At 38.6% G+C, this 60,948-nt stretch overlaps 1 pseudogene; it reads left to right on the forward strand.

Annotated features, from left to right (window-relative positions):
• Nucleotides 1–22,639: 22,639 nt before the first annotated feature.
• Nucleotides 22,640–37,677, forward strand: LOC143305539 (uncharacterized; annotated as a pseudogene).
• Nucleotides 37,678–60,948: the final 23,271 nt, after the last annotated feature.

The following is a 60,948-nucleotide window of genomic DNA, read 5'->3' on the forward strand; positions in this document are numbered from 1 at the left end:
CTGTACGATTGAGACAGACGCTGTTGTAAGCAAACAACATGGCTGCCGAATGCTGCGTTCGGCTACATTTTAGCGAATATTGGACGATTTAATCGTTTTTTCACTGATAACAGAGCAGACCAACTTTCCTTGAACTAGCACAATATCACTGAAATTCGATTTTTCACAATTTATCACTTATGGAAGACGTAAAATGGAATCTACGATTTGCACGCATCAGACGTCAAATAGACATAAGAATAGTTCAGTGATTCTCCGTCAGAGGCATTGATGGTATATTTGACCACGTTATCATCAGGGTCGATAAAAACACAGATCAGTCGATAAATGTAAATTCTAATTTGACACCACAAATGGCTACGCGAATATAGCCACAAGTATGGCATAGTTGCCGCAACGTATTAAGACTTCTGTCACGCTGTTGCCACATCTGTTACAATTGCAACAGGCTCGAGCCGATTTTGATTCCTGCCAGACATAGAAAAGAATAGGGCGCTCGAGAGAGAAAGAGGTTCGAGAATGAAACAATACATGTACTAATGTGTGCAACCATCAAACTTTTTTATTCATATTTATAATCATGTTTTTTTCATCAATTAAATTACAGATAGAATACTTGAAATGGTATGCCAGAAAAATGAATTATAAAACTTGCACCATATACAGTGAAAACTCGATAAATGTACATAATTATTGCAGGTCCACTCCGCAACTGTTATGGAATAGGAGAATCATTTTTCAAATTTGATTGCCTAGTCAGTAAACACTGATTAGAAAGAGTCAGTAGCTAAAGACGAAAGAGGGACTAAAACCGGGATTTATTGCCTTCATTTAAATGCCCCGTGTCAATGTGACCATACTAATGCACAGAATAAAGTTTTTTATTTTGTACTTTTTGTTAATAAAAATTTCACTATCATGTGGAGAAGATTTTTCTGATTAAAATGAAGCTAAACACAATATAAATCGGTCAACATTTAATAGCATAATATTGGGTTAAATGTTGTGCTTGTGAGTCTTTCTCTCTTTGTTTATCTTTCTTGCGCTATCCTTTTCTATGTTCGGAAACATCAAAGAACGGCGGATTCGTGGTGCTGGTAGGGGTAGAATGAAAGAAATAATACACATAACGTAAGTACGCGGCCATAAGACTTATAGGAATGAAAACTACCTGACATAATAATTTCAAGAAGGGAATAAGAAATAAAGAAATGAATAATGAATTTTAATATAATTCTGTCACACTTAGACTGGGACACCCTGTATATGCAGGTACAATTATATTAAAATTCATTATTATATTTCAAATGAAAAAGATTTCAATAACACGTGGCTGGAGTGGCTGTCATGGGAATCGACGATATAGACGGCGCGGAGAAAGAAGAGGCATTGTTTATATTTATTGATTATATTTCAATCGATAAATATTGTATATTATAGATCAATTTACATGTCTTTATTTTTCATTCCTTTCCTGAAATTATTAATGCCATATAGTTTTTATTCCTATAAGCCTTATAGTCGCGTACGTTATGTGTATTACAGAGTCTCATCGAATCTGTCGTAGCGTGTGACTATATTTACGCCGATCGGCCCTACGTTGTTTGATTCATGATACTCCTTCTCTTTCTCTCGCGCTGTCCTTTTCTATGTCCGCCAGGAATCAAAATCTCGCTCGGCTCGAGCAAATTCATTTTGCTAGATGGTCACAGATGCGGCAACACCGCGATATAACCCTCAAATGATGTGATTTGGCAACTATGCCACCTCACTTTCGTTTCTTATTCTGCATAATGACGTTAGATGTCACACCGTCAAATGTCGAATTTCTCAATTATGTGTTTTCACGATTGCCCGATTCTTTCCAATGGCGCTTACATCGATTCGGAGGAGGCCTCGAAGGAGTCTGTGCCCTTAAACACATATGTAGATACATAGGCGACCGATGTACTACCGTTTTGAATTTTGTACGCGTCGCCTTGACACGGCTGATACCGCGCGCCGTCGCAATACTATCTTAAGGGGGTAGACACGGCACGTGACCTCTCCGATTCGGGACGTCGGTATTACAGCAGTTTTTTCGTTGGGCCTAGTGGAGCCACTTGCGTGGTCTGGTACGAACTTGAAAGGTTTAATTCTCAGCTAGCGTGCGCGCAACACGATCTAGGAAGGCAACAGCGCCTCAAGCATTTTTACAAACACATTCAAACGCTCATCTCGCCAGAGGCATCGCGACGATCCGCCTGAAGAACGAAAGCGAAACATTGGCGCGTGGTTAGAGTGAGATGTAGGCTGATCATGCTGTCCTTCTGTCAACCTAAATGATAGAATTGTCCCGCTCCGATAAATTCTGACTGACTGAACGCGTGGATTTTATATAGCGCACCGTAGCACCCCTCGCTGCTGAAAAATATATGCCTACTCTGAAGAACCGAAGGAACGTGCAATCTGAGAAACTTTTTAGAAAAAGTTATTAACTTCTTTAAATAAATGTTTCTTAATTAATAAAAATATACAGGATACGTCATGCAATTTCTGACGGGTTATATCTTGCATTTGATAAGAGATAGGAAAAAGCTGTTTATGTAAAAGTTCAATGGTATGATAATGTCTATTTTTCTGTGATTTCATCTTCTCCGTGAATGCAACGATGCACTCAAAAATGCAAATCCACTTTTTATTAAAATGGAATTGCATCAATTTTTACTTGTGTCAACTCCTTGAAACATTTTGCATAAAAAAGTACTAAGTATGGTACTATTAGAACTAATAAATGGAGGGACCTGGCATATATTCAGCCGAGATGTCAAATCTCGAATTAGATGCGACGACCAGCCAAGCGTGAACGTAGAAAGGGACAGACAGTGGAGGAGAGAGAGAGCGGTCTAATGATCAAAGGAAAGAGCCGAAACGTATCGGTGTAACTAATACTAATTCAATTATAAAACTTTTTTATTTTTGACTTTTTTTTACTGAAACTTTTACTAGCGCATTGGTAAAATTTTTCTGATTAAAATGATACCAAACACGATATAGTTTGAATGGGGTGAGGTTTGTTATGGGGCGCTGTGGAAAATCCAGGCGGGCGGCAGTCAAATCTTAGCGAAAGGGGACAATCTCAACATTCAGAATGAGAGAAGGACAGCATGACTGTAGTGCGTCTCACTCAGCGTTCGGGCGATGTTGCCTTTTTCGTTTGCCTTCGTAGCACAGTTCGAGTGACGTAATCAAGCTAACGCTTGATTCTGACTACGATTCCAAATCGGCAGCCTTTCTACTTAAACGCCACCTTATAACTACTAGCTGAACTAAATTTGTCACGTGACTTGCTCTGTAGTATCCAGATAATGGCGGAACTCGTCTTTGGGAATGCTTTTACGGGAATCGGTTATTCGTCCTTATACGAGAAGATCTTGATCTGAATAAGGGCTCATTTGAAAGAGGAAGGTTCAATGCAGGGCGGTCAACTCACCGTTTGAGTCACAAAACACTTTTAGTGGCCTAAAAATGCTTCCAATTTGCAACTGCATTTTGTCGATTTTTTCTTCTACTTTCGACACTGATATTATTAAATATGCACATAATCTCGTTAAACCATGAGTTGACCGCCCTGCATTGGACCTTCCTCTTTCGAATGAGCCCTTACCCAGCCCTATGTGTTCTCATATAAGGACAAATAACCGATTCCCGTAAACCCATTAATAGGCCCGTTTTTGCCGGTAATGTCACCTCGCTGCATTACCCGTGTCTACCCCCTTAACGTGTAACAGTATCGTACGCCATGATGTTGAACCAACGCGAATATCAGTAACGGTGCATGTGCGTAACATAACCCACAGCGCTAACAGCGCCTCTAGCAGCAAAAATGTGTAATCTACGCTGACGTAAGCATGACGTAGGTTCTAATGAAACTAATCGAAATTTATCGATGAAAAAACAATTAATATCTCATAAATAAATGCACCGATTGGGGTGTTATTGCACTCAAAAGAAAGAGAAAGACAAACCGAAGCAGATTGTGTTATTGGAATGATGTTCAGTTGCGTACTTTCTCTGCAACAGCAATTATTTTTTGCATAACGCTCAAAACGCTCTGCTTCGGGATAATATACTCGGTAGGGTCTCGCTGTCGTCGGCGGACCAGCCTTCGGCCTAAACTACTTGGCGTGGAGACTCTGCCGAGTCTCCTGATTTTGTAGAGTGTAACTCCCTGTTGGTTCCTACACTATCGATACTCATTATCGACTGCTGATTTATGGCATGATGATTCACCGTATGCAGCGCCGTTTTTAAAACAAAAGAAGACGGCTTCCTCTCGGCACGCGTCTCTCCGCTAATGCGAGTTCCGTAGAAACCAGGAATTCGTGCGAGTCAGATCTCGCGATTATAATAGCGCAAGTTTTCTGGGTTTACAATAAAGGTATGCCAAGATTACGACAGTGAAGTAATTTCCCATCCTGCACACCCCACACTCCCCATTGGTCCCGTAGAAAAATATTTTGAATTTTTTCGTTCCTAACGTCTCTTATTTCTTAAGGGCACAGACTCCTTATGCCATGACCTGTATGCGTGCACTCACACAATCAACGGAAGGCATGCACGTATACACCATGTGTGAGAGAGACACTCGATTTCGTAGATTCCATTTTTCGTCTCGATGTTTGAGAATCTGCTCAGCCATGATGGCGCTCACAGTCGATCGATTTATCGATCGGGAGTCGCCCATCTAAGTCAACGCGTGAGCAGGGGTCTTCTCACCGGCGTGCGCGCATCGCCGCCATTATTGATCAACGATCACCCCGGTTCAGACACGTGCTCAGCTAGTTTCGTCTAATCAAGTGAGTTCAAGGGAAAATCAACGCTCAACAACCGATCAAGATCCACAGCACCCGTGCACGCGACTGGATCGACAGGTACAGATCAATTATACGAAAATACATTGTACACGCGAGCCGCCAACCACGTGTTGATGAAGCACACGATCAAGGGCACCATCACCCCGCTGGCCGAATTTATAAAATTAACGGGGCTTCTTGTTCACAACTATTGTTAAATTCTACGGATCACGGTAACAGATCAACTATCTCGAAATTGTCTTTGTATGTTCAGCAAAATAATTGTCGGATCAACGTGCTCACCAATTATTTTATCTTTGACTCAAATAAATCAATTTGTAAAACCCATCCAGCAAGTGTAAAACTATTTCCGGCGCAGTCCTTCCGGAATCGACACCAATCCCGAACACTCGATATTTGCATAAATGAAATTTTCGCAGGTACAGCACACACGGGTAGAGTTCGCTACAGGTCGGTCTGGTCCGCTTTAACGCTAATAAACACCATACGTTGAGAAAAATGGAATTTTCGAAACTGTACGATTGAGACAGACGCTGTTGTAAGCAAACAATATGGCTGCCGAATGCTGCGTTCAGCTACATTTTAGCGAATATTGGACGATTTAATCGGTTTTTCACTGATAACAGAGCAGACCAACCTTCCTTGAACTAGCACAATATCACTGAAATTCGATTTTTCATAATTTATCACTTCTGGAAGACATAAAATGGAATCTACGATTTGAAGAATTGATGATACAGAAAGTTGTAACAAACGAGCCTGAAGAACAATTCTGTATACCAAATGGCTTCAGTATCGTGGACATGCAGCACATCTTTGCTGAATTTCAGAAAATAGGTGACCATGCTAAAAACAAGGAAGACTGTGGAATTAAACACCTGAAAATAACCGGCATGAAACGGTCGGGCCTGAGGACCACCCTCAGTGTAATATGCGATAGGTGGAAATATAAAGGTGAAATCCACAATGAACCTCACGAAAGCAATAAAATGGAAACAAACCAGTGTGCAGTTGCTGGAACAATTGTAAATGGAGGCAGTTATGCCCAAATGGAGGAGTTCCTTGCAGCGATGAACATACCTTCCATGTCGAAGAAAGAATTTAGAAAGCATCAGGATAAAATCGTGAAAGCACTAAATGTTGCTGCAGAAGAAGAGATGGTAGCAGCCGCAGAGGAAGAAAAACGCTTGGCCATTGAAAGAGGCGATATTGTTCCTGGATTTGGAATCCCTCATATCCCCGTTGTGGCCGATGGAAGCTGGATGAAACGATCATATCGGACTGGAACGTATGATTCCGCGTCTGGAGTCGCCGTTATAATTGGATACCATACGAAGAAAGTTTTATTTATCGGTGTGAGAAACAATGTGTGCCGGATTTGTTGATGTGCTGCGAAAAAGAAAAAAGAGCCACGGAAACACACCTGTTTCAAAAATTGGAGCGCAAGCCAAGCATCAACGGCTATGGAAAGTGACGCTATAGTCGAAGCCTTCAAGACCAGCGTAGAAAAACGTGGGCTGATTTATTCAACACTGATTGCTGATGGGGACAGCAGCGTTTATAAAAAAAATTATAGATGCGGATCCATATAAAACGCAGATTCGTGTAAAAAAAATTGAGTACACGAATCATTTATTGCGAAACTTTTGCAGAAAAACGAAAGAAGTTGTAAAGATGACAACATCTGGTCCACTGAAAAGAATCGTTGAAATCAGCATTCGGCGAATGCGTGCGGACATAGTAAAAGCCGGAGAGTTCAGATACAGTCAGCAAGTAACAACCGCTGATAAAATTAAGGATTTGTATGCCGACATACACAATGTTCCTAGCCAAGTTTTTGGTGAACACGTAGATTGTTCAAAACTACAATACTTCTGCGATGGAACGAGTAAAAAAGATGAAAAGAACATTGTTCCCGAACTGATGAAGATGGGAGTGTACGAACACATCAAAGAAATACTTCGACCTCTGTTGGCGCATGCTGAGAGTTTGCTGTATAACAGCAACAATAATGTCGTCGAAAGTTTCAACGGAATCATCGCAAAATATACAGGAGGAAAAAGATTGAATTCCGGCGAGAGGGGATCTTACACGGGAAGATGTGCTGCTGCTGTCCTACAGTATAACACAAAACAAGTGTTGTCGCGTCTGAATACGGCGATGAACAAGAAACCGCCCGTTATTTTACGCAAAATAGAAAATAGAAGGAAGAAGGAAAATGAGAAGTACAGTGAAAAGAGAAAGGAAAAAAAAATTACAAAGCACGTGCGGAGACAATTCCGTTCTGAAAAGGATTCCCATTACGGACCAAACGCTGAAAAGCTGGATATGGCTAACAATATTTATGAATTAGAGCAAAAAAAACATATGGAAATGTTACAGAATTGGCAAAATAGAAGAGATGCCATTGAAGAAGAAACCATCGGTCAAGCGAAAAATCCGAGATGGTTGAATTACAAATTTAAATTATTGACGGCCTCTAATTGCGGACGAATATGCCGTCGTCGAATTGGCACGCTCTGTGAAAATTCAGTGAAGTCGTTAGTATATCCACGACTGGTTAGTGCACCTGCAGTACAATATGGACAGAAATGCGAAAAATTCGCACGTAAAGCACTAAGTATGTGCATTGGTGTTGAAATTAAAGAATGTGGATTATTTATTGATAGTGCCATCCCGTTCTTAGGAGCTTCGCCAGATGGACTTATAGACGAAGAGGGCATTGTGGAAATCAAATGTCCGAAAACGGCGGAGAATTTATTGCCGGAGGAGGCAATCAAAAGTGTTGCAGTTATTCGGCGTATATTTGCAGACGCAGAAGGAAATGCATTGAACAGGAACCACTACTATTACTACCAAGTACAAGGACAATTACATGTCACAGATAGAAAATATTGCTTATTTTGTATTTGGACCCGAAAAGGGTTAAAGTACATTAGAGTCGATAGAGACGATAACTTTTGGCAAAACAATATGGAGCCAAAATTAATTCAATTTTATTTATTGTGCATGTTACCGGAATTAATAGATAGCCGGTACAATAGGGGAATGTCCATTCAGCTATGTGAACCTGGCACCCGACTTTTAAAAAATTAACTTTTTTTTCATAAACTGGTAGTATATCGTTTGTAGTTGATTGTAGTAAAAATATTTTCGATTGTAGTTAGATCAATTAATAAATAAGCAAAATTGAAAAATTGACCCGCACCCGACATTGAGATATTTCAAATCGGTTTTTCCATGTGATAGAGAATCGTTTGTAGTTGATTGTAGTGAAAAAAGTTTCGTTTGTAGTTGAATAGTTTAAAAGTTACAGCCGATTGTTCATTCGCCTAAGAGGTAACTTTCTCAATTTTCAATATTTTTAAAATCCGTTTTTTCCAACTGGTTCGGAATGGTTTCTAGGTGTTTGCAGTGACTGCATTGGATACTTGCGCATAAAATAAAATATGGATATTATGTTTCTGCAGAAGTGTTCGCGCAGTGGCTTTCATGACTCGTTCTTTCAAATCATTATGAATTTCCCACTTACCAGTAATTCGTTTAATGATCGCGAAGTAATGAGCATCAATGTAGATAATCACGGAAACAAATTTATATGTATAATTATCGTAAACCAGCTTTTCTGGTATTTCCTCAATTGTAAATTGTTTTCTGCAATTGGGATAATTCATTCGAGCTGAAAGCAAAGCGTTTCCAACATCTTCGATGTTAAGCACCATGTGATTGCCTCCCGAATGAATTTTCGTAATATTAATACTTTTGCATCGTGAACACGTGTTTGTATGACTTGGTTTACAAGCTTCATTTACGGCTTCTTGTAGACCTGCCAGGCCGCATCTATATATTGTAACGTGGTGACACCCGTGCCCCCCCGTTACAATCGCTGCGCTTTCCCACCCCACGTCCCCACCTAAAGATAACCCGTAACCCTTCCCTCACCTAACCCCTTTTCCCTGCTCACCGGTGTCGGGCCGATGAAGGCGACGGAAAATCCACATGGAATACCCGCAGAAGGAGCTACGAGGCCGGTGACAGACCCCTAACCCTTTCCAAGGAAAAGGAGCGACGTGGGACTTCGGAGAAATAGACGAAGCTGCCCAACTGATGTCAAAACGTCCACCCGGAGCCATCTGTCGAGGATTTATCAGGAGCGAGTGTGAGAAGGCGTACGAGGGAGTGTGTGAGGCGTTTGGTGAGCCCCTTTCAATAGCAATTGTACTTTACGATTGGTTGAGAATTGGCAACGAACACCTTCCCTGTCTTTCTTTGCGAGCCCCCATTCGAGATTTTGTCAGCTTCCACGCGTAACGTAACGAACGTCCTGAGAACCCCCTTTCTCCTACCCTGAGATCTTTCCCAGCCCTCAATAATCCTCCCTGCGTACCCCTCCGCGGAATATTGTACGGACGTAAGTGCCCGAGACCCATCCCCTGTAAGAACTTGCGCTACCCCCTTTTCCTTTTTCGATTTCGATTGCCACCGCGAGTCGCTGGCGCCCAACGAGTGTAACGGATTATAGCGAGAAACAAAAATTTTGTAACGAAATTAGAATAGAGTATAGAGTGCACCCACGTTAAACGGGTCACAATATAAAGGCTGGGTTAAGATGTAATACCGGCGTAATGATTGACTCTTCTATTAAACAATTAGTGCATCGAACGGTTGTTTCAAGAGACGGCACATCACGAAGAATAAATTTTTCCTGCAGATGTGAAATGTTAATCGAGCAATCCATTATTCCATTTTTTATTTCTTTAGTGGCACTTAAGATACGTCCTCGTTCTTTATATAATTTTGTCGACACACCCATCGTTGACAGTGTCTGAATAAATGTAGATATGTAAATGTTATTTTTTGCAAGATACTCGGAATATGTTTGTAAATCATGATAAGCAACTAAAATGCTTTTGTAACGACCCAGTGATAGGTACGTCACTGCACCGACGTATAGGGAGAGCGGTTCCCCAAGAAGGCGACTCGTATCAATGAAAATAGGGATTATAGGTTCGTGTGGTGTGCGGTTAAGGAGTGAAATCCAACATTAATGTATCAAACTAAAATTATCTTTTATTCAAGTAAGTAAATTAACTATAATTGCTCTAAGTATAATATTAAGTATAACAATAGGTACGGCTAGAATATGAAATACAATAAGAAATTATAATAGGTACGCCCTAGATAATGAAATACAGTGCAAAATATATGATTAGTGGTTAGTAAGTAATAACGCGACTTGATCTTCGAATACAGCCAATACTCTGTACAATTTGCCAAGTTACACTAAGTACTGGAAAACTATATTCTAGTAGCTTGTACGATACCTTCGGACACGAGCGGACTATACCTACAGGTCGCAATCGGTTTCTGGTCTAGCCAGAGCTATGCTAATACAGGCCTGCTCAAGGAGCTCCGCTCCTCGCTAGCTCTTTAAACTTGAACGTGTGGCTTAGTATTAGCACGTGTTCAACACGTTGCGTACCATGAGTAGGGTGTCCACAGATCCGAACTCTCGTACGTCGCTACTGAAAGGGAAGGATAGAGCTAATCTCGCGCTCTATAGTTGCCTAAGCAATTCAGCGCAAGCTTTTCCTCTACTTCCAGAGTATTGTCTGCATCTGACCGAAGCCAGGGAAGATCTGATCTGACTCTGCGTGGAACGCCTCTATTTATAGTCAGATTCTGCTGACTTAGCGCTTTTTTTTATTATAGGGTTCCTCTGAATTTCTGGAATTCCCCATCACGTGACGGCCGAGCACCCCTGCTCCTTAGTCTACGCGATCACCCTGCTCTAGAATCTCACCCCACCGCGAGATCATCGGGGTTGCGCTGGCGCGTATGCATTCGTTTGTCGATCATTTATCGATAATCTATTTACCGACCGACTTACCGACTAATCGCTTATCGACTTATCGATTATCGACTTATTCAATCAGACTATATTATCAATTAATGAAATTTATTTATTATAAGAAATATAATACAAATCAAACTAATTACTTTTTTTATAAATTCAATTAAACGTAAAAATTAACTTAACCATTTTGTACAACATTTAAACTAAAAATAAATTATAATAATAATAATGAAATGAAAAAGGTGCTGGGTCTTCTTAGCGGGTCGTTACACTTTGAATAGTAGAATCGAACGCACATGTGTTGCGTACGCTAACGATCTGTTTACCGATATTTATTGGTTTAAAAGAATTTCCATTTACAAGCATCGGTACCATTGGGGTAAATTTTGGCCGTTTGTGAATAATCTCGATATCAGGACATGCGGTGAGATATTTACCTCGTTTGTTCGCTCTATCTAATATTTTTGAGTCAATTGGATTTTTCTTTTTTATCCCACTTCGAAAAGGAGGTGGATACTCAATTCGATGTGTATGTTTTTTTTTTTTTTTTTTTTTTTTTGTATGTTCACCGATTACGTCGAGACGGATGGACCAATCGGATCGAAACCTTTTGCATCTTCTAAAGTATGTCTCCCGATTGGTTCCGTTAAAGAAAAATTTTGCATTTTTTCATTCCTGCCAATTTTTATTTCAAGAAAACGTACGGCTTCATTTATATTTTTTTCTTTCGGCGTTTACTCTACAGGGAATATACCGATTGTGACTTTTCAACATTATCCGTGAAATGAAATGAAATAAAAAAAAAAAAAAAAAAAAAAATAGACTTCGTCATTTTCTCTACCAGTTGGTCGCTAAAAGAAGGGTTGGCTTCCTTCTTCAGGTATCAGTCGCTGGAAGCTAATTTGGACTGTTTCTTTGCAAAAGTAACCGTCGTAATCTTTGCATTTCTGCGAGTGCTCTTTCGTCATGCGGTTTAACGAGGACTTTGTTTGCTGCTAAATCAGATAGAGCTAAACCATCTAAACTTTTGACACGACTAAGAGCGACGTAAATTTGGCCTTTTGCAAAATTCTTTTTGCCAAGATCAATTACAGCTTTGTTTAATGTAGTCCCTTGTAATTTATGAACCGTTACTGCCCAACTTAGAATAAGTGGTAACATTCTGCGCTCGACGTCCCCATAACCTTTCGTCGCCTGAAACGTTGCTACAACTGGAGATATTGGGATGTAACCGTCGATATCTTTAAATCTATTTCCAATGGACTCGTCGTCAAATTTTATAAGTACCGCGTCCGGCAACTCTCCCTGTTCTAGTTGATCTCTTCGAAGTGCCGGCCACGTAAATTTCTTCACTATTCCCATTGCGCCGTTTATCAAACCATCAGAAATTGATATATTTCGTCGCAGCATGATTCGCGATCCTCCAGTTAACTTTATTGTATGTAATAGTCCGCCACAATTATTTACATTTGTAGGTATGACATTTTCTGGTGGCCTTTTTTCATATGTAGCTGCCTCACGGGATTCGTCTATTGCATCAATGACGTACATTCGATGTGATTTTGCTAACTCATCAGTCATTTTTTAATTATATTCATCCACTAATTTTATCGTTGGGAATATTCTTACTGCTGCACCATCCTCGAACTCTCCGGTTAGAGGAACTCTTCTTCGTTCACATAATATTTCCAGTTGAGAAGTTGTCACTTCCCCAAACCGAAGGTTATTCAATAAATCGATGAACTCAACGTCATCTCTTTGTCGCATATTAATGGTGAGTTCGCAGAATGAAAATTGATGCCATAAATTAATTTCTGCAGTACACCAATGTGGCTGTACAAAACACCAGTGTCCTTTTACTGGGGGCAACTGCATGATATCGCTAAAGAGAAGTACATTTACGCCACCAAATAGTTTATCATTTGTTTTGAATTCTTGCAATCTTAAATGAATTATTCGCAAATTCTCATAAGATACCATTGATATCTCGTCGATAATCAACCACCTTGTATGACGCCACTTTCGTCTCTCCTGTTCGAGCCTCTGTCCTGTCAGTCGTCGATAGGTCATTGCAGTACCTTTTTCAATAGGCAACGAGAACAAGGAATGCAGAGTTTTTCCGAATATTTGACGGGCAGCGACGCCAGTCAAAGAAGCTACTTCAATGAAAGATGGTTTTATCATCGTATCAACTGTAGGATTATAGCAGCGTTTAACGTGTTCAACAAGTAATTTTAAAATAAACGACTTGCCACTACCAGCTCCTCCGGTAATAAAAAGCAATATTTGTTCCGTATTTTCATCATCATTTTTTTTAATATCTTTCTCAATTACTGCGGAAACTGATTTTAATAAGTCTTTCTGTTGAATATTAAGACTTCGAATACTATTACGGAACACGTCTTCTGGCACTGCAATTGTTTCTTGCTGTTGATCTTCATATAAATCACCTTGATCATAATATATTGTTTCGTCGGCATGAATTCAGACTGGATCTCTTAAATATTCATTAGTTTCTTCTTCATGTACAATATTCAAAGCAACAGCCTGGGCGAGCGCCGCTTCAATAATTTGCTCTGCGTGAGTAAATTGTTCGACGGTTGCGTTACCCAACATAGGTTTCAACTCGTGTTGCCGTCGAAGAAAACATTGTTCTGAAGATTCGTTTTCGGACATGTAACGACCCGTTAAGAAGACCCAGCACCTTTTTCATTTCGTTGTTGTTGTCATGATTTATTTTTGGTTTAAATATTGTACAAAATAGTTAAGTTAATTTTTACGTTTAATTGAATTTATAAAAAGTAATTAGTTTGATTTGTATTATACTTCTTATAATAAATAAATTTCATTTAATCGATAATATAGTCTGATTGAATAAATCGATAAGCGATAAGTCGATAAGCAATTAGTCGGTAAGTCGGTCGGTAAATAGATTATCGATAAATGATCGACAAACGAATGCATACGCGCCAGCGCAACCCCGATGATCTCGCGGTGGGGTGAGATTCTAGAGTAGGGTGACCGCGTAGACTAAGGAGCAGGGGTGCTCGGCCGTCACGTGATGGGGAATTCCAGAAATTCAGAGGAACCCTATAATAAAAAAAAACGCTAAGTCAGCAGAATCTGACTATAAATAGAGGCGTTCCACGCAGAGCCAGATCAGATCTTCCCTGGCTTCGGTCAGATGCAGACAATACTCTGGAAGTAGAGGAAAAGCTTGCGCTGAATTGCCTAGGCAACTATAGAGCGCGAGATTAGCTCTATCCTTCTCTTTCAGTAGCGACGTACGAGAGTTCGGATCTGTGGACACCCTACTCATGGTACGCAACGTGTTGAACACGTGCTAATACTAAGCCACACGTTCAAGTGTAAAGAGCTAGCGAGGAGCGGAGCTCCTTGAGCAGGCCTGTATTAGCATAGCTCTGGCTAGACCAGAAACCGATTGCGACCTGTAGGTATAGTCCGCTCGTGTCCGAAGGTATCATACAAGCTACTAGAATATAGTTTTCCAGTACTTAGTGTAACTTGGCAAATTGTACAGAGTATTGGCTGTATTCGAAGATCAAGTCGCGTTAATCATATATTTTGCACTGTATTTCATTATCTAGGGCGTACCTATTATAATTTCTTATTGTATTTCATTATCTAGGGCGTACCTATTGTTATACTTAATATTATACTTACTTAGAGCAATTATAGTTAATTTACTTACTTAAATTGTAACGGGGTCGGTCGGTTCGGTGCGCACGGCGTTGCGCACCGCGGCGGTTTTCCCCGTGCCAGGGTTCGCATGGGAACAGGTCGGTAAATAACGAGTCGGTGTTAGTAGAAAAAAATAAATATTTATTCGAGAAAGAGGGGGCATCTAACGGCGGCTGCCCCCGCCGGCTGGTCGGGCGGTGCTCTCCTGCCTCGGGAGCTACAATCAAAAATGTCGTCTGGTGGTTAGACGCGTGGAGCCAAGCTTAAGCCTAATGTACAGGACTTATGAACTACGGTCGGAACCCGGTCCGTCACAGAAAGTACGCGGCCTTAATTCTAGCGCAGGTCGTAGCCATCGCTACGCGGTCTTACAAGCTAACGGCGCGATGTCGGAGCGCGGAGTGAAAGCGCTGAACGGAGCGCGAACGCAAACAAACGCAAACGTACGCAAACGCAAAGGAGGTAGAGGCGGGATAGGATTGGCCCGGTTGGGCCGACGGTGTTTATTCAATCGCGCTGCGGTGTTTCGCGCTGCGGTGGAGTTGCTGCCCGCTTGCCTCACGCGGCTCGTCTTTTCGTACGCCGAGGTAGAACCGAACAGCGAACGAGTCGACGACCAATCCTGGCCAGCCTGGGTAACGCCACAAAGCTGGACGGAATCGGCTGCCAAAGGCAAATTGCAGTGCCGAGTAAGCTAGCGTTCGGAATCCCCGCGGAAGCACCAGCAGAGATTATGAACGCGCACTAGCTTGGTCACCCCGGGTCAACCACGGGACTGACGAGGCTAGGCGCCTACGGCCGCTGGACCTAGGGGAGCTGCCAGGTCGTAGCGTAGTGCAATGCTACGGCCCGTTGGCCAGAGATCTCTTCGCCAGGTCAGCCATGGCGTCGAGAGCTCTGGTGCTCCGGTCCGGACCTCCGAGGAGGTCCCCTCGGGGCCGAAGCCCCGAGGCAACTCATCGATCCGCGCATCGATCGGTCCTACTTATAGTCTAATTACTCGGGAGTGGGGATGCCGCCGCGGTGGGGGCCCGCGATGCGCGACGCCGATCCGCGGCTGTCGTCGCAAAATAAAGGATAATTTTTAGTTTGATACATTAATGTTGGATTTCACTCCTTAACCGCACACCACACGAACCTATAATCCCAATTCTCATTCATACGAGTCGCCTTCTTGGGGAACCGCTCTCCCTATACGTGGGTGCAGTGACGTACCTATCACTGGGTCGTTACACGTAAATAGTTAAGAGAAAAATTTTGGTGACAGCGGTGGGATTGTTCGAGTGGTAATGAGAAAATCGTATCTCTGCGGACATTAATGGTCAAGCCTAGAATAAAATAAAGACAGATAAATAAAATAAAATAAAAAAAAAAAAAAAAATATATATATATATATAGCAGGGTAGATATAGAGAGTTATACATATATACATATATTACATTAATAAGCAAACATCAAGATGCCCAACGGAACAGCCGATATACCAGCCGGCACATCAGCCAGCGGATCAACCGAAGGAAGCCGACCGATCAGCATTCGTGATGCAGCGGACATCGTACCAGCATTCAACGGCCGCAATATACCTGTTTATCAATTTGCAAAGAGCTGTTTTAAGGCGAAGAATATAATCTCCCCAAATGCTGAGTACGGATTGGTGCAGCTGATCAAGAACAAATTTTACGGGCAAGCTTCAAGAGTGGTACAAAACGGAGACTACGACACTATTGAAGAATTAATTGCCGTAATAAAGTCTCGTTTCGCCCCGCTGTTCACTTCAATGCAGCTATGTGGCGATATGGCAAGGATGGTACAAGCGCCGACCGAGGCAGTCGTAGACTACGGCAGCCGCGTTTCGGGACTCTTGATACAGATCAAGAGTTGCAACGAGATGGAGTTCCCAGATCAGGTTGAAAGATACAACCAATCCTCGGAAACAAATACCGTCAGAGCATTCCTGACAGGTTTAAAACAAGAGGTATATAGTCGGATGAGAAATCAAAATTTTGACAGTCTTGAAGATGCAATAAGCGCAGCAATCCTAGCAGAAGCTGAGAGCATAGAGAACCTAACGAAGGTTAAATTATCGCAAGGATTCATTACAGCCGAACAATGCAACAATTGTTACGGATATGGGCACAATACCAGTGTATGCTGCAGTCAGAGGTTCCAAAGACAATCCACGTCGAGGGCCCACTGGCCAGCAAAATACTGTCAGCACTGCCAAAGGTCCGGGCACACCTTGGAAACCTGCTGGTTTAAAGACCAGCAAGGAAGACCAGGGGTCCCTCAGGATTTTGCGCAGCCAAATCAAGCCCACAAGAATCAACCTATGCCAAGGCAGAATCGAAATTGGACACAAAATAGAGCGCCAATTTGCGAATTTTGCCAAAACATCGGCCATACGATTCAAGAGTGCCGAAAGAAAGCATATCAGGAGCGTGTCAAAAGTCAAAGACTCCAGCAAACTCCACAAGTACAACAGGTACGTAAGAAAGCGAACTTATACCTGAACTTAGGAGAGATAAATAAGTCTCCCAGTGTCGAACTATTAAGCGAAAATTTCAAAAATCAAAAGGCATTATTCATGGTCGACACAGGGTCAGATATTAATATAATTAAGAAACAAGCAATCTCAAATAAAATAGCTATAAATACAGATATAATTTTTCAATTAAACGGGATAACTAAAAGCTCCATTTACACTACAGGATACATCAAAGTAAAAATACTGGAGACAGAATCCATCTTCCACATTATTGAAGAATTACCAATTGAACAAGACGGAATTTTGGGCACGGAATACTTTAAAAGCAGTGGAGCTAGCATCAATTACGCTAAATCTATATTGATCGTAAACAACAATATAATACCGTTCAAACAACCAGCAGTAGTAATACCATCCAGGACAAAAACCATGATACCCATAAAGGTGTCAAACACAGAAATAAAAACCGGTTTTGTCCCAAAACTGCAGCTTCACCCACAACTATATATGGGGAATGCTGTAGTCACGAACCGGGATGGCATAGCATTTCTATACGCAATCAACGTTGGAGCAGAAGATATAGAAATTGAAATGCCAGCTGTTGAACTGCAACAATATGAAGAAGCACCACAAGATGAAGATGCAGTCCACCAAGAACCTGAGCGAGCCCAAAAGATTCTAAAGATACTACAGACAGACCATCTAAATCAAGAAGAATTTGCCAATGTAGAGGATATAGTAAAAGAGCACGCTGACAGATTTTATATAGATGGAGATAAACTCCCAGCAACAAATAAAATCTACCATAGAATCATCACAACGGATGAGATGCCTGTAAACGTTAAACAATACAGGTATCCTCATGCGTTAAAAGACGAAATCAATCATCAAGTAAATGATCTCCTTGAGAAAGGAGTAATCAAACATTCATCGTCACCATTTAACTCCCCCTTGTGGATAGTACCTAAGAAACAGGATTCACAGGGAAACAAATTGTGGAGATTGGTGATTGATTTCCGAAAGCTAAACGAAAAAACAATCAGCGATGCCTATCCACTACCCAATATTACAGACATCCTGGATCAAGTGGGAAGCGCAAAATACTTCTCCGTGTTTGATTTGAAGTCCAGTTTTCATCAAACACCAATGCATCCAGAAGACAACCATAAGACGGCATTTTCGACACCATTTGGGCACTTTGAATTCAACAGAATGCCTTTTGGGTTGAAAAATGCTGCAGCTACGTTCCAACGTCTGATGAACAACGTCCTAGACGGACTGCAAGGACTGGAACTATTCGTGTTCATTGATGACATTGTAATTTATGCAAGTTCGTTACAAGAACACGAAACCAAAGTCAATAGGATGATGGCAAAACTCAGAGAAGCAAACTTATGCTTGCAACCTGACAAATGCCAATTTCTGAAGAAAGAAGTAGCGTACCTGGGTCACATAATTACAGAAGACGGTGTAAGACCTGACCCAGCAAAGGTTGAAGCAGTCCAGAGGTTCCCCATTCCTAAGACTGTCAAAAACATTAGACAATTTCTGGGATTGTGCGGATACTACAGACGTTTTATTAAAGACTTCTCTAAGATAGCCAAGCCATTATCCGACCTGACGAAGAAAGAACAAAAATTCGAGTGGTCCAGCCAACAGCAGCAAGCCTTCGAATTCTTGAGAAACGTACTATGCGAAGAACCGATCCTGCAATATCCAGACTTTAAGAGACCATTTAATATAACCACTGATGCATCCGGAACAGCGGTAGGAGCAGTCCTAAGTCAAGGAGAGATAGGAAAGGATCAGCCAGTAGCTTACGCCTCAAGAGTAATGAATAAGCCGGAAACGCAATATTCCGCAACAGAGAGAGAATTACTTGCTGTAATATTTGCAGTAAATCACTTCAGACCATATATATTTGGCAGGAAGTTTTATCTAATTACAGATCACAAACCATTGATCTGGCTAAATAGTCTCACAGATCCTACATCGAGACTCATGCGATGGAAATTGAGATTGAGCGAGTACGATTATGAAATAAAGTACAAACCAGGCAAACAAAATATAAACGCTGACGCTCTTTCGAGAAATCCAATCGAAGATATAAACGCCCTGCAAATACATGCTAAGAGGCTGCATTCGTCCACGTCTGGGTCAAAAAAGAAGCGTAAGAAGAAGAAAGAGTGGCACCAATATCCCACTCGCCCCAGACAAACGACGACCACTTCAGAATCGGGCAAACACAAGAAAAGGAAAGAGTGGCACCAATATCCCACTCGCCCAAGACAAACAACAACCACGTCAGAATCAAGAGAATTCAAAAAGAAAAAGGAATCACACCAGTATCCTACCAGACTCAGACCAACAACTACGACTGAGTCTGAAGAACACAAAAAGAAGAAAGAATGGCATCAATATCCTAGAAGACCAAGGCCAACAACTTCATCTAGTTCACGGGATATTAAGAAAAGGAAAATAAGCCATAAACATTTAACACGACCACGAGACGATTCCTCAGAATTCGAAACAAGAAAAAAATATCGGAAAGACAGGATACGAGAAAGAAGTTTTTCTCAAGAGGACAACGCAACAAAGAAAAGAGTAAAAGAGGATTATACAAGCTCAGATGAATCTCAATATTATGAGACAGATGTATCTGAAGAGCCACCAAAACCAAGAAAAAGAACAAATTTAAATCCAAAAATATATTCCTCTGAAGAGATCAGAAAGAAAAGAAGACCTAATGAACAGCAAGTCATTGTAGAAGTACATCAACCACCACAGGATCGAAAATATATCATTCCACAGAAAAGACCTATAAATAGGGAACCAGTAATAATTGGAGATGAAATAGAAGAATACAACGAAGAAACAATTATACCAAAACACATTTTCAGAGAACCACCTAAAATCGATTCTTCTTCAAGCACAAGAGGAAGATCTCCAGTACTAAAAAGAAAAATAGATAAAGAGACTTCAAGCGATACTCTATCAGCTCCGATTACACCCATCAAAATTAAAAAAGAAAAAAATCAACCACCAAAAATTAAACAAATAAAACCCAAAATAATCAGCAATAAACCAATTATATTAAAAATAGAAGAAACCGAAGACCATCTATGGATGAAAAAAGGCACAGCAATAATATTTCTTAACAAAGAAGGACAACCAGAAGATATACAATCAAGACAATTTATGGAAAATGAAAAGATTAAAATTTCTAAACCACAAAGTAACATCATGCAATATAAAATCAAAAATAGATTAATTTTTGGAATGATAGTAGAATCTAGAGAAACATTACCACAGAAAATTAAAATTCTTCATCAAATATTACTCCAAAAAGGAATCCAGGAGTGCAGCATGCCAAATAGACAGGGTTTAAAAGCAATTCTCCAGATAGTCTTTGCAGACTCTAATATCAACATCACTATCTGCAAAGGAACGGTCCAAATTCCACCTAAAGAGGAAAGAAAAAATATAATTAGGGAAAATCATGAAAGCCCAGTCGCAGGACATAAAGGTATCAGGAAAACTTACCTTAGAATCAGGAACAAGTATTATTGGAAAAACATGAAAAAAGAAATTACCGATTACGTTAGATCCTGTATAAGCTGCCAGCGAACCAAGCTAGTAAGGATGAAGAATAAGGAGCCAATGGTTATCACAGACACTCCTTCAGACGCATTCGATAAGGTGTCCCTAGACATTCTTGGACCCTTGCCAATGACACATAAAGGATACAGTTACATCCTCACTATACAGGATAATTTAACCAAATACTCCGTCGCAGTTCCACTTGTATCAGCCACATCCGAGGACGTCGCAAGAGCATTCATTAATTCATTCATATGCCAGTTCGGTAGTCCTAAAGCTATCCTCACTGATCAAGGAACATGCTTCACATCCTCGCTAATCAAAAAGCTAGCCAAAATCTTCCATATCAAGACGTACCGTACATCATCCTTCCATCCTCAGTCAAACGGGTCCCTGGAAAGAAGCCATCACGTTCTGGTTGAATATTTAAAACACTACATATCTAAACAAGAACATTGGGACGAATGGCTACAGCAAGCAATGTTCTCATACAACACAAGTGTTCACGAGGGAACAAAATTCACACCTCATGAACTGGTTTATGGAAAAAAGGCAAGATTGCCATCAAAATTTATACCATCTGACAGATTAGATACATACCCTGACTACGTAGATAAACTATTACAAAACTTACATGAAATTAGACAAACCGCAAAAATAAATCTAGAACAATCAAAATATAGACAAAAATACTATTACGATAGAAAAATACGTCCAATTAATTATAAAACAGGAGAAGAAGTAATGCTCTTAAATCCACCAAGAAGAAGTAAATTACAAAAAGAATACACTGGGCCATACACTGTTTTAAGAAACATAGAAAAAAATAACATAGAATTGCAGATAGGTCCCAAAAAGACTAGGATAGTACACAAAGATCGACTAAAGAGGGCCTATCGACCAATCTACAGCGCGGATCAAAAATAAAAGTCGATACGACAATCTATATAATTTTCGGAACATACGCATGCGCAGATACAGAATTTTAAACCTAGCGCCATATTGTGCATAGAACGCTAAAAGCAAAGCACGAGAGAAAGAGACGCTATCAGACAAAATTAAAGAGAAAGGAAAAAAGAAGAAAAAGGGAAAAATTAATAAAAGAGTAAGCACAAAAGATAAACAAGAATTTAAGAATTATTAATAGAATACAACTGTTTTCATTCACATTTATAGAAAATAATGGCTCAAACAAGTCAGCAAATTATAGACGCCTTCTGCATCAGGGATACAATGATCAGTTTTGAAAACGCAATGAATTTGAAAATAGGTCGAATGTGCGCTTTATGCGCTTTAGATTCAGTAAACATTGAACCTAGTCAGAGGAAATTCTGGCTCCATCCAGGACTGCACCACTACATAATGAGAGAAGAAGCAATTAACCAGTCAAGGTGCATATTATGTCGGCAACCAATCGCTCACATCCAACCGGCTTTGGCTTGCAACAGATGCAGTAACGCTCTCAATAATATGGACGAAGAAACAAGGGAGACATTCAGCGGAGGGTATTTACTCCCCACAGAAGAGCCCGATATATTCTTTTTAAATACTGCTTTTAATTAATTTCTTTTATAAAATAATTAACTATTATTAAAATATATATATATATTCATTCTTTAATTATCGACAAACGAATTTATTTATTTCAAAACTCACGAACCATATTTATTTCGTTCGATTTATTAATGCGCAGAATCGCAAGTCCGCCATATTAGCATAGAAAGAGATAGAAACAAAGAGCGACAAAGAAAGCTATACAAGGCGACGCTACGCACGCACCGCTACATTCAACTTATAAAGAGCGAAAATGGTGCGACGCGCAGGACGACGCGAACGTTTAAAAAGATTAAGAAGAGCATTAAAACAGTTCAGAGAGGTAGAATTATACTTTTAATAATTTATTTCATTTATTAATTATTTGTTTTCTACAAAATTTTCAAAGATGCCAGAGCAAAAAGAAATGATAATAGTAGAAGAAAAAGCACCACTACCACGATGGAGGTTAATTACAATCGACATTCCTGAATTCGACTGGAAAACCTATAGAAAGTCGGAAAAAGGTGACCCGAGAAGAAATCAAGGAAAAATAATTAAATATTTTGGAGTCCTATCAGCATCCCCAAGGAACAGCGAAGAGAAATGCCGCTGCGCCCTTTGCCACCTCAGAAGACGCAACCACAGTCTCTTGAGGACAAGAGACAAACGCACGGGGGAAGCTGTAACGACCCGTTAAGAAGACCCAGCACCTTTTTCATTTCGTTGTTGTTGTCATGATTTATTTTTGGTTTAAATATTGTACAAAATAGTTAAGTTAATTTTTACGTTTAATTGAATTTATAAAAAGTAATTAGTTTGATTTGTATTATACTTCTTATAATAAATAAATTTCATTTAATCGATAATATAGTCTGATTGAATAAATCGATAAGCGATAAGTCGATAAGCAATTAGTCGGTAAGTCGGTCGGTAAATAGATTATCGATAAATGATCGACAAACGAATGCATACGCGCCAGCGCAACCCCGATGATCTCGCGGTGGGGTGAGATTCTAGAGTAGGGTGACCGCGTAGACTAAGGAGCAGGGGTGCTCGGCCGTCACGTGATGGGGAATTCCAGAAATTCAGAGGAACCCTATAATAAAAAAAAACGCTAAGTCAGCAGAATCTGACTATAAATAGAGGCGTTCCACGCAGAGCCAGATCAGATCTTCCCTGGCTTCGGTCAGATGCAGACAATACTCTGGAAGTAGAGGAAAAGCTTGCGCTGAATTGCCTAGGCAACTATAGAGCGCGAGATTAGCTCTATCCTTCTCTTTCAGTAGCGACGTACGAGAGTTCGGATCTGTGGACACCCTACTCATGGTACGCAACGTGTTGAACACGTGCTAATACTAAGCCACACGTTCAAGTGTAAAGAGCTAGCGAGGAGCGGAGCTCCTTGAGCAGGCCTGTATTAGCATAGCTCTGGCTAGACCAGAAACCGATTGCGACCTGTAGGTATAGTCCGCTCGTGTCCGAAGGTATCATACAAGCTACTAGAATATAGTTTTCCAGTACTTAGTGTAACTTGGCAAATTGTACAGAGTATTGGCTGTATTCGAAGATCAAGTCGCGTTAATCATATATTTTGCACTGTATTTCATTATCTAGGGCGTACCTATTATAATTTCTTATTGTATTTCATTATCTAGGGCGTACCTATTGTTATACTTAATATTATACTTACTTAGAGCAATTATAGTTAATTTACTTACTTAAATAAAGGATAATTTTTAGTTTGATACATTAATGTTGGATTTCACTTCTTAACCGCACACCACACGAACCTATAATCCCAATTCTCATTCATACGAGTCGCCTTCTTGGGGAACCGCTCTCCCTATACGTCGGTGCAGTGACGTACCTATCACTGGGTCGTTACAGACATAAGTGTACTTTCATCACGAAATGGAATGTGACACACTATTAAGTTATAGAAGTATCCTTCTCTATCATTGTTCAGAGTATAATATCGGTGGCGGAGTACAGCTGGTTTATTTCTTATTCGCATTCGGGTATTGTCCTTCAATTTTATAAACTTCGATCTCGAAATTTCTTCATCGTCAGTTCTAAATTCAGCGTCGCCATCTTCTTCTGTCCATATTTCACTTGAAATTGTTTCATATCGGACAGCAAATTCGGCTAAACTCAAGTTTTCTAGGTTGTCTGGCCTCTTTACGTAACGATCGAATATGTTATTGAAAAATGATGGTCCATTTTCTTCAAATCGCAAAATTCTATATCTTTGCTCAGGCCGACAGCTGTTTATAAATACAGCTTTTCGCGAGCTCATTTTAAGAGGCAGATGGCATAATCGATAAGCACATTCTATAGCATTGACCATACGTTGAGATAGAATTGCCGTAGATACCGAAAATAATTGATTTCGGATGGTATCGTTTCGGCGTTTCGCTCGTAAAACGGCTTCCTCTGTCCTGCGGTTCGCATTTACTTGCGTATTTAGCAATATAATATGCGACGGCTGTAACATTTCCGCATGGTTGAATATCCATGTTTGCTTTCCAAAGCTTTAAAACATTTGGGTTGTAATTATTCACCATAACTTCATTTGCGGTTCTCTTAAGTACGCAGAAACGCCCGTTGTTGGCAAGTGTGTCATCTGGGCCTAAGCACATCGTTCTTTCACTTATCGGTCTGGGGAATCCAAATCGACAAGAACGATTATTACGATCTTTGTAACATGTATGAGAATGTTTATGAATTTGGATTTTTTGAACTATATCGTTCATATCGTGATTTTCGACTTCCAATGAACAAAATTCAATTTTCTCAATAACGTCTTGGCCTTCGTTGGTTAGGAAATCAGGTACGTTTACACATCAAATAAGCATGTGCAAATGTGGACCTCCTCTATTTTGAAATTCAATTCTATACCAAAAATCGGTAACAACGCCGCCTAAGCAATGCGAGTTTTTTAAATACTGCATTAACGCGTTTACGCGTAACGTAAATTGTCTTGCAATAACTACAGGGTGTCTCTGAACCAACTGTAGTCGATCTGCAAACGTTAGGTTTTCAAGTTTTGTCGTTGATTGACCTTCGGATAGTAGTAATGCCTTCAACATATCTGGCCAGTTTAGATCATTACAAGAGAACGTAGCAAACCATGTGGGCGGTCCAAGACTTCGGACCATGGCGATTAATTCCGAACAGCATCGTTTCCAGTATGACACCGATCCTCTTATGTTTCTCATTGTGAGATGTATGTTGTCTACTAATCCCTCTGGAGTATATTCACCTTGGCGCATTCTACATGACACTGAAATGCTAGCTTTTGCGCGGTAATATTTAACCACAGATAATGCGAAGAACAGATAATCTATTCGTTGGAACCGTTTGTCATTGCTCAGAATACGTGCTTGGAAGTAATCTAATGATGTTATTGGGATGTCACGATGCTCTCTGTATCCATTTTTTCCATCTGGAAACAGGAAGTACCAACACAGTTCTTCAATTCTTCTCTCCCTCTCTAGGTTCAAAGGAGGCGCTATTTTTCTATGTATATTTGCCAGTTGTATCGGGTCATTTTCTGCGTTATTATTATTATTATTATTATTATTACTGATAGAGACGATATTATCAATGTTGGGAACACCTTCGTCAATCGAACGTAACATGCTTGTTTCGAAAATAATTCGTGTTGCGTCGGATTCATTTCGTGGGGTCACAACTGATAGATGTTGCATTCTTTCTACCAGTGAAGATCTATTTCTCTCGGATGCAATTGTTACAGGTGTTAATGAGTAGATATTTAATACATTACTGTTGCCATGTTTCGCATACAAATTACGACGCAAAGTGGCGTGTAAAACATCAATAGTAGTAAATTTCATACAGCATGAGGTGCCCCGTAACGGTGCTTTATATCCTTTTGAACCTCTTGCATGGGAATCAAACAACCAATAACAGGTGGTCTCCGACTGGTTGCTGCATGATACGGCTATTGATGTAAGATTCGCAGTAAGAATTCCGTACATATACCGTTGAAAAAATGTAATCAAACCATTTTTTAAATTTGGAAATCCATCACCACCGTTATCAATATCAATGTGACCATTTACCGACATTTCATAGTCAACGTTAATACTGACTCGCCTATTATTAAATGTTACATGTGGCAATAATTCAGTTGCGGCTAAATAGTCTACATTGATTTCGTTGGGGTTAGGAATACTTCGCGCTTCAATGCAATCACGATAATATTTGTCTCCTACTATAACCACATAATCGACATCACTAGTACACCACGTACTAGGATCAAGGGAATGAAACGCAACACATGCAACTGCAGCTATGCCAGTACACTGCTTGCCACAAGATTCGATACTGAAGCGATCGCTAGCTTGATGAAACGTGCCTCGTAAAATAGCTACATTCTGACCAACGTCTACAAATCTACTGTTTGGTTCAGTATTTCTTTGTGCAATTTCAATTTCCTCTGTTACAATAGCCGGCTGTTCAATGACATGAGCTATTTCGAAAATATTACTGGTGTTCGGGATTAAGCGCACCAATTTAAAATAGGCAAAGTTATGCCAGATGTCGAAAACACCTCGGCGTTGTCATCGCGCTTACGATTATAAAAACCGCGACGCGGCGACGATCGGACTACTCTTTCGCTCTTCACGACGAAAACAAATAACAATTTTGATCACGCGACTAATTTGCACGGTACTTCGACTGAAGGTACCTAGTTCTATTCAGTTCGCCTTTACTAATTAAAGGCATCATAGTGTAAAGTGACTAAACACTCCTTTTGTTTATTCAATTATATTACTTACATTAAAAGTGTTTCTAAAACTTTATTAAAACTCCTTCCTTCCTTACTAAAATTACCGGTATTTTGCCCAGAGAAAAAATTTATTCTCTGCGCGCAACAACTGGTAATGTTTGAAAAACATGGTTGTACGTCTTTGTACAAAGCATTATTTTGTAATAGCCATTGTAAGGCTACCCGAAGCTTTCCAACATCTATTTTAAATTGTCGCTGTCGCTCCAAATTTTCGTAACTTTCCACTACAATCATTATACCGGTATGGTTTAATTGGACTGGAAGTTGCTCGGCTACTTCGAACACATCGCGGGCAAATAGGACTACCTGACTGACCTTTGCACCAATCCTGACTGAAGCGATTTTGAATTTTCATGATTTTAAGAAACGGCACTATTCTGCACAACATTTGTTTCTCGATTTCCGATAAATCTGCTATCTCCTGAGGTACAGACATTAGTTCCATTTTATTCCAAAATGCCTGTGATGGAACTTTGTGCTTTTTAAGATGATTTAGACAACGAGAACATGTTGTTATCTTCTCTGATTCCATTAGATTTGCAGAAATTAGATCAGACAAAGGCTGCGTGTGTAAAGCGTAACGTTGCTGCGGATATAAAGTCTTGCAACACACCGCACACGGTACATCAGCAAAAATATTAATAGCCGATTCAAAGTAATCTTCCTGGAGGAAACGTTCTTTCCTTTGGTTTTTAGCTCGTTCGCGCATATCTCTTAAACGTGTGGTTTTTGATTCGGTACTTTCCCTTAAAAATACTTTACGATTACGATTTTTCATGAGCATTAGACGATGTGAACGTTCTTCGATACATTGATTGGATAAACGTCTACGTGATCGTTCCTCAGCAGATTCGTTCGCTAAGCGTCTATGGATTAATCTCAATCTACGTGATCGTTCCTCAGCAGATTCGTTCGCTAAGCGTCTATGGATTAATCTCAATCTACGTGACCGTTCCTCAGCAGATTCGTTCGCTAAGCGTCTATGGATTAATCTGAATCTACGTGACCGTTCCTCAGCAGATTCGTTCGCTAAGCGTCTATGGATTAATCTGAATCTACGTGACCGTTCCTCAGCAGATTCGTTCGCTAAGCGTCTATGGATTAATCTAAGCCTATGTGATCGTTCTTCTACAGATTCGTTCTTTAAACGATTATAAATTATGATTAGGCGACGTTTTTTCTCCTCTATCGTTTCACACAATAATTTTGAACGCATATATTTTCGCATTGCAGATAATCTCAAATGGCGTTCGTTAACAGTTTCATGACATCGTGTTTCTGTATTTCTTTTGCAATTTTTGTACAGACGTAATTGCGTGGCGTCGTTTGATTCATTCGCACGATACTTCCTCATACGGGATGCATGTTTTGTAGGTCTACCCATCGCTTCAAGCAAACGTGGTTGGTTTGTTTTTTATTTATTTTAGAAACAACTGGTCGCTCCAAGCAGACGTGGTCGGTTTGTCTTTTTTTACAAACAATTATTTGTCGCTCCAAGCAGACGTGGTCGGTTTGTTTTTTATTTATTACAAACAATTATTGGTCGCTCCAAGCAGACGCGGTTGGTTTGTTTTTATTACAAACAATTATTTGTCGCTCCAAGCAGACGTGGTCAGTTTGTTTTTTATTACAAACAATTATTGGTCGCTCCAAGCAGACGCGGTTGGTTTGTTTTTACAAACAATTATTTGTCGCTTCAAGCAGACGTGGTCAGTTTGTTTTTTATTACAAACAATTATTGGTCGCTCCAAGCAGACGTGGTCAGTTTGTTTTTTATTACAAACAATTATTGGTCGCTCCAAGCAGACGCGGTTGGTTTGTTTTTACAAACAATTATTTGTCGCTTCAAGCAGACGTGGTCAGTTTGTTTTTTATTACAAACAATTATTGGTCGCTCCAAGCAGACGTGGTCAGTTTGTTTTTTATTACAAATAATTATTGGTCGCTCCAAGCAGACGCGGTTGGTTTGTTTTTACAAACAATTGCCAGTCGCTCCAAGCAGACGTGGCCGGTTTTGGATTTTAGAAAATATAAAATAATAGTAGTTAAAACGACTACCTTTGCAGCAATTTTCAAAAGGTTCAATTAATTATTACAGCAGTAGCAATCAATTGAACACGTAACGTTGCCAGGTTTTCGTTTCAAGTGACTACGCGACCTGTCTATGGGCTGTAGCTATGTTTGTTTATATTGTGAGAACGATCGCAATAATAGGCCAACTTATAGTAGAATTCCGTTACATTGAGTGATAAGTGGAAAATAATGAATTTTGCGGCAATATTAAGTTTTTCATTCATTGAATACGACGGTACGATGTCAGCGCGGAACATCAACGTTTTCCATACGTAAATCAATGCGGTATAAGTACAAAACTCATGACAATGTTAAATGGATCTAATGTAACATAAATTCAGAAATACTTGCAATTTAATTAAAATTTGCATTACTTAATATTCAATTACATTTCCACGCGTCGTTTTATGCGTCTTGGCACTGATTCGTATATTCATATCGTTATGATTTTATCTCACGTTGCCTTATTTGCTTCACGAAGCTCATTTTTTTTTGTTTACAGGTTTTCTTATGTAAATTAAATTTTTCAATATTGCCAATAAATTCTTCATTGGGTTCAAATGAAGATTGTTTAATGCCCAGTGTATAATTATTTTATAATTATTACATTATTCTTCGAACTGAATAATCTTCAACTTTTTTACCAGAGTCGGATTGTAAAAGTACATCGCGACACGTTACGTTTTATCGAAGAAAACGTATTCCGACAGGTTGTATACTGAGTGTAATAAAACAGTGTTCGGTTACCGTTTGAAACAGATTACCTCATTTAAAATTGGACCAAATGACTTAAGGTTTTCTTTTGAGAACTTATACACATTCATTTACTAAGATATGTGCATTTGTCGTTTTAAAAAATTGCAATTTGTTGAAATCGTGAAAGAAAATAGTAGAAGGCAATTTTTTATTAACTTTTTTATGTGAGTTTGCAATGAAAATTTAAAATATGACGTTTGTAAATTTAACAGCGGTTAATTTTGACAGCGGTTAGTAAAAGAAGGTTAGAATATATGTAATGCTTTCTCAGTCGGGTATATTTGCTTCGAAATAAAGCATAGTGCGAGAATGAGAGGGCATGCTATATTCTATCCTTGTTCAAAAAATAACATCGCTGCTCGGCCGATCACTTTATGATTTGTCGCTACCTCGGATCTCTCACTCGTTTCTCGCGTTCTCTATCGTCCCGTTTCGAGAACAAAGTCAAGCCGAATAGCAACCTGCTTCGAAATAAGCAACTGTTCGGTTCCGAGTCACTTGCTTATTTCGAAGCATTACTGTACACGGTTTCCTCGCCGAGCGGCTCGGTTCGGCTTAGGGGGATCCCCCCAAGTGGAGGGGATGGCGATGTTGCATATATCCAGCCAAACTTTTGTTGCATATATCCAGCTTTTACTGTAGTGCTTTAGAAATCCTCACAAAATTAATCATTGTTAGTATGTATAATCTCCCTTCCTATTTTAGTTATATGACAAAATAGAAGTACACCGTAAAATCGAATTATATCATGCGATCGAGCAGATTGTTATCCTGGAAAACCACCCGGAGAAAGTTGCAACCTTGATTTTTGTATCAAGCCAGGAAGCGAAATAGCTTCGCGGGAGACGAAGTATCGACAGTGGTGCTCCTTGTTAGGACGGTTGCTTTAAGCGGCAATATACGGGAGACACCGAGCAACCGTCCTGACGCGGAGCACCACTGTCGATACTTCGTCTCCTGCGAACCTATTTCGCTTCCTGGCTTGATACAAAAATCAAGGTTGCAACTTTCTCCGGGTGGTTTTCCAGGATAACAATCTGCTCGATCGCGTGGTACCTAATTCGATTTTACGCTGGAACTTTATTTTGTCAGATAAATTGAAAAATATCCTAAAAATTGCTGCCAAATCGGGGTCCCTCCGCGTTCAATGATCGTTTAAAGATACATAAACGTTCAGAATGTATTAAAGATAGGTATCGTTGTACTCAGGAAAGTCTACAAAATCTTTTAGTGTAAATAGAATTTCAATATCTTTTACAATTACGCCAGAAAATTTGTTTCCATCTGAAAAATATGTTTTTTTTTTTCAAAATCAAATTTCTGAAAAACTGTACGTACAGGACCAAACGGTTTTCACATTCATAATCAATGTACAAAACACTATAACAATCACCTACTGGGAATCGAAACAGAAAAAAAGGTTTAAATTTGTTGGACAGTGTAATTAACCCCTTTGCTGTTGAAATTTTACATTACAGAAAGAGGAACGGCTGCCGGAACACGGAGAACACATCCCTACCGGGGAAGATGGCCACGAGGCGGCAGAAGAGGAGGCGGCAGGGGGCGAGGCAATAATTTTTATATTAACATTGCATAAAGCAAATAAAAACATTTTAAATTAATCATTGTTAGTATGTATAATCTTCCTTCCTATTTTAGTTAGTATGTATTTTAGTTTTATTTAGTTATGTAAGTTACCTTTTCATATATACATACATAGATAATCCAAATTTTATTTTAACCCTGCAAGTTATCAAACTTAAATAAAAAATAAAAATATTTAAAAAAATGTTATTCACATTGTTCTCTTTTATCAATTAACCAATAACAACAATAAACCACCTTACGATATCCTACCAATTCCGCTCATCCCTCTAAAAAGTGTGAAATAAAATAATTTCTATCAACAAAATACAACCAATTTCGAGATGCACTAAAAAGTATAAAATAATTTCTATTTCGTTTCCACAATTACGTGACAATTATTAATAAAACCTTTTTCTACATTAACAAAATGCACTAAAAAGTATAAAATATAAAATAATTATTAATTACCAAGTTCGCCATACCGCGATCAAATCGTTATTGGCAGCATCATTTATGCAACTATTTTTAATTTTGCACCTCCTCCGAAAAGATTGAAATGTATTTAGTATACTATTTAACGATTAAATAGGTTTTATTATTAACAGTTCTGGAATGTTGGTATAAATGAAATACAAATTATTACATTAGGAAATAGAAAGTATTTCATATTATTTACTGTATTTAGAACTCGGTTGTACTTTTGTTACAAATTATTTTATTTCAGTTTATTTATTATTCCAGTACCCACACCTATGTGATATACGATTCTTCTTCGAGCATACCTCTCGCTGTTGTTTCGAGATTAGAAAAGACCAAATATATTTAATTTCGTCACATTTCCACTACGGTCGACAATACAGAGACTCATTAGATACATACAATTACATAAATACCCATACAATTAAAGGGTATAGCAGGATAAGATGGTCAAAAGTGCCCTTGAGCCGAATTTGCTTCGCAATGTACCATTCGATAGCATATCCCAAAAAACCATGGTACACAAAGTTTCAACCCTGTACCTCAACCGGGAGGGTAGTTACAGGGTAAGAAAGAAAAAGCAGTTTTTGCCATATTTCTCCTATTTAACATTATGCAAAAAATCTGCAAAAATTCTAAAATATTCTAGATATTAGATATTAGCATGACTATTATCTCCAATTTTTTTCAGATTTTTAGGTGTGGTGCAACGTACTTACAAAAATCAAAAACCGTCATTTTCGGCATATTTTGTGCGATAACTTGAGAAATACCTTCAATTTTTACATTTCCTTTATATAATTAGTGGATTGTGTGACTTTTTATATTTTTGCATTGGATGGAGCAGGATCTGAATGAAGGGAATGAAGTTAATGTAATTAATTGAATATGTATACGCACCTTATCTTCTAAAATATTAGAAACTTTTTCAACGGCGCCGGTAGGTGAGTCGGTAAGGTCTCCGACTGCGGGACCGGTGAAAACTTTTTGTCGTAGGTTCGCGCCCCAAGAAGTCCAATTTTTTTTTCCCATGAAATCATTTTTTAAAATTATTAATTACATGATAATATACAATATTCATTTAAAAACGTTTAAAAAGTATTTTTAAAATATTTTATCATTACCTGTATATAATAATAATTTTGGAGCGCTACCGCTTCTCCTGTTGTGTGTTGATCTATGATTGCTGGTATTTTATTCTTTTTTTCTTTTAAGACCAGGTAGTCTTTCATGCTAAGACTATTGGAAATTGGCAAAGTTTTGAAATAATACCATTACCTTCTCTCAATATAAAACGGAATTGCAATAGGCGGTGTATTATGAATGATTGGAAATAGCTGCTTTGAAACTTCAGAAATCTTTTTGCAGGTATTGGTAAGTTATTTTACGATTTCGTCCTTCCGAATAGATGTACAGATCTGTACAATAAGTCCGCATTTAATGTTTCGGATTTTATGCTTATTGCGGCTGTATTTACGACATGCCCATTCACGAAGACCTTTAGAATTTGAACACCTTCGGGTTCTGAATAGTCGAAATGTGTCATAAAAGTGATGTTTTGAAGGGTAAATTAAAAACGGTACGCGGACCCTTCAGCGGTCAACCTGGAAAAACCATAGCATTGATGAATTTCCGGAGTCCTCGCGTTCCTGCAGGTATCACTCCACCCTTTCCCAAAAAAATGAAACACCCAATTAAAGAGAACGATATTCCACCTACCTATTTTTCGCAAGTTTCAAATATACCCCCTCCAGGGTAAAAGCTCTTACTCCAAGCAAACATTTCAAGAACGTGATCAGTCTTAAACGGAATTCTAAACGGTTAAGATCTTACGGAGTGTTTAATCACAAGTGTCAATATGTCTACCAGTACTGTGCAATTTGTCGACAGGAGAACTGCGCGTGCCAGGTGTATTAGATGCAATATCTTCATTTGCAAGTCATACGGGCAAAAGAAAAAAATTAATTCGGTGACTGAGGCCGTTAGGTTTTCGCGGATTTTAGGCAAAGTGGTGGCTGTTGGTGATATCCTTTGCAATAAGTGCCGTCTTTTCATTTGTAGAAGTATTCAATTTAATATAGTAGAGCCTGCAAATACAGAACCCTCTATTCCGTCACCTAGTATGTCCTCAGTAACTGCATCCAATGTCGAAACATCCTTAACTGAATCACTACAAGCCTCAACATCTTCAGCCACGACATCTTTTGTCAAATCATCGATAGCTGCAACATCCCGGGAAGTTTCATCGGAAGTTATTACAAGTACATCCTCGTCTCTTGAAGAATCGTCGAGCTTTTCTGATCCAACAGTAGAAGACCCGTCATTTGTTTTAGACTTTAGTATCGCTGATAACTCGAATTTGCAATATATTGAAATGCCATTTTCACGGGTAATTGCTTCACATGCATATTGTTTCGTGTGTGGGTCCTAGAAAGGTATCATCAGCATGCCATTTGAAACGCGGAAGCAGGTATTTGTGATGCGTAGATTATATGTGCTATAAAGAGAATCGGTGCTGTCCTAATCACTTATTAAACAAACGGTTATATCGTAAGATTGTCGGGAAGTTAGAGATTTATTCCAAATGTAGTTTAATAGAAATTAATGAATTACGAGATCACTTTGAACTGATTGCAATTAACAGCGATTCTGAGATCAACGATAAAGTAGGTGATTTCTCGTTATCGGAAGAACGTTTAAAAGTATTTACGGGTTTAACTTGGGACAATCTCATTAGTCTTCGGGAACTAATGACTTCAATGCGAAACTCAGAAACTCGCAATATTACTCAAGCCATTGTAGTTTTTTTATTCAAGTTGCGTACGGGTAACTCAAATAGCATGACAACAGGTATCGAATTTTTGTAAATCGGTTTTAATTTCGTTTCAGAATGATATTTGACCTAATCACTTCGGGTTTGGTTCTTTTTCTCGCGAGTATTTAATATATAATGAAAGCTCTGATATTGCTAAACAGCTATGTAGTATTACAAATCAATTAGCATTGATTTTCGATGGCACATATATTCGGCATCAAAAAAGTAGTAATAACGAGTATCAGCGGAAATCATATTCTGGTCAGAAAAAAGTTCCGCTGTGTAAACCGTTTACCATCTGTACAACAAATGGATATGTTGTTGATATTCTTGGACCCTTCTATGCGAATCAGAATGATGCCCAAATAATGAAAATCGTTTTGCAAGACCCAAATGGCTCACAAAATCTCATGAAATGCGGAGACATTTGCATCGTGGATAGAGGATTTCGTAACGTAGAATCATATTTGAGAGAATTTGGTTTTCAAGTACTGATGCCTGCTTTGAAAGGGAAACGTAGTCAGCTCACAACTGCAGAGTCAAACGCATCTAAATATGTCACAAAAATTCGTTGGGTCGTTGAAGCAATTCACGGCATCATAGGTCAGAAGTATAAACTCTTGCATTATCAAATGGATAATAAATTATTGCCTCAAGTTAAATTGTTTTGTAAAATCGCTTGCTTTTTAAACAACAGATTTGGTAAACGTTGAAATTCTGATGTAGGACTTTCCCACAAGATAGTACAGAGAATGAAAAATCAAACTAACGAAAATACATTAGCCATAGAAGTTGAAAAGTATCACTGGAACCGACGCAAAATTCCATTCAAGCAGATATCAGCTACTCAATTATTAGATTTTCCGGAATTGACAGAGAACGACTTAAAAATCTTATTTACCCGGTCATATCAATTATCACAAGCAGTTTCATATTTAGCAGAAGTAATGGACGCGGACAATAACATTAATATCCATAGCTTGAAAGAAAAAAACAATATCATTAAATTCCAAGTACAGTCGCGTCACATAAATAGTAAAACTTATCGTTGTTATATAGATTATGTACCAAACTCAATTAGTATTTCGGGTATAAAACGGTATTGCTGCGAATGTGCAAATGGTAATCGTACCATCGGCTGCTGCTCACACGTAGCAGCAATCATTTACTACCTGTCGCACGCGCGGCACCAGGACACGATTGTTAGACCTGCCGAGATTTTAAGTACTATGTTCCGCCAAGACGAAATAGTACCCGTCATTAACGAGGACAGTGATGAGGACTAAAATTATAAGTCACGTGAAACAGATATCGTAATGGGAGTCCTAAAAAAAAAGATAAGTATTCTTATACGAAAGTTTATGTACACATCCTCTAAACCAAAAAAGTTAAATAATTTTAAGTCTAACAGGGTATACTGATGCAAAAACGACAAAAATAAAAAGTGGATTCAGGATATCAGCGATCATGTTTGCCATAACGTATCACCAATTACAAAATTATGTTCAAATAAGGTAAAATGTATATAGTCTTCCATATTCATCGTAAACTAATACCACACATCCAGCCCACTGATAAAATATTGAAAACTATCCGTAGTTTTGTTTTCTTACGACTTATTAACCCCTTGCACTATGCGGAAACTCGGAAAAAACCAGGCCAACCACGGGGCGCCCGAATGGTGGGAATAGGAGCCAAGCGGCGCAGACAGAGTGTCGAAACTTTGAAACATGATATTTTGCGACTGAGTGCGAGAAAGACTAATTCGAAATCTCGATCACAAGTCAGACTCGTGATATTCAAGTTTGGCCTAAATCGCGAGTCAGACTCGTCAAAATAATGCAGGGGTTTAATTACCAAGTTTGCCATACCGCAATCAAATCGTTATTGGCAGGATCGTATATTCGGGTATTTTTAATTTTGCGCCGTCTCCGAAAAGGTTGAAATGTATTTAGTATCCTATTTAACGATTATGTAGATTTTATTAATAGCTGGGGGAATACTGGTAAAAATGAAATAGAAATTATTTTACATTTTTTAGTGCGTTTCAAAGTCGGATTTTTTTTTTTGTTAAAAATTATTTTATTTCACACTTTTTAGTGAAACCAATAGTATTTGTAGCATAGTGTAAGGTGATTTTGGGTTCCTGTTGCTTAGCTAATAATCATAAACCGAAAAAAAATTGACCGAATTTAAATGGTTAATAAACAACAAATGTCATAAATTGCGAGTGGGATCATCGCGGATATACAGGGTGTACGCGACTACCTCGACAGCCGAAGAAGGATGATTGCTAACGTGATTCTAAACAACTTTTTCCTTTGCCAAAATGTTGGTTCGTTTTCGAGTTATTAACAAAAAATTATTTTTTAAAAAATTGATTTTATAATGAAATTTCCTTTCATAGCTTTTAAATGGCCACATTCCGCAATTCTTTTATTAATTGAGGAATATTGTCTACGGCAAAATGATTTCACAAGTGGAAAAATGTCACATAAGAAAATATGACTCGCAATAGCAGAAAAAATGACAAAACACGGATACATTTTAACTGGTCTTCAATGTTTGTCAAAATTTAGTACATAGTTTGAAACGTACATACAAAGCAGTTAAAGACCATAATAACAAATCAGGTAATTCAACAAGAGCATGGCCATATCTTTCTGTAATAAGTTGTTTTTACGTTGAATTATGTTTTCATGTTAAAAACATATTTAAACATTTCATTCTATGATCTTTTTCTAGCTAATGGATGACTTACTTGGATCAAAACCAATTGTGACACCTGTTGCTACTGTATCCTCAACTGGTAAAAGAGCTATATCAGATTGCAATACATCAAACTCTGAAAACTCCTCAGATATATGCGAAAATGTACAACATAGTAAGCTTTTGTACTTAATTATAAGTTTAATTATAAAACTAATGAGTATAATTTCTAATTTTTATTTAGAGAAAACACGACAAACATATTTTATGGAGCAAATACTTACAGAATTAAAGGAAAATAGAAAAACAATAGAGGCAAATGAAGAAAGAAGACACAATGAAAATAAGGAAATTCGAGAAAAACTTTTAATGACATTCGAAAAAATGATTGACATTTTAAATAAATAATAATCATTTGTAATAAATAATAATATTACGGTTCGGATCATATTACACGGCTTCCACGTCGAGCGTCTCGGTTGCCAAGGCGAAACCCCCCATGTGGAGGGAATATCCACCTTGCACTTATCCAGCTTTTAATCGCATGCAAATTCCTAAGGTATGATTCCTAACTTCGCCAGTGCTGCGAAATCTGGCGATCTGACGAAATTTTGTCATTAGGAAAAGTTGTTGTGCTAGTCTAGCACAATCCGGCACAATCAAACAAAATTCGAAAGTATCAAATTTTTGAATCATCCCCACCCTTTTTTGTTAATTTTTATTGACACTCAAGCTAATATCAACTTTTAACGCATGTATCTGGCAGATTGTAAATAGCACAATTCAGCACAACTTGCAGAATGTGATTATCCGACGCCGTTCGTAAGTTATACGAATATTTAATTTCGTATTCCTAAAAGTTCAACATTCTTTATCTACAAAATGAATAGAGATATCGAGTTTCTATCGACGACGCAACGTAGCACAAGTTATCACAAATTATCTAAAAAAAGAAAAAGTTCGTTTCGACAAAAGTGCGGGGCTAGTATAATTTTGTTTTTATTTATTTTCTTAATTATTATTGATGTTATCGATCTCTTGTTTGCGGCACAATTCAGCACAAACATAGCACAATACGGCACAAAAAAGAAAAACTCAAAATTCGAAAAGTGCGGGGCTAACTTCACACACGTATTTCTAAATCTTCCTTCCAGTAACCCAAATGCCCTCTCAATTGTAATTCGAGCAGATGCATGACAAAAATTAAAATTTTTTTGTTTTTCTGATAAATGACCATTATCACGAAATGGAACCATTAAATGATAGTGGATTGTATAAGCTGCATTGCCAATTATATGACTGCCATTTGGAAATTTTTTTAGATCTTCTAAATATTCATGTACTTCTGATAAGCGAAATACATACTCTTTGATCGTGGATAGAACCAACGTGACCAGCAAGACAATGAGTAAATTGCAGTTCATGATTACAAATAGCCTTTAAAAAAATAAATAAAAAAGTATATAATTAATTACATATGTATACATGTATATATTTTTTTTCCATCTACATATAAACAGAGAAAGCTATACCAAACATAGTTTTCTCTAATATGTTTGTATAACTTAATAAAATTTATTTTCCTTAATCTAATTAATTTTAAATTAATTTCTTTAAAATTTCAGAACAAAAAAGATACTTAAACATTTTCTTTTGTAAAGAAAATATTACTATATGTATATACCTAAACTGCTCTTTAAATTGTTGGTTATTGTCATTCTGAATAATTTTTTCTGCAAAATTTTGTAATCGTAGTACAGTAATCTCTCTCACAATGCCCGTTAGGTAGAAATCGAAAGTGGGCAACTTGGGAAGACTAGAATCGTTTTTCCAGCCTCGCAGCTTGCCTTTGTAGTTTGCCGAACAAAAAAAAGGACAGCGAATAAAAGAGAAAGACAGAATTAGAGTCGGGCAAATGAAAGATTTAAAAACCAGTACTACATATAAACTTTTTTATTTTTAACTTTTTTAATATGCAATTACTTTTATCATATTGGAGAGATTTTTGCGATTAAAATGAGACCAAACACAATATAATTTGGATCACGTTTACTTATTCATACCTATTAGGTAATTCATTTCATCATCGCTTTAAATGAATTAAAAAAACGGATTTATAGAAAAAATACACAAAATATTTGTACACATTATCTGTTGAATACGTAACTTGTGTCTAGATAATGTGGAAAAAGCTTACATTTGAGGGACAATGCGGTGGTACAGCCTACGTTTCAGGGGCAATGTGGTGGTACAGTCTACGTTTTAGGGACAATGTGGTGGTACAGCCTACGATTGAATCCCAATAGATTTTTCAATCGCGTTAAATAATTTCAAACTATTGATGTATAAAATATAATACATATTTACACATGTGAGTTATTTAATAAGCTTTAATAAATAAATTTAGTCCGAATTATATCGCGTTTGGACTCATTTTAATCGTAAAAATCTTGCCAATATGTTAAAAAAATTTGGTAATTATTTAGATTACGGACGGTAACTCTGATTTCGATGATTTTTGAATATGTTGTAGAAATCAACATTTTGAACAACTTTTTCCTATACATATAACCGCCGCTCGGCGTTAGTTTTCGAGATATTTTCGAAAAACTGTCGAAACTAATACATTGAATTCTGCCTGTTCGTGTGCGTCCGTGTACTTCTTACGCGTCAGTGTGCGATCGCCGCTTTTCTATTGTTTTTGCAGGCAGCAGCACGGTGACCGACACCAATATATATATTCATATATAACAGGTGGGCTTAAAAATTAAATTTAACTAATTTTCATGATTTTGAATCTCAGTATGTGTGTCTGGTCGCCGTTAGGCGATCTAACCTAACTTAATTCACTGATTAGGTAGAGTAGATTGGGTTAGGTTAGGCTATATTAAATTCGCAGCTGCCATCATAGCTACGGTACATTAAAATCATGAATGCAGAAGTACACACGGTATATATTGGTCATCGGTCGCCGTGCTGTTGCCTGCAGAAACAGTAGAAAAGCGGCAATCCCATACTAATGCGTACGTTGTCACGGACGCACATGGATGGCCAGAATTCAATGTGTTAGTTTCGACAGTTTTTCGAAAATATCTCGAAAACTAAGGCCGAGCGGCGGTTATATGTATAGGAAAAAGTTGTTCAAAATGTTGATTTCTACAACATATTCAAAAATCATCGAAATCGGAGTTACCGTCTGTAATCTAAATAATTACCAAAAATTTGTAAATAGAAAAAAAAAGATATAGAATAGAAATTAAAAAAGTTATATTCCTTTATTAAATTACTAAGACTCGAACTCTCATCAAAAGGACTGTGTCGCACATCACATGCTTCTGTTACATACATCACATGCTTGACTGACTTCCATCTGATGACATAGGCGCAGAAGTGACGTATACATAAGCGTAGAAACAGCGTAGGGACAATGTGAGGCGTCCGTCAGTATGGGCAATGTGAGAGACATTACTGTATTGGGTTCAGTTTAGAGCGAGCCAGAAATAGGCACGTTTCTTCTAACTTCTAACTTTCTTCTAACCTTTGTTAAGTTTCGATATTTTTTATCCTCAAGCATATCCAATAACAGTAATGCTTGTGGAAATATTTCAATGATTAATTTCTTCTTCTCGTCCATTTTCGCTTACAATAGCCAAAGTGAACGATTCTAACTTTTTTCATGTGAGCGCTCAGAAACCAAAGGAAACGTTGAAAATAGCGCTCATAAACGCGAGCGCTCTCAGCGCGTGAGCGCCCAAAGTGAACGCAGCCTAATACTTTTGCTCGGCACTGTAGTTCGGTTCCGTGCGTTTCGCTTTCATCGAATCTTTACTGCATAGATGATGTCGATGATATGCTCCAGGAATAATATAATAAATATATAAAATATAATAAATTGTCGTTAGATTCGAATTTGGTATAACGCAGATTCGATCACCTTGAGGGGTTATGCCGACGGCCGTTACTGCGAAATAGAAAAGGATAACCTGAACAGCGTAACGGTCGCGGTGTCAGGTGTCAGTTACGCACCGAATAAACACGCCAATAAATGTACAATATAAGAAAATCTGTGTGCAAAAATTGTGAACAGGTTTTGAATAGGACACCCTATAGATAGTCAGGTTGGAACCCCCGCTGTGTCAACGGCTGTTCGACACTTCACGATGACGGTTGCTACAGCGAAGACGGTAGTGTTAGTTACGTCTGTATAGGGAAAATTCTATGTATTGTACTGTTAGGCGAGAACCTCTGCTAGCTTGACTAGCAGAGATAACACCCTGCATTCCCTATTCCCACGGTACGGCAGCCCAGAAACTGATGACACATAGAAACATAAGAATCCGACGACTGGGCTGCTTCTTCGCGAACGAAACTGCGCAACATATTCATACATATAATAAAAAACCACACCCGGGCGGGCATTCTGCGCCAGGCGACTTCATAGCAAGGGTCACGATCGCTTAGTAGTTAGTTCTCGTGCGAGATTCGAACCATTATCCGAAACTCAGTTATTAATTCAATAAACCTAACGTGTGTGGAAGTGATACCGTGTAGTTTTAATTGCCTCCCTGAGTTGCGACGTAACAGGAACAATTTATTGGCGATCCTGCCAGGATCTCCACATCCTAACTCGATAAGAGGAAGCGCTGAGGCACCTCACCGCGACGAGACCCAACAACAGAAAAGGAAACCACCAATGCTGGAGTATTGCATGTAAGTACGTCTTTGTAAATCAACATGAAGAAGTTTGTCAAGCTTAACGACATCACCGACGAGCCTGGCGGTAGTGCCGATCAAAACTCAATTGAGTTAGGGAAACTCGAATCCCTTATACAAAAACAAAAAGAACTCATAGCGGAGCAGCGTAAAATCAAGGAAGAAATTCGCGCGTTACGCCCTCGTGCCAAACCCGATCTTCACGACGAAGACATCGCACTCACCGAGGATGAGAGCGATAATAGCGTCACAGATAGTTCGATAGGAAGGAGAAGCGCCGAAAAGGACGAGCGGAACACCGATAGGGCCCTGCGACACGTTAGCGAGTTTAATGGACACAATATAACTGTAGAAAGATGGATTCAGGGTATAAAAGCAGGGTTGAGCGTCGCAAGGAATAAGGAAATGTTTCTCCACCACCTCATTATTCACAAAATGAAGGGAGACGCTGAAAAGTTCTTAGGAAATCGCGAGTTCAGAGATGTAGACGAACTGTGCGACGCAGTTATGGAAGAATTCGGTGAAAGACGTTCAAAGGAACTGCTTATAAATGAACGGAACCACTTGCGGCAAGGTAACCGGAAGGTGAAAGACTACGTCAAACATTTTAATAAAATCCATCAAGATATTACCAGGGTCATCAATAACAACAAGGAGTTCACGCCAGAAGAGAAAAGAACATTAGTCAGAGCAGAAGAAGAGGCTGGACTAGCTATTTTTATACGCAATTTGTCACAACCATGGAGAACATCGGTCCGCCAAGCCAGGCCGGGGACGTTAAAGCTCGCACAAAGCATAGCCTACGAGGAAGAGAGAGAGGAAGAACTGTGTCAGGAGTTGTCCAGGTATGTGCATCTGGGAGATAAGAGTCGACCTCGCGGTATAGAGAAACGTAGCGGTGACGCATCGCGACCTAGATACGACGGTCAACGACAGAGCGATAAGAAATCCTCCGGGACAGCTGTCCCTACCTGCTTCAAGTGCAACAAGCAGGGTCACTACTCAAGTAATTGTAGAAATTTTCAAAGGGACCGCGATCAAAAACCCCCAGACATCAAATATATAGAATCGGACCAACACGAAGTCAGCTGCGAGTCAACATCCGAGTCGGAACCGACGCAGACGGAAGACCAATTACCGGACGATTTCTAATCGACACCGGTGCATCGCTCAATTTGATTAAAGGTGGTTTAGTTCAACGCGCTCATATGCCATGGAAAGTGAAACCTAACGAGTTTGCGGGAGTAACCGATGGTAAAGTGAACACAAAATACGCAGCTCTCTTGGAATTAGGAGGAAAGCAACACGAACTGGCAATCGTCAAGAACGAATTCCCGCTGGAAGTTGACGGACTGCTAGGTATGCCGTTCCTTGAAAAGGAGGAGGCAAAGATCAACGTCAAACGTAAAACTATTGAACTAACTCACACCATTCACCGCGTATTCAACCTAACGGTAAGTCAAGAGCGATTAACCAAATTGAAAGAAAACGTCCGTTTAGATCATATAATAGATAACACAGAACGAGAAGAGATCTGGGAGATTTTGAGGCAATTCGAGGATGTGTTCTCACTCCCAGGGGACTCACTGCCGGTAACGAGACTTGTTGAGCATTCGATACCTACATTAGACGAAGTTCCGATCAATTCTAAACAGTACAGGTACCCACCTCACCACCAAAACGAAATTGACCGACAAGTCGCAGACATGAAGGAGAAAGGGATCTTGCGAGAATCCACATCTCCGTACAACTCGCCGATCTGGGTAGTTCCAAAAAGGGCCGACGCCAGTGGCAAGAAGAAGTGGAGGATAGTAATAGACTTCCGAGGCTTAAACGCAAAGACAGTTCAAGACGCTTACCCGATGCCAAACATTGTCGAGATACTCGACCAGTTGGGGAACGCAAAATACTTTTCGTCCTTCGATCTGGCCTCTGGATTTCACCAGATCGCGATGAAGACCGAGGATCGACCGAAAACAGCATTCTCAACATATGATGGGCATTACGAGTTCAATCGGATGCCCTTCGGCTTGAAGAATGCCCCGGCCACATTCCAAAGGATGATGAACCAGGCTTTGCGAGGTCTGAAAGGCAAGATTTGCCTGGTCTTTGTGGATGATATAGTGATTTGGGGAAAAAGTGCCGAAGAACATCGAGAACGACTGAAAACCTTATTAAATCGACTTCGCGAAGTTGGTTTGAAATTGCAGCCGGACAAATGCGAGTTCCTCAGTGAGAGGCTAAAATTCTTGGGGCATATAATCACCCCAGACGGGGTGAAACCCAATCCAGAAACTCTGAAATCTGTCGAAGAATTCCCAGTGCCAAATTCGACTAAAAAGGTAAGAGAGTTCCTCGGTTTAGCTAATTATTATAAACGCTTTATCGACAGGTTCTCTCAGATTGCAAAACCGCTGAATTCACTGCTGAAAAAAGATGCGAAATTTGAGTGGACCGAGGTCCATCAAAAGGCATACGAGAAATTAAAGGGGTTGTTGGTGAGTGATAAGGTGCTAATGTACCCAGACTTTAAAAAGGAATTTATTCTAGCAGTCGATGCATCCGGAGACGGTATTGGAGCTGTACTGGCGCAAAAGGATGAAAACGGGAAAGAAAGACCAGTAAGTTTTGCCAGTCGCACCTTCAATAAAGCCGAAGTAAAATACTCCACCAAAGATAAGGAAACGTTAGCCATAGTCTGGAGTGTGAGACACTTTAGACCCTATCTTTATGGAAGGAAGTTTACTATTTTGACAGACCACCAGCCAATTCCCTACATGGACAAAAGCAAACAGCCAGGGGCTATGCAAGAACGCTGGCGGGTATTTCTGATGGAGTATGATTATGAAATTAAATACAAGAAAGGGTGTCTGAATACGAATGCTGACGCGCTCAGCCGTAACCCCATAGATCATCACAACGACGTCGTCCTCGTAGTAAAGTCTGCGAGAAGACCACTCCGAAAACACATTGTGTTCTCAGAAGAAGTAGATGACGACAGCGTAATGGTCGAATTCTACCTGGGTCAACCAAACGTGCAGTTTAACGAACAACATTCCTTCGTAGTAACTTGGCCAGAGTTTACTATGGAAAACCTACAAGCTAGTTTCGAGGCAATTAGAGACACGATAATTGCACAGGAAATAGAACGCATCACTGTCGATTATGCCGGACTGTTGTGCCTGTTACCAGGTAAGGCAAGACAAATACAAGATCTAATTATTAATTTTTTTCAAGACCCGTCACTCCGCGTGACTTTGCTAACGAAGGATCTGAGGACGCCGGAGACGGAAGCGGAAAAGCTTGAAATAATCAGACAAGCGCACGACACTATGCTTGGAGGACACGCTGGTATCCGTAAAACCATAGCGGCTATACAGAGAAGTTACACATGGATAGGCTTACACCGAGATGTAAGTAAGTACATATCTGAATGCTTAATCTGCCAGGAGAACAAAATCGTTCGAAACCCAACCAAGATGCCTTTACGAATCACTGATACGCCAATGGCCTTCAACGATAAGATCGCGATTGACATCGTTGGACCGTTGGAGCCGGACTCCAAAGGTATGAAATACATATTAACCATGCAAGACCAGTTAGCAAAATACCTCGAAGCCAAGCCCTTAGCGGACCAGAAAACCGAAACGGTAGCGGAAGCTTTACTGAACACTTGGATTCTACGCTATGGCACTCCTAAAGCAGTACTGACGGATCTAGGAACCAATTTTACCAGTAATCTCATGGAAAATCTAGCCGATATGCTTGGATTCGACCTCCAACACACTACAGCTTTTAGACCAGAGTCTAATGGCTCGCTTGAACGCGCTCACGCAGTTATTAAAGACTTCTTGAAGACCCAACTCTCTCGAGAAGAACGCTGCAACGAACATTGGAGCAGGTACCTGCAAGGAGCCGTATTCACATACAATTCAACTACCCATTCATCAACGGGAGTTACACCTTACTCACTTGCGTTTGGCAAAGACCCACCCCTCATGAATCAATTGGAAGAAGAACCGGAAGCCACCTATTTGGATTTGGTAGAACAAATGCGAGTACAACTACGACGAATGCATAAGCAAGCTGCCGAAGCAATTATTGCAAGCAAGGAACGAACCAAGAAACGGTTTGACAAAACGATTAAACCGTTATCACTTGAACCAGAAGACTGGGTATGGTTAAAGAACCAAAACAGAAACCGCCTTGCCGCACTAACGAAACCTTATCTTGGGCCATATCAGGTCAAACAACTCCATGGAGACTTGAACGCTTTACTTAATATAAATGGCAAAGATACATTAGTCCATCTTAACAGACTTAAATATGCTAATCTTTCGTCTATTTTAGATTAAGTTTTCTCCTATGGAAAGGAGGGTTCGCCGAAGGGATGGCCGAGATCGAGAAACTCACGAACCTTCCAAACATCTACTTCGACCCGATGGGAACCACGAGACTCTACCATCACGAATGGAAAACACTGGTCTTCGTGGATCTCCGAGACATCAAAGCGGTCGAAACGATAATCCGTGAAGCATTGAATCACCCAATCCACACAGAAGGTAATGGATTCTCGCCATCACTCTACGGACACATGTCGAATCGCTTCCAACGTAGTTTTAATCATAAAAATATTTTACTAACTAGTCTAGGATATAAAAAGGTAGAACGTAAGCGCGTGAAACGCGGTTGGTTAAATCCAATCGGCGACCTAGCTAATATTTTATTCGGCACCCTTAGTCAAAAGGACGCCCAGTATTATAACTCCGAGATAGATAAGCTGTACACAGACAATAAGCGTTTGAGCGTCCTTATTCAAAACGAAACCACAATTGTTCGAAGTATTTTGAAAAACAAAGATATATTTGAAGATAAAATTACAACATACGTGAACAAAATCAACAATTATACCAACGCGAACATAGAGCGAATATATGAACGCACGAATACACTCGAACTATTACTAGAATTAAGCGAAATAATCACCGAACATAACGAATTAATTGAAAACCTGCGATCAATTGTAGTTAATGGAGAACAAGGAAAAATAGACCCTTTGTTACTAGAACCTGATCAACTAAGCGAAATTTTACGAACCATCGAGCAAAAATATGGCTCTAGCCGTATGATATTTTCTAACACAAATGAATTTGCTTATAAATTTTTACGAATCGCTAAAGTTAACGTTTTTGTGTTAAACTCATACAAGCTCTGCTTTGAGTTAAAAATCCCCATCGTAGAAGAAGAAATTTACGCCTTGTACTCCATGATACCACTCCCACATATAACTGAAGATTACATTTATCTACTACACACCCAAGAACAATATATTTTAGTCGAAAGAGATTCTCGTAGCTACTCTATAATCAGCGATCGAGACATAGATCATTGCATAGAAATTTCCGACCTCCGAATCTGTGCCCGACACTTACCTTCGCTCTCCACAGAATTAACAAATCCATGCATAAAACGTGCCTTACATAACTTACCAGCAGACCATAAAGATTGTCCAGCCAAAATGATTACACATACAAACCCTATTTGGATACAACTATACTCGAATCAAGAATGGATCTCCGCATCTTACTATCTAATTTCTTTCCACGTTTCATGCAAGGATTCTAACCGCGTCATCTCACACCATCTTAACGGAGTAAACAAAATTAAAATCAAAGCAGGTTGTATCGGACATACTGCATCCGTAACGTTATACTCTAGCGAAACTATAAATAATCACAACGAATTGCAATTACAATTAGGCCTCGCCAATATTACAATACCGAAATTAGACGACACCGTTAAAGCTTATGCACGCGTACCAGAACTGCGAAAAGAATTAATAACTAACAACGACTTGAAATTGGCATCTAAATCACTCGACCAAATCATCTCTGAGGCACATTCGATTTCCACACACACACGTAGCATCTCCAGAAACGAAAGCACCTGGATGATCTTACAAACACTAATAGGAGCCTTAGGCATAATGATAGGATTGTACATATTTTCAAAATTTAAATTATGGCGTTTAATATTTTGTCTATTTAAACCCTGTACACGCAATAACTGTCTTAATACCAATTCAAACGGGACCAACCACTACGGGTCAGCGCCCCAATCTGTAGTATACACAGCGAACGCACCAGAAACTTGCAACCTCCAACCCACTCCTCTACCACCCGAAGAAAATAAATTATCACAACCTTCGCGGCGAAAGAAACGTCGCGTTTCCTTCACCGTGCCTCCTATTTGATTTCACAAGTAAAATCAAAAATAAGGAAGGGGGTGTTAGGCGAGAACCTCTGCTAGCTTGACTAGCAGAGATAACACCCTGCATTCCCTATTCCCACGGTACGGCAGCCCAGAAACTGATGACACATAGAAACATAAGAATCCGACGACTGGGCTGCTTCTTCGCGAACGAAACTGCGCAACATATTCATACATATAATAAAAAACCACACCCGGGCGGGCATTCTGCGCCAGGCGACTTCATAGCAAGGGTCACGATCGCTTAGTAGTTAGTTCTCGTGCGAGATTCGAACCATTATCCGAAACTCAGTTATTAATTCAATAAACCTAACGTGTGTGGAAGTGATACCGTGTAGTTTTAATTGCCTCCCTGAGTTGCGACGTAACAGTACGAAAGTTTTTAATTAATATCTCGGAAACTAACAGGAAGCAGAAGATACCACTTTATATTTGGGGTCGTCTATCTGCTCCCAACCAACCCTCCAAATTTCATCTTGATCGGCGATCGGTCGTATTCGGAACTACAGCCAAAACTTTTTTCTAATTTAGTAGAAATAATAATGATACATAATAAGTTGTTTCAAGTAAATATGGTCCGAATTATATCGTGTTTGGTATCATTTTAACGAAAAAGATGTCAGAAATATCATGGAAAAAGTTTTATAAAAAAAATATGAAAAATAACAATGTTAGGTTGTTGCATCAGTGTTGCCTCACTGACATAGAGCGGTTTGTTTTCGCTCCGTCCTCTTTATCACTCGCTGTCCTTTTCTACATTCGAAGCAGTCGGCAAATATCAAACAATGGTGGAACTACACGTTATAAGCAAAAGTCCGGTTCCGAGCGTTTTACTTATAACGAGTCTATACTGTATCATCATATGATGATTTAAAATCTATAAATCTTTAAATATAACTATAATCTATAACTATAATTTTGCAAATTTTGAATCCAATTGTCAACAAAATAAATCCACTCTTTTTAAACTTTTAAAATTATTAAATTATTAAAATGCGAATCCTTTCGATGTTTCCAAGACTTCTACAGTCTTAAATGCGAGAAATTATCGATCCCGTACAGTGCTTTAAATTAATTGCAATTTTCGATCTATCAATTATGGGGGCCCACGAAAGTTTGATAATCCTGGGGCACCAGAAATCTTAAAAGAAGTGGGCATTTTGGGAGTCCGAAAATCGAATTCTTTTATTTCTTTATTTAATACTAAACAATATTCGGAATCAGAATGGACAATTAAAACAATTTTTGAGAATTGTTCACAAAGTTGAGCGTGTGTTACTGATAGAGGCAAAATTTTAGAAAAATGCTGCCTTTATAAAACCACACGTTTTCCTGCACTTATGTTCGCTTTTCTCAGTAATCATTCGGCCGATTTAGTTACAATTCTGTGGGCTTTTACTAAGGGTAACACATAATTTAGGAAAAGATTTTTTTGAAAGTCGGCTTACAATAAGATTAGCAGCATCTTTTATGTTGAAGGTTAGAGTACAAATAAATCCACACATGTATAAGCTTGTATAATTTTTTCTATTCCGTATTTCAATATTCCCTGTAGCTCAAGTACGCATCTAGTATGATACACTAGATGCTCTAATAATTTGAAGTTGATGCCTAAAGTAAATTCTGAGAAAAAGGAACTTGAAATTGGCTTATTTTCTATGTATCGTGGAAAATGACCCCTTCATTTAATTCGCTTCTGCCGACGCCAATCATTATTAAACGCAAAATGAAAATTTTCATGCAAAGATACAATGTCAAAGAAAATAGAAACTGTATCACTTACCAGAATTCAAAGATGCCCGTGGAATGCAGGTTGAGGGCAATAACATTCTCCAAGTTCGATTTGCTTGCAGTTTTCGTTTCCACATAAAGAAACATTGACCAAAAACGATGATTCTTCGATAAAACCTTCTTCGCGAAAAACGGGCACTCAATTCGCAACTTCAGAACTTGTCTCGATACCCGAACAAACAGCTACAGAAAAAAACCGACAATCGATATTAATACAATTTCAAAGTATAATTACAAAAAGTTTGTTAGTAACACTGAATAACTAGCTAGAGGCTAAACTGCGAAACACACGTTTATACACAAGTTAGCATTGGTTAATTTTTCTAAACCGAGAAACGCACGAGTGAATATATTATAACACGTCCGTACCATTCGACCGTTGTATACGGAATGATTTTGTAATGGCTACGAACGACGAAGGGCCCGTGTATGGTGGAGGGGGTTCAGTTCAGCGACGCAACGGTGGTGGTGGAAAGTTTCGATTTTGTACGACGCGACGCAAGCCGACTTTGGCGGGGCGATTCGCTCGTTGAACTTGTTGTCATCGTCAAATCGTGTCTTCGATTGTGTGCGAGTATTTGCACACGGTCGTGCGATTAGCGAAAGGCAAACATGTTTAACGGTCGGTGAACACGCGGTTGATACTTTTTCTTCTGGCTATAATTTAGATTATTATTTGGAAGAATAATCACTTCATTTTATAATAAAATTGAAAATCGATTTAATATTATAATCTAAGGATCTCAGCATCATGGAAAAGATGTTTTAAAAGAGGATTGGCAGAATATTAATTCCCCCTTTTATCGTCATATCACCGTAAAAATATAAAAATTTACAGTAAATGTGTGCAGTAACTAGTTAATACGTGTATTTACGTAAAGTTTCAGCAAAGTTGTGAAACATGGACATAAATTTTTTTAGGATCTGGAATTTTTGTATTTTAAAGCTTTTAAATTCTGGAATTTGGAAAGTCTGAATTCTCGGAATTTTTGAATTTTGAAATTTTAGAATTTTAGAAGCTCAGAAATTTGGAATGATTGAATGCTGAAGTTTTGAAATCCTAAAATTTTTAAATGATAAAGGTTCACATTTTCGAGGAGAGGCGTGTTCACATTTTTAAGTGGTATCGATTCAATATAAAAATGTTATTATATACAACAATGATCGACAAACTTTTTTTATATATTGCCGAATATTAAATATTTTTTACCTTTGCCGGCTAAGAGACAAAACTAAAATTATGTAGATAACTACTTACAAAATAAAAGATGTTCGGTAATTATTTAGAAGTTGGTCCTCCTCACCGATTTTCGTGACCTTGAAATATGTTATCAAGGTCATCATTCTGAACAACTTTTCCCTATACATGTTACCGCCGCTCGGCCTTAGTTTCCGACATATTCGTAAAAAACTGCAGTTATACTTATGTCACCAGTACACTGTATTTCGGGAAAAATGGAGACTGAATAGCGATTGAAAGGGTGATTGAAGTGGTTTGAGGTTAGGGTTAGGGTCAGGGTTAGGTTAGGTTTAGGTTAGGTTTAGGTTTAGAGTGTACATGGCGTGATACGAGAGCTAATATTCCTCGTTATGGAACTCGTACGTATCATTACGTGGGATATATAGCTGTGTTTTTATTCCGACGTTAACATGATGTTAATGAGCGTATAATGGCATTTTTCGACATGATGGGCGAAATGTTTCCGATTTCTAACAAAACACAAAATGAATAATAGGTATACAATATACAGGGTGGGGCATTTTAAACAAGTCACCTGAATAACTCGCTTGTTTTTGAAGATAGAGGAAAACCCATTAGACCAAACTTGCTTGGTATCGAGGGGCTCATAATCTGATGCTATTAATTTTTCTGTAGGTGAAGGCGCCAAGGAGATATGAAAATCAATTCTGTTTTTTTTAATGGAATGGTATGGTTTTTTATTTACAATCAGGTAAAGTGTTTCAAGACGAATACAATGACCTATTATGAAGGTCATTCAAGGTCAACTGCAATAGAAAATAAATTGTCTCAGACCACACTTCGAATACTTTTGTATCTTCACTGATTGTTGGCGTACCGCTCTTGTAAATACTGATAAGGGTCACAGAAAGTAATCAAACATTCAATCACACTGTACGCTTATCCGTATCCTCAAATGTTATTGATAGTTTGTCTATCGACTAGAGCAGGGATCGGAATTAACTGCTCTTTTCGGCCGATTTTCAGATGTCACGCCTCCTTTTCCCCGCCGACATCTGAAAATCGGCCGAAAAAAGCAGTGAAATGCGATGCCTGGAGTACAGCGCGGTGATAAATATTCAATCTGAGTGTTCAATTTTCTAAAATGCGTTACACGATAGCAGAGAAAGTAGAAATGGTTATTGTTTATGGTGAATGTCATAGAATTATGAGGGAAGCGGTGCGTGTGTATGGTGAAAGATTTCCCGATCGTAGAAGACCTTCACTTTCTGTCTTTGCAAACATTATAAAAACGTTCCAAGAAACCGGAAATGTGGATAATAAGCCACGCAATCGAGCTAAAAGAGTAACTGATGATGGAAACTCAATAAACATTGTAGCAGCTGTAATACGAGATCCACGCGTCAGTACTAGACAACTTGAACGCGAGAGTGGCCTCAGTCGTCGAAGTATTTTGCGAATACTTCACGTCAACAGATTTCATCCGTTCCACATTTCACTTCATCAACAATTAAGTGAAAATGATTTTCAAAGACGTTTACAATTTTGTAAATGGGGCTTACAAAAACTGCAAGATGATGAAATGTTCTTGAATAAAATTTTGTTTACGGATGAGGCCACATTTACAAACCACGGAGCAGTTAATCGTCACAACATGCACTACTGATCAGTAGATAATCCACGATGGCTGAGAGAAGTGGACAAACAGAGACCTTGGTCTGTAAACGTATAGTGCGGCCTTCTTCATAATAAAATAATTGGTCCATATTTTATTGATGGCACGCTAAACAGTCGTAAATACGAGAAAATCTTAGAAGACGTTTTGCCAGATTTATTCGAGGACATTTCACTGGACATACGGCAATCCATGTGGTTCCAACAAGACGGATGTCCTGCTCATTCAGCACGAAATGTTACAGGATTTCTAAACAGAAAATTTGGAGATCGCTGGATTGGTCGATCAGGAAATAACAAATGGCCGGCACGATCTCCAGACCTGACACCTCTAGATTTTTATTTGTGGGGAAAGTTAAAAGAGGAAGTGTACCGCGAAAAACCAACAACCAAATTTGACATGCAAGAACGTATAAAAAGAGCTTGCTGTGAAATAGATACAAATGAAATTTGTCAGGCAGTGTCATCAGTATCGCAACGGTTTAGACTATGTAGCCATGTTCAAGGTCGTCATTTTGAACACTTGTACTAGCAGTAAGTATGTAAATAACATAATTGCATGTAAATCGTCTAAGTATTCGAAGAGTGCTCTGAGACAATTTATTTTCTATTGCAGTTGACCTTGAATGACCTTCATAATAGGTCATTGTATTCGTCTTGAAACACTTTATCTGATTGTAAATAAAAAACCATATCATTCCATTAAAAAAAACGGAATTGATCTTCATATCTCCTTGGCGCCTTCACCTACAGAAAAATTAATAACATCAGATTATGAGCCCCTCGATACCAAACGAGTTTGGTCCAATGCGTTTTCCTCTATCTTCAAAAACAAGTGAGTTATTCAGGTGACCTGTTTAAAATGCTCCACCCTGTATAAAAAGTGAATGAAGGAGTAATTATAACAAAAACAGAACCCTAACCCTAACCCTAATCCTAACCTCAAACCACTTCAATCACTCTTTCAATCACCATTCAGTCTCCATTTTTCCCGGAATACAGTGTATGTACTCGTAATCTAAGTTTAACTAAAGATTTTTGCAAATATCTCGGAAACGAAGGCCGAGCGGCAGTAACATGTATAGGTAAAAGTTGTTCAGAATGATGACCTTGACAACATATTTCAAGGTCACGAAAATCGGTGAGGAGGACCAACTTCTAAATAATTACCAGATGTTCTTATAAATTCTTTATTGATGAAATTAAAATACAGCTATAATCGGGAATTTTTATTTCTTCCTTTAATAACGTTTCCTATAATTGAGGTTGAAAGTGTGTCCTTTAGTATCCAAATAAGCGTTGCTGTGTTTTAATAGAATTATTTATGAATACGACTTTGAATGTCATGTCACTTAAACGTTTTGTATATATATTTTTTTTTCGACATTTCTCAACTCATAAGCATACAAAAACAGAAGCAGAATCGTAATTTATGGACCGCTGATATAGAATATCGTCTACTTGATCAATTTTAATTATTTTTAATCTTTGAACGACGGACCATGGAGAGAACCCCAATTTCCATTTAATTTCGTATTTCATATTATTTTCATTTACTAAATTTTATATTGTTCCTCTAATTATTCTTCCAATATATGAAACTTTCCTTTAAAAATTATAGATTTAATTTTAGGTTAATATTCTTCTATATATATGTTTTGATTTGTAAATGAATTAAAACAGTTTAGGCGTAACAAAAATATAATCTCAAAAAAAGTAAACGTGACAATAAATGGTTGGTTAACAGAAAATGCGAGCTGTTTGAAATACAAGGGAAAATAAATGCATTGTTAAGAAAGGTTTAGATTATATGAAAGTGAGACTATTGATTATGGAATAATTAATGTTTGATTAAACGATTCGACGATTCGAGCGACGATGTCGTATACAGAATTAAACGCGAACAAAAGGAAAGAACGGTCCCAGAGGGTAAACTACCAGAATCACGGTTTCGTGGGGCCGTCTTCTTTTGTGTGAAATCGGAATTTTCTAAATATTTTAAATATTCGATACCTTATGTCTCTATTATGAACGGAACGATCTAGAGGGAAACTTTCCAGAATACACGGTTTCGTAGATCGCCCGTTTTGCCTCGCTACGTCCAGATTCGTCGTATTAGATAAAATGAAATGAACAACTTACCAGGAAACAAGATGAAATAATATCTAATAATAGTGAGTGATAGACGCTTTCTTTTGCTGGTGTCGTTGAGAAATCTGGAAATCAAAGAAAAGATGAGGAAACTGCCACTGCACTACGCGTTCGCGATCGGCCTTTATTACGGTGTTACGAGACGAATTCAAACTATTACAAACGAACACAAAGTATTTTTAAATCAACGCGGTGCGGAAAAAGAAAAAAAAAAAATAATTAATACACGAGACGATATAAAACGAAAGAGAAAAGATAGAATTTGAAGAGTATGAAAAGAATTTAACGTATCCGTTTGAGTCCTTGTCACAAAACCCCGAACCGAAACTCTCTCGACACTCTGCCTTGAAGAGGACTTGCCGAGCAATCTAATTACGCGGTTTTGATTAACAACTCTATCTCTACGCGAACACGGGCTCCCCGTCACGCACCTTGCGACTTATCGACGAAGAGTGATTTGCCTCAGTCTAGCGATCGTGTCTCAGGGTTCGACCCGCGATCAAGGGCCCAAAGTGGGGACATCATTTGGCAAATCGGGGTACGTGACGGAGGGGAAATCCCGCGCGTATTGGGCTAGTTGGCCGCTCTTCCTAGTTCCCTCATCCCTTCCTGACTTTTCCTTCTACCTTCGTCTAAGGTTGTCCATTTCTTTCTACCCCTCTGACGCTACAACGGATTTCATGCGTCGCAATTCTAAAGTTCTGGAATATTCGAAATCTGTTACGACTTAATTTATTTGAATTTGCTAATTAAAGAGGCTTTTATCATGTTATTTCCGGTATCGAAAGAGGTTTTCATTTTATTAAAAATATTTGGTTTACTAGTTTGAATGACCATTAGTTGAATATCGTTAATTATTATTCATACGTTAATTGTTCTGTTAATCTCGTTGTTTTGCGGGTTACGCGAGATGCAGCCGGTGTTTTATAATCGTCGACAAATTGTGGATACATGCGTGTCGCATTTAGTTAATATTCATTTCGCTCTTATTAGTTATTAACATTCCTATTCGTATCTCGACGATTTACGTATATTCGAACGTTCTACGTTTAACGTTTAACGACGATGTTTATAGACTCGGTCGACCTTTGTCTCGAACATCCGTGAACGATTTCGAACTACAGTGGTTGTCACGCAAACCCTCACATTCTAATATCATTCAAACAGTTTCATTTCGTTAGATTCCAATTGTTCTGTTCTAAATCACATGCACTCCTCGTGGAAGGACCGGCTGACGCATGCTTTGGAGGTAGGATAGGTACTTCGTTGCAAGTAAAACAAAAATCGTATTTCCCTTATTCCGCGCGGTTAAGCTGGGAAACTTCCAAGTGCGTCGCACTGCTTAACCGCGTGGCGAAAGATGTTGATAGTACCTCTCCTTAACCTTAGCGATTTCGAATTTCTATGTGTTTATTGCTACACGGTTTCGACAAGGCAATCGTCCCAAGGAAGGTTAACTTCTTATTGTTTGAAAAGGACTAATTATAGCCTCCTTTGTGTGCCTCGCCTGGGATTATCTCCAAGTGCTACGCACCGACGTGGTACACAAATTCAGTATATTATACGATTAAACTATTCAACACTGTCAAAAAGGAAATGAAAATAAATGTTAACCACGGTCGGATTATTGAAAATAATCCGGACGTAACAATCATCACCGGTTATCAATTATCGTACGTCATATATTTCTGCCCGCCATTTATATGATCGCAAAGTATAATAAGAAACACGCTGTAGAGGGGAATAACACATGTTATTAAAAATCTCTCTAGACCTAGTGAGCGGCGCGAGCACAGCCGACTCTAGTACTAGCCGTGCTGAAGTAAAAATGGCAACACCGCGGGAGTCTGGTCTGAATATATCAACACCTAGTCTACTCTATCTGCCTCCCGGACTCCCGGACTCTCAGCCAATCAACGTCGTCAGACTCCCGACTACTCTCTGGACTTCATATAACCTCTTTGGTTTCGTTCCAATAATTTCGCTTGTTTCAAGGTTTTTATTAACTTATATACACGTTCATCAATTCTTAAATGTTTCAATTTGACCCAAAGATGGTTTCATTTTGCTTCATACCTAAATTTCCTTGAAACCACTGTAAATATTTCAAATATCATGCTTCACAACACCAAACTACTTTGAGAGTACACAAAATATATATCACATTTATAACAATTTTATACTACCACATCACTTCTATTTGCCATAGTTGCAACGTTTATATATTGTTTATACATAATTAACACCAAATAGTGTATATTACTACAGCTTTTAATTAAAAAAGACGTTAATTACAATTCCGAACACAGGACTCTGTTTTTGAAAATAGGACTCCCGATTGTCACGTGAGCGGTGTTGCCACGTTGTTCAGCATGGCTAGTACTAGAGTCGGCTGTGGCGCGAGTTAAGTATGGTCTCTTGTGAACTGCAGTATAATGCATGTACATCAGGAGTGCTGCTAATTTCTGATACAATCGTTACAATTACAAATGTTTTCAGCCGGACCTATAATTTTTCTCTTACGACTTATTAATTACCAAGTTTGCCATACCGCAATCAAATCGTTATTGGCAGCATCGTTTGTTCGGGTATTTTTAATTTTGCGCCGCCTCCGAAAACTTTGAAATATTTGGTATCCTATTTAACGATTAAGTAGATATAGAAATAATTGAAATAGAAATTATTTGACACTTTTTAGTGCATTTCGAAGTCGGATTTGTTTTTTGTTAAAAATTATTTTATGATTTGGACGGCTTTAGCTAATTTCTTCATTAATGATCCTGTGAAACATGTACCCTGATCTGTAAGTATGGCTTTTGGACTACCAAATTTGCATATAAAATGTTCTGTAAAAGCTCTTGCTACTTCTTCAGATGTGGTTAATACTAAGGGTATTGCAGCTGAGTATTTGGTCAAGTTATCCTGGATGGTAAGTATATAGCTGTTTCCTGTTGTAGTTATTGGCAATGGTCTTAATATATCTAAAGATACTTCGTCAAATGCATCAACAGGGGTGTCAGTGATGACCATAAGTTCCTTGTTCTTCATCCTTACTAATTTTACTTTTTGACAGCTAATGCAAGTTTTAATATAATCAGTGATTTCCTTTTTCATGTTCTTCCAATAATAATTATTTCTGATTCTGTGGTAAGTCTTCTTTATTCCTTTATGTCCTCCTACTGGGCTTTCATGGTTTTCTTTAATCATGTGTCTTCTTTCTTCTTTAGGTGGTGTGATTAAGGTTCCTTTACAGAGTGTGATGGAAATATCTGAATCTGCAAAAATTACTTGTAGGAGTTTATGTAATCCTTTTAGTTCAGGTATAGAACACTCTTGAATTTTTCTTTTATGGAATTTTTGGCAAAGTATTTTCAGTGTTTTAGGTAGGACTTCTCTTGAATGTATTACTAGGCCAAATATTTCTTTGTTTTTCTTTTTTAAATGTATGATAGTTTCTTCTTGGTGAGGTATGTGTATCTTTATTTTTTCCTTTTGTAAAAATTCTCTTGATTGATTGTCTATTGGTTTTTCCTTCTTCATTTAGGAATACAATCACAATCCCTTTCTTCATCCAGAGGTGGTCAGTTGTCTCTATTATCTTGGATGTGACTGGTAGGTTACTGATTACTCTTGGTTGTGTTATTTTATGTGTGGTAAGTTGATCCTCTTCTTTTATAATTTTAATGGGAGTTATTGGTGCTGTTGATGTACTATCTGAATCACTTTTATTTTCTTTCTTTTTCAGCTCTGAAAGTCCTTCTTTGGTTCCTGAAAATGCCTTTTTTGTTTCTGAAAATGCTTTTTTTTATTTCTGGAGATGCTTTTTTGGTTTCTGAGGATGCTTTTTTAGTCCCTGAAGATGAATCTATTTTGGGTGGTTCTCTGTATGTGTGTTTGGGTAGAGTTATTCCTTTTTCAAAATCTTCAATTTCATCACCAATCATTACTGGTTCATGTTTTCTTTTGAGTGGTTTAGGAGGTTCATAAATCAGTTTTTCTTTAGGTGGTTGATGAATTTCTACTGTGATTTTTTTCCCAATTTGTCTTTTCTTTTTAAATTGTTTGTTTGCAGAGCTTGATGTTTCTCTTCTTCTCTTCCTAAATTGTTGGTCTTGAAATTCATCAGTATCACAATATTCTGATTCGCTGGAGGTAGTATTTTCTTTAAGACGTTTTTTATTTGTTTGGTGTAGACTGCTGCTCGTTTCATGTGGTCTTTTGTAATGTTGTGTAATTTTTTCTTTTTTAATTTCTCTCTCAGAATCAGAGGAAGTATCTCGCTGACGTGTAGGATGCTGATGTGTTGTTTTTCTTCTTACAATACTTCTTTCAGATTCGGAGGAAATATCTCTTTGTCGTGTGGTGTGTTGATGCGACTGCTTTTTCCTTTTTGTTTCTCTGTTTAGTTCTGAAGATGTGTCTCGGCGTCTTGTTGGATATTGATGGGTTTTTTTCTTCTTTTTGACTTCTCTGGAACCTGATGATGTTGTTGGTCTTGGTCTTGTAGGGTGTTGATGGGTTTCCTTTCTTTTTTTTGTATTCCCTAGAATCGGATGTCGTCGATGATCTAGGAAGTGTTGGGTATTGGTGCCATTCTTTTTTCCTTTTCGTTATTTTTTTAGATCCTGTGGTTGATGTACTGCTTCTCGGACGAGTTGGATACTGATGCCATTGTTTTTTCTTCTTAATTTCTCTTGATTCAGTAGTTGAAGTAGTTGCTCTAGGTCTGGTTGCATATTGGTGCCATTGTTTCTTCTTTTTAACTTCTTTTGAATCCGTAGTAGAGTGTTTTCGTTTCGCTTGAATTGGTAATGTAACTGTAAGATTTCGGGATAGTGCATCAGCATTTATATTTTGTTTTCCGGGTTTATATTTGATCTCGTAGTCGTATTCGCTTAATTTTAGTTTCCATCGCATTAATCTTGATGCGCGGTCTGTTAAATTATGCAGCCACGTTAATGGTTTGTGGTCAGTTATTAAATAAAATTTTCTTCCGTAAATATAGGGTCTAAAATGAGTTACGGCGTACGTTCTCTTTCTGTAGCAGAGTATTGGGTTTCTGCCTTGTTTAACACTCTTGAAGTATATGATACTGGTTGATCTTTTCCAATTTCACCCTGGCTTACAAGGGAACATCGGGGACTCCGATTTTGATGAAACTTTGCATAAATATTTATTAGACCTGTTTATGAATATAACTGTAATTCGTTGGTGCCCGTTTTTCACTTTAAGGGAGATATCAACCCTTTTATCCGAACCGCCCTTTCTATATACGTGCTTATAAATCGTAAACAACAACAGATATCAAAAAATAGTTGAAATAAAAGTTATACCGTTTTTTGAGGTCTATAAAACTGCGTGAAGTTTTTCAAAACGGAGGGGGAGGGGGAATTCAATTTTGCAAAAAGGATGATTTAAAAAAAAAACTTACACGAAGCTTTATAGACCTCAAGAAACGGTATAACTTTTATTTCAACTATTTTTTTATATCTTTTGTTGTTTACGATTTATAAGCACGTATATAGAAAGGGTGGTTCGGATAAAAGGGTTGATATCTCTCTCAAAGTGAAAAACGGGCACCAACGAATTACAGTTATCTTCATAAACAGGTCTAATAAACATTTATGCAAAGTTTCATCAAAATCGGAGTGTATCAGTCCCCGATGTTTCCTTGTTAGTACTGCTCCAACGGCGATTCCAGATGCATCCGTAGTGACGTTGAAAGGTTGTGTGAAATCCGGATATTGAAGAATTGGTTCCTCGCATAATTTATCTCTGAGGATGATGAAAGCTTGTTGTTGCTGCTGTGTCCATTCGAATTTTCGTTCTTTTTTTGTTAAATCTGATAAAGGTTTAGCTATTTTTGAAAAATTTTTTAT

This window comes from Osmia lignaria, chromosome 8 (assembly GCF_051020975.1).
Source record: "Osmia lignaria lignaria isolate PbOS001 chromosome 8, iyOsmLign1, whole genome shotgun sequence".
Lineage (NCBI taxonomy): Eukaryota > Metazoa > Arthropoda > Insecta > Hymenoptera > Megachilidae > Osmia > Osmia lignaria.